This window comes from Bidens hawaiensis, unplaced genomic scaffold (assembly GCF_021521415.1).
Source record: "Bidens hawaiensis isolate Kalapana, Puna unplaced genomic scaffold, B.hawaiensis_p1.1 tig00005944_1, whole genome shotgun sequence".
NCBI classification, from domain to species: domain Eukaryota; kingdom Viridiplantae; phylum Streptophyta; class Magnoliopsida; order Asterales; family Asteraceae; genus Bidens; species Bidens hawaiensis.
In genome coordinates this window covers 1,269,853-1,341,941 of record NW_027491393.1, presented here as the reverse complement: position 1 = coordinate 1,341,941, position 72,089 = coordinate 1,269,853, and the positions used below count along the sequence as shown (strand labels likewise).

Sequence of the window (72,089 nt, the reverse complement as noted above, 5' to 3'; positions counted from 1 at the left end):
TGTCATACCCACCCAAGCCTCTCTTTACCTAATCACAGTTGTCTTATAAAATAAGTGTCAATTTTAATTATCATTTGAGTCAAGAAAAGCCTCATAGAAAGGCAAGAAAAAGAAAAACAAAAGAGTCAAGAAAAGAAAAAGAAAAATAGAAAAACAAAATGAAAAATTAGAAAAAGAGTCATTTAGGATTTTAACTTCTGCTTTATTTCTTCATTTATTTGGATTCAAGCCTTGGACTTTCTCTGTTTGTAGTCATACAAGATCTGATTGTTAAGGCCCTGAATCTTCTGCTTTATTTTAACTTTTCTAGATCGAGTCAAGTGTGCAAAGCACGAAATGTCGAGTGTACAAAGTACAAAGTGTCAAATATGTTAATAAGAGTACTGTGATCAAATAAGAAAGGTTTAAGTCAAGTTGAGGTGATATGTTAACACAAAGTAAGCCCGAGATATGATGGAATTAGTAACATGTTTGATTAAGTGGGGACCACATAAGCACCGTGCCTAATTGTACTTTAAACGTATCACTTTGGCATCAAAACACTTGTCAGGTTAAACAAGTGGACGATATCTACAGTCGGTGATGAAATTGTGACATAATAATATCAAAATAGAAACGCGATCTAGGGCTTTGCAAATCAATATGATTCCATGTTGTTATCTTTCTCACAAAAAAATATTAAAATCGTTAGAAAATTTTGTAAATATTATTGATATATAATATTAATTTCATTTTTACTCCTATCTTTTATTGTTTATTTTGATTTTGTTTTTATTTTAGTTTCAACTTCAAAATGTTATGTATATATTTTCGTTATTTTTAAAATAATGAAAATGTCAAAAAGATTTTAAATTTTTATTATGTTTATACTTATTTTGTTAAAATTTGTTTCATTCAAAATCATGTGTTTTGTTGTCAAGGTCATTCATGCAAAGTTTGTTGGAAATCTGGGACTTAAACAAATCATTTACAAGTTGAGGGACTGAAATTGGGAGGGCCTATGAACGATTTCTTCTTAACCCTTGAGAGGGTCTGTGAACGAATCGTATCGTTCTAAGTTGTGTGCAGCTATACATGGACAGGTAGATCAAGATCAAGTCTGCTTGGAGTTGTAGATGCTGAAGCGCTTAAAAGAAAACGAGAACGTGAAAGTTGGTGATTGAACCTAAAGATGAACTGATGGTGTCTGAAGACAAGGAATGAAACCAGCCGGCTCAAGAAAGTTAACAAAAGAAATTATATGTCGAGCCTCCCGTATCTGATGTTTCTAAAATTTGCAGTTGCCGATCCTTCCCAAAATATAAGATTGAAGTTCAAGTCTACAAGACCGGAAAATAAAGAACTGTTCAAGATCCAATCTGGTTCAAGATCCTGGATCAAGACAAGTACTAAGTTTCAAGAAATAAAGACGAAGCAAGGAACTTGACGAAGGTTCCTCGACATACTCAATTTTAGAGGGAGATTGTAGGGCCAATATTATATATTGTTTTTAGGATTGTGTATGCCGTTTTAGTTTGCTTTTAGTCGGTGTAGTACGTACTCGGTACATTTATTTTGTAAGTTAAAATGTAAACTTTGGATAAATGGGGACCCTATAAAAGGGCTACTTAACCCATTTATCCACACAACACAACTCTTTCACAACTCAAGAGAAACAACTCATGGAAATAAAACGAATTTCTCTCCCTCTCTCTATCTTCTTCTTATTTCTTTCAAGCAAATAAACCAAACAAACTAAGATCCGAGATCCGAGTGTCGTTGGTGATTTCCGCTAACCAACAACACGGATTGATCCGAGTCAAGTCTTGAGATCCATTTAGAGGACCTACAGGTCTATAAATTAATTTACAGCGGTGTGACGTCCAATCGTTATATAGGTCCTCTAGATGGATCTCGCGACTTGGCTCGGATCAATCTGTATTGTTGGTTAGTGGAAATAACCGACAACTCTCGGATCTCGGATCTTAGTTTGTTTATGTAAAAGAGAGAAAAGATGAAGTGTGAAGAGAGAAACTTTATTTCCCAAAAAGGTTCTCTTGAGTTATAAAAGGGTTGGAGATATTTGGAGAAATGGGTAAGTGACCTTTTTATAGGGTCCCTATTTCTCCAATACTTACAAAATAAACGTACCTAGTATGTACTACATCGACTAAAATCAAACTATAACGACATATACAATCCTAAAAACAATATAGAATATTGCTCCTACAATCTCCCTCTAGGATTGAGTATGTCGAGGACCCTTCGTCAAGTTCTTTGCTACTTAACCCATTTATCCACACAACACAACTCTTTCACAACTCAAGAGAAACAACTCTTGGAAATAAAAAGAATTTCTCTCTCTCTTTATCTTCTTCTTATTTCTTTCAAGCAAATAAACCAAACAAACTAAGATCTGAGATTCGAGTGTCGTTGGTGATTTCCGTTAACCAACAACACGGATTGATCCAAGTCAAGTCTTGAGATCCATTTAGAGGACCTATAGGTCTATAAAATAATTTACAGCGGTGTGACGTCCAATCGTTATATAGGTCCTCTAGATGGATCTCGCGACTTGACTCGGATCAATCTGTATTGTTGGTTAGCGGAAATCACCGACAACACTCGGATCTTGGATCTTAGTTTGTTTATGTAAAAGAGAGAAAAGATGAAGTGTGAAGAGAGAAACTTTATTTCCCAAAAAGGTTCTCTTGAGTTATGAAAGGGTTGGAGATATTTGGAGAAATGGGTAAGTGACCCTTTTATAGGGTCCCTATTTCTCCAATACTTACAAAATAAACGTACCGAGTATGTACTACATCGACTAAAAGCAAACTATAACGACATATACAATCCTAAAAACAATATAGAATATTGCTCCTATAATCTCCCTCTAGGATTGAGTGTGTCGAGGACCCTTTGTCAAGTTCTTTGCTTCATCTTTATTTCTATATTTTATTTTATTTTCTTTTGTTTTATTTTATGTTTCAACTTCAAAATATTATGTATATATTTTCGTAACTTTAAAAATATATGAAAATTCCAAAAATATTTTAAGTTTTTATTGTGTTTGTACATATTTTTATTAAACCTTTGTTTTATTCAAAATAATGTGTTTTGTTGTTAAGGTCGTTCATGTAAAGTTTGTTGGAAACCTAGGACTTAAACAAATCACTTACAAGTTGAGGGACTGAAATTGAGAGGGCCTGTGAACGAATTTTTCTTTGACCCTCGAGAGGGTCTGTGAACAAAGTGTGGAGAGTTTGCCTATCTAATGAAATCACTGAAACTCTTCGTGAATATACTACTAATGGACCACAGCCAAAGCCAATTGAAAGTTACACTGCAAATGAGACTACCTTGGTGGAACAAGACAAGAGAGCGTTCCTTACTTTGATAGTTTGCCTATCTAATGAAATCACTGAAACTGTTCGTGAACATACTACTGCAAAGGGACTATGGGATGGTTTAGTTGAGAAAATTGACGGAAATGCTGAAATTAGAGATAATAAGAGGGCATTGTTAAAAGAAGAATTCAATATGTTTAATCATCGTCAAGGAGGAGTATGGGTGACTTAATCAAAAGGTTTGAAAATTTGTTAGCAAGAGTTAAAGCTGCTGAAGTCAATATCATGCATTCAGAAGTCAACCACAAGCTGATGAACTCTTTACCATACTCCTAGAGCACCAATACAGTAACCATTAAGAGAACCACAAACTTGAATGCCATATCAACCACTGATTTTATATCTACAATCAAGTTCTTTGAGATGGATGAGCAAATGAAAATGAACAATCATTTGAGTTCTCTTAATCAAGCTGGAATGAACACAGAGTCAACAGTGTCTACTGCTTTCATAAGCAAGTCCCAGCAGAATATGTATCTGGTAACCACTCCAAAGTACTCCTCATCAAATGCCACCTTAGAAAACAACATACTTGTGATGTGTGGATGAAATAATGTGTGTTAAGTAAGTCATATCATGTGTTTTATATGTTTATATGCCTTGGACACGATTATTTTGAGTGGTTTTACGTTTACAGGTTAGCGGAGCTTAAAAGAAGCTAAATTGGAGCATATGAGATGGAGTGTAAATGAATGTTTCATTGCATGGAATGATAGAGAATTTGAAGAAGAAGACATGGCCGAAAGCGGTGCGTAAAATGGAGCTATAACGAAAAAGTTATGGGCAAAACAGTGTGAGGGGGCAGTCACCGTAAGGCCACAGCTTGGACCGTAGGCTACGGTCGCCTGGGCGGAAAAAACACGATTTTTTGGTATTTTCTTCCATATTTAAGCCCGGTTCAACCCTATCACGGATATGCTTCATACCCTAGCCCCCTTAGACGATTTTGGGGCCTTTGGACACCATCCTAACACATCTCAATCATCATAATCCTCCATGCCATCATCCATTGAAGAATCAAGAGAGCCAATGAAGATGATTATGCTAGGCTAATCCACTCGTGACCATCTCCGGGTGTAGGGTTAAGTTGTTTGTTGGATTATTGGTACACTAAACCTTAACTCTTGGATTTTGTTTGTGTGCTTGAAAGTGTTTTTGGTAATCAATTGATTTTCAGTTTATCAGTTAATGATTTGTGGTCATCAACAATTAGGATTGAGTTCTTAGTGTCATTGGCCTAGTTATCTTTAACCATAATACTGAGTTGGTTCATCAACACCTAAAATTGACAATCAATTAGATCATTGTTTAGCTGTGTCTCATTCGGATTAAGTTCTGAGGATCAACATAGTCAAACATTTAGTCTTTTGATTTATTGATTCAAACAAAGATTATAATCCAATAGGTTTAATTATCTATCCAACTTACTTCATAACCTGAAACATGGAGATTGGTTTCCCTTTTCCATAGTTGTTTGCAATTCAATTTAATAGTGTTTTGGATTAACAAACCTTTTAAATTGCTTGGCATCGTTTGTCCGCTTAGTTTTATTAATTAGTGAACAATGAACTATAGTAGCACTTTCCACTAACTCCCTGTGGATTCGACACCTTACTTTCCCTAGCTAGTAAAGGTATTTTATAAATGTTTTTTATTGACCTTTCGACATCGATCAAAATGGTGCCGTTGCCTGGGAATCAACGTGCAAAGTGCTAGTTTAGTTTAGTTATTTAGTTTCAGTTTTTCTTTATGTTTATTCGTTTGATTTTACGCTTGGTATCTTTGTGTTTCATATGTGTAGGTGGCTCATAATGATACGGAGTTGGGTTTATAACCCACATGAGGGATATGAGTTCATGGAAGATGCAGATCCATACCATCCAATCCCGTACTATGAGCCACCTTCATACAACCCTCAGAGCTACTATGAGTCAAGTGAATATGATAGTGACGGGCCTGAGACGCCAACTTTTGTAAGTTACCGAGAGGAGGAAGACTATTATTATGATGATTACCCTCAACCGATATACAAAGAAACCCCTCAATTTTATAATCATGGGGGTACTTATCAAAGGAATTATCAGTAAGATCAACAAGATTCCTTGGGTAACAAGGAAGAGTGTATGAAAGATGTTATGGATTTTCTGAAGGAGATGAAGAGAGATCAAGAAGCTCAGAATAAGGCAATAAATCAAAGGTTAGAGCTTCAAGAAATGTCTAATGAGGCCCAAGATGAACTGATGAGTCAACTATTAGAAGAGGTGGCCCAAATTAAACGAGAACGAGAGAAGTTGGCTAGTGGTGCTGTGGTTGATGAAGGAGTGATAGAAGAGGCTTTTGATTTTTCAGAGAATGAATTTGAGGAGGTGGTTATGGAGAATAATACCACACCAATTCCTTTAGTTACCGAAGATCCAATGAATGTGTCGGTTGTGGTTGAAAATGATTATATAAAGGGGGAGAGTTCAGATCTTATAGGGCATGAAGTTGAAAGTTTATACCATGTTGAAGAGATAGCAAACTTTGAAGAACCGATAAAGAAAGTAACCCAGGTTTTGTTTGATGATGATGTAGTAGTAGGAGTGGATCCAGAGCTGTTGGAGCATAGAGTTGAATGTCTAGACCCGACCGAAGAGATAGTTTCATATTATCATGATCATCCTCCATTACCCATTATTCATGTTGATAAAGTCGGGGATGATGATTTGAATTCGAATATAAAGAAAGTGAAGATGAAGAATATTTGGGCTCACATGGGTTCTACAGACATGTCAACTATGAGGAAGAAAGTTTGGACACGGAAAGTCAAATGCCGAGCTTACACAGGAAACTCGATGGGAAAATTCTCGGTTTGGCCCTGATCAATGTTTAATGCTTCGGAGATAAGAAAGAGGGTGTGGGCTAGACTTGTTAAATACCAGGCATATATTGGAAACTCTAAGGGTAAATATGCATTCACACCGGCCCGTATTTATTCATCAGACTTGATGAACATGAAGAAGGAAGCAAGGTTGAGACTGGTTAACTATCGAGCTTTTATAGGAAATTCGATAGGTAAATGTTCCATCAAACCACCATAATCGCCAAATGTAACATCCTAAAAATTTTAATGATGAATAAAGGAAGTTATGTTTAGTGATTTCGCGTAATTAATTAGTATCGGGTAGGGAGCGGGTCTTGGACGTGGATTAATTGAGATGGGTTAAATAAGAATGGGATTTCAGGGATATAAATACCCCCAAAATCCCAAAAATATCTTCATTTACATCTATTTCTTCACACACTCAAAACACACACATTCTAACCGATCAAGATTCGAAGCCGAGACCCGAGATTTTGTTGATAGATCTGAGTTGGTGAGGTAAGAACAAATCCAACAAAGCTAATATTACTGAAAATGGTTAGGATTGGATGGGTTAACCGGACCCGAAACCCAAACTGCCCAAATCGGACCCCTAAAACGTCGATTTTAGGCCGATTTGATGGTTGGGATTTATAGGCGCCGATCATACGATTCCGTGGGTACCAAAATCGAGTTATTTGGCTAAGAAACGAAGGATTTATGGGCAAACAGATCTGCAGCGCGATAACTTCGCCTGCAAGATTAAGTTCGCCTGATGAACTTCGCCTTCAAGCGTAACTTCGCCTTCAAGCGTAACTTCGCCTAAGGATAACTTCGCCTACGGCCAAGTTCGCCTAAGGATAACTTCGCCTGAAGCCAAGTTCGCCTAAGGATAACTTCGCCTGAAGCCAAGTTCGCCTAAGGATAACTTCGCCTGAAGCCAAGTTCGCCTAAGGTTTAACTTCGCCTGAAGCCAAGTTCGCCCGAGGTTTAACTTCGCCTGAAGTGAAGTTCGTTTAGAAAATGAATTAAAAACCTAATGGAAAATGTGTTAAGGCAGTTATCGAAAATAAAATTTTTCCAAGCTGACCTGGCAGCTTAACCCCAGCCAGGGGCTCTGCCCCTTGGACCCCGCTAGGGGCTGCCGCCCCTAGACCCCGCTGCCAGGGGCGCTGCCCCCGGACCCCCGTTCATTGTGGGTAGTAATTAAGACTAGAAAGATGTTATAAGTAGTGATAGTTAAATTGATATGTATACTTGTTATACAGTCAGCCGTGCACAACTGAAGAAAGGGATTACGATTAACGGTGAACGTAACCGTGTTCAGGTGAGTTTCTAGCCCCATTTATGTGTTATGTTTTCGGGGCTGTGTGCATACTCAATATGTTTGTTAATACGCTTATCCTAAGAGATAAGTGTATGCCTTATGTGAATGATATGATATGTATGAATGATTGCTTGATGGTACGTGAACGATCTTCGGATATTGCACGTACTGTCAGGTTGTAACGCTATGTGTAAGGTAAGTATGATATGTATGTTTATGTGTACGAACGTGATAAAGATAATAAAAGAAAGAAATGATAATGTATGGTCGTATGGTTACGGAAAGGGTACCGAGCCCTAATAATACTCGAGGTATGATGTATGGTTGTATGGTAACGAAGAGGGAATCGAACCCTACTAATATTCGAGAACTAGGGAACCGAACCCTACTAATATTCGAGGAAAGAGGGTACCGAGCCCTAATAATACTCGAGGAAGGAGGGTACCGAGCCCTAATAATACTCGAGGAAAGAGGGTACCGAGCCCTAATAATACTCGAGGAAAGAGGGTACCGAGCCCTAATAATACTCGAGGAAAGAGGGTACCGAGCCCTAATAATACTCGAGGAATGTAGGGCGTAATGCTCTTTATAACGTAAGATAGGAAGGTAAGTTAATACAAAAGAAAGTAAGAAAGTAAGAAAGTAAGAAAGTAAGAAAGTATGAAAGTAAGAAAGTAAGAAAGTATGAAAGTATGAAAGTATGAATGAAAGAATATAATGTTATGTGAATGGTATGACTATGTGATTATCTAGAACTCACTCAGCGTAGCTGACTTTTAGTATGCACGCAGGTGAGTAGGATGAGGAAGCTCGCTTGAGGAGACACATGGCACTGAACAAGAGTCTGGCATCTGAAGACTTATGATGTTTTAATTTTAATGTTTTAATGTGAAAGACAAAGAATGTTTCGAGACAAGTTATGAAATATTGTAATGTTTTATGAAAGTTTTATATTCCGCGTAAATGTTTTAATTAACTCTGATATTTAGAACTGTGTTTATGAGTAAATCCAACACGAAAGTAAGGTTACCGGTAACGGGGCCTTACACCAAATCAGGTAACGGTACGGCTGAAGACCTTAACAAAAACTTAGCGCTGACCGGGAGGCAACCCGACCTTTTATTTTATTTTGTTTTGTTTTTCTTTATTTTTGTTTTTCCTTTTGCGTGTTACTTTTTGTTTGTGTTTAGCAGTCTTACTAAACCCTAAGTGTGGGGAAGTTCATGGTGGTCTAGTCATGATTCGGTGGAGCATATATTGTCACATCAAAGTTCAAGGAGTTCGGATCAAGTTTGCAACAGTACTTATCAACAGGACTCGTTTGACAAGAGAGATTCGAATCAGGTGCATGTGTCTCTTTCCTTTACTTTGGTTGTTAAAATTTTTAAGTTCTCGTGTACTACACTCAATTTTTAACAGTAAATTACATTGGGGACAATGTAAAGTTTAAGTGTGGGGATGCGGGATTGGAGTTGAAAAGGTGAAAAATGTCCCGAATTTAATTTTTTTTGCAAAAACAATGGAAAATGATAGAAAAATTGGAACTGTTTGTAAACATTTATATAAATAAAAAATAAATAATAATAATAATAATAAATAATAATAATAAACTTAATAATAATAATAATAAAAGAACAGTAACACACTTAATTTGGGATGTGTCGATAGGCTCAGCCTTTAAGAATGAAAGGACGGTTTGGTTGTTGACTTAATTGAACCTCTAATTGCTTGATTTTAGTGGGAAACATTTTCAGGTTTTGATTTTTTAGCTAAGCCTGTGTAAGGACTGGGATGAAAGGTCGGTCCATACTTAAGCCTTTTTGTTAAGATTTGATCACCAAAAGAAATTTTGTTATAATATGAATAGACTACTGAACGATGCTTGGATAGGCTTAACGTTAGATTATGCTAGATGGCTTGTGATATAAACATAACGAAAATACTTCTAGTTTAAGTGGTTAACGCTTCATAGGTGTATGGTTTTATAACCTTAAATCCTGTATTGATGGGATGCTCTAGGGTTCGGACACCAGGGGTCTTTATGCGGTATATCATCTGGGTATTCATATCTCCTAAGTGGATTTATGAATATTAAAAGAGCTCAAAGAGCAAACCCATAGTTTATTTGCAAACTATAAGTCATTAAACATGATCATTACATGCTTTTAAAGTACAATTACACTACTGACTTGATCATCCAAGCTGTTAGTCATGTGGGGTCCCCGTGCTCGCGTCTCATTATCATTAAGAAACGGACCACACGGGACACGTCACATATAAGCCCTACAGATGAATTTGTGCATACTTGTGACACTCCGTAAATTAATTCCTTATTCCGTAAAGTTACTAAACATGATTTTTTTACGTTAATTCCCTTTAGATTAGATTTGATTAAGTTTAATCATAACAAGTCTAGCATAGGCTGCATATGCACAATATATTCCATATAAGTAATTTATTTTATTCAAATTACTCGAACTCACTTAATTTTTTTTCTTCGATAAAGAACGCTGGTGATAATCTTTAAACGACTCGAATATATATTTAAACAAACCAGGAGGTTTGACTCAATGTTATGTGATTATATTTTTATAATTATTTATCTAAAAAAAATCAACAACAAATATGAAAATATTTACGAGCGTTTCTTTTGAAATACTACGATGCGTTACCCTACCAGAATGTGAACGTTTAAGGTTATGATTAACATCTAATCTCCATAGAATATTACTTGACCATCTAGTTCATCTATAATGTATACAACTTAGTCCTAAACTATTGTAGTTAATCTAAACCACCTAAATATCTAAAATAATTCATGGTGGTGAAACAATATATTCACCAATATATAATAAGATATCAAAAGTCATTCCCTACCTATGTTAATTGTCATGTTAGCCAACAAAAGCAAGCCAATCCATTCCATTGTTCCAATTTTCAAACCCAAACATTTCAACTCAACAACCAACCATCATCATTTTATTATTGTTGAAGATTTAGGCCATGCTTGTTATTGCACCATATAATCAAACGTAAGAAACAAGTTATAACACACACCAACTCAACAACCAACTTTAACCTCTTTTCCTACATGTTTGCACCACTTCACAAACCACATCCCATCCTTCACGTTTTAGCTCCACCACCACAAAACACCATCAACCACCACTCTCTTGTTCCCCCTTGATGTTTCCAGCCCTAACCACCACTTCTACGGCCTCCATCTATCCTCATAATCACCGCAATGTCACCGCAACGCCATCGTAACACGCGACCGCTATCTCGTCACCACCACCAATCACCGTCCACCCCCACCCTCCATTGAATCACCGCGTCATACCGCTGCTTGAAACACCCATGGCAACCTCCCTGGTCCAACTCCGACACCACCCCGGAACCACCGTTACCTTCTCCCTCTCCATAATCTCTCCATACTCTCTCTTCGGGTAAGAAGCACGCACACATACACACCCTGTCTAGCTCTCAAAACTTCCATTTCAAAGTAAAAAAAATGGTGTTGGAACTTGCAAAGGCCGAAGTGCTCAAAGGAAATGAGGTGGAAGAACCAAGCTCTAAATCTTCTATTCTTTTTCTCAAAACATAATCCTAGAACTAAGTAAGTAAATCTTCGTAAATCTAGTTTTATGTTTACATGAAAGGTGTTTATGCTAAGCTTTCACCTAAATAATGAGCTACATGTTAAACAAAAACCTCTAAATATACACATAAACTTATCATGTGAAATTTATGTTAGGACTTGGTTTAAAAACACATATTATGCTTTATATGCACGATTTGTGAAAGAAAAAAAGAAAGTAAACTTTTTATGGCTAAAGCTGTGTTTATAAAATTTAATGTGCCAGTTTATGTGTGCACGTGAAGATGATAGTGATATGGTACCTAAAATGTCAAATCTTGTTATATATATTTGTTTGAAAGCTTTAATATGTAAAAAGGATGAATATATGGGTTCAGAAGTTTGTAATTAGAAAGCGATTAAAAGTATGCATTCGGGATTTTAATAATAAACTAGACGAATTCTTTAAGTCAATGCGTATTTTATAATTTTGAGTAAATAAAATGAATTCTTATAACTTTTTATGTTGAAAATGAGCTTATAAAGCGTATGTGTTGAAAATGAGCTTATAAAGCGTATGTATGACTACTAAATAAAATTATAAGTGTGATGTTTTGAAATGGAAATAATACATTTTATTTGTGGTAAGGCACTTAGTGTAAAAGCAGTGAGTTTTACGTGTGTGTATATATATATATATATATGTGTGTGTTAGACGTGGAAGCAACTAGTTTTGCGAGTTAAACGACGTAACGCTATATAAAGCCGGTTTTGAATTTATAAACAAAAGTATAAACTTACTATGTTTTACAATCATGATCTAAGAAATATTGTTTAGAAAAATACATAGTTATTACTTGACCAAACGAACCGGTCATATCTATGACACCGACGCTAAAAAAAAAAAAAAAAGAAGCTATATTCCTAATATTTATACAAGTATATAAATATTTATATAAAAACTTATCACCAACGGATCGTCCAAAAATCAAACGAAACATTCGGTTGGTGAAAGCAACCGACACAAAATAACAAACGAAACATCTGGTTGGTGAAAGAAACCGACACAATGTAATAAACGAAATGTCTGGTTGGTGAAAAAAACCAACACAAATGTAATAAACGAAACGTCCGGTTAGTGAAAGCAACCGACACAAATATAACAAACGAAACGGCTAGTTGGGTGAAAGCGACTAGCATAAACCGACTTACGAGTCGATAACGGCAACTAACTGACCTTACGCGTATAGGACGTGTGACGGCGGCGGACGCAGGTCCAAATTGAAATTGCTAACGAATAGAACACTGAACGTGTGAGGTGAGTTTCAGTAATCCCTTTTACTGTTTTACCGTTTTATTGTTTTATAAATCCGGGGTGGAAAACATACACAACTGCTTTTATATACGACAATTAGAAACAAAACACCAATCCTTATGCGAACATGAGTTGAACTATGTAGTGCTATAAGCCCCTTGCTTACATACTATAACCATTAGCTAACGGAGTTAGCCACAGGAATATACGGATAGTACTATTGACGTTGACATTTCCCCCTATTTTAGGTTAGTCGCTCTAACCTTCGATATTGCATCGAAACAGGGTGCGTATATTCCATCTGTGAGATTTGAACAGGGCAAAAGGATATAAATCGTGGTTTGGTTATAGGTTCAGGGTTCGTCATATTAATTCATAGATTAAGCTAGTCTATGGAGGATCATCGTATTTGTTTCAATATGTTATCGTATACTTATTTGTGAACTGATTCAATGCTATATGAATAACGTGATTTCATATCGAGTCTCAAAACCTGTGAACTCACCAACCATTGCGTTGACTTTTTAAAACGTATGTTTTTCAGGGAATTAACAAGCACGTAACGAATCATGAAGACGGGACCTCAAGGCATAATTAGGATACCTTTTGGAGGGGTTTCTCTTGTATAATCCTAATGATATTTAGGGGCATATACGAGAAATCCAAATTTTGTATTAAACTAGTTTATTTCAAAACAAGTTATGTTTTGTAAACGCTTTTAAAACTGTTGGTATCCTAATACATGTATGTTGGCGATAATCATATGCTTACGGTATACATGACGTTACGCATCCACCCTTTCCTTTTGGCGGGGTGTGACAATACTCACCCCTGGAGATGGACTTTGGGGTGTTGCTTGATAACAGGGGTATACCATGTAGTGGGGGCTATTTGCAAGTTAGTTACACAGTTGAACCTTAATCGTATCTAATGGCCATTCTGGTAGACTTTGATGCTTAAGTTTAGGTTTTGGTTCGATAAAATATCCATGATTGTTTTAGCTATTACATATGGGTTTAAAATGGTACACATGGTTGTGCATAGTTTTGATCATCTAGGCTCTAAGGTTTAAGTCAATTTGGGGTGGTCTTGCTCGGTAAAACCATAATGAAGCATGGTAAGGCGGCTTCAGGGCTTTGATGTGCGGGTTCCATTTAATCAGATAAACTAATGAAAATGTCACGCCTTATTTGTCCCGGTAAGTATTAGGGCATGGGTTTAAATGGATAGCAATATCGACAATCGCGGTTTTTGTGTTATTTGTTGATAATAAAAATAAGTTAATTAATTAGTAAAAACAGTTTCCGGTTCTGATTTCATTGTACATCTTTTTTGGGACGAAAAAGGACAGGTGTGGGAATGTGATGTGTGGATGAAATAATGTGTGTTAAGTAAGTTATATCGTGTGTTTTATGTGTTTATATGCCTTAGACACGATTACTTTGAGTGGTTTTACGTTTATAGGTGAGCGGAACTTAAAGGAGCTAAATTGGAGCATATTATATGGAGTTTAAATGAATATTTTATTGCATGGAATGATATAGAATTTGAAAACGAATACGTGGCCGAAAACGGTGCGTAAAACAGAGCTATAACGAAGAAGTTATGGGCAAAACAGTGCGAGGGGGCAGTCACCGTAAGGCGGTGAGCTTGGACCGTAGGCTACGGTCCCCACCGTAGCTTAAGGTGGGGAAACCATAGGCTACGGTCGCCTGAGCGGAAAAACACGATTTTTTGATATTTTCTTCCATATTTAAGCCCGGTTCAACCCAAGCACGGATATGCTTCATACCCTAGCCCCCTTGGACGATTTTGGGGCCTCTGGACACTATCCTAACACATCTCAATCATCATAATCCTCCATGCCATCATCCATTGAAGAATCAAGAGAGCTAATGAAAATGATTATGCTAGGCTAATCCACTCGTGACCATCTCCGGGTGTAGGGTTAAGTTTTTTGTTGGATTATTGGTACTCTAAACCTTAATTCTTGGATTTTGTTTGTGTGCTTGAAAGTGTTTTTGGTAATCAATTGATTTTCAGTTTATCAGTTAATGATTTGTGGTCATCAACAATTAGGATTGAGTTCTTAGTGTCATTGGCCTAGTTATCTTTAACCATAATACTGAGTTGGTTCATCAACACCTAAAATTGACAATCAATTAGATCATTGTTTAGCCGTGTCTCATTCGGATTAAGTTCTGACGATCAACATAGTCAAACATTTAGTCTTTTGATTTATTGATTCAAACAAAGATTATAATCCAATAGGTTTAATTATCTATCCAACTTACTTCATAACCTGAAACCTGGAGATTGGTTTCCCTTGTCCATAATTGTTTGCAATTCAATTTAATAGTGTTTTTGGCTTAACAAACCTTTTAAACTGCTTGGCATCGTTTGTCCGCTTAGTTTTATTAATTAGTTATTAGACTTAATTGGCACTTTCCACTGATTCCCTGTGGATTCGACACTTTACTTGCCCTTGCTAGTGAAGGTATTTTACAAATATTTTTGATTGACCTTTCGACATTGATCAAAATGGCACCGTTGCCGGGGGACGTAAGGTGTCGAATCCACATCAATCAAAATGGCCGTCCCCGGCAACGGCGCCATTTTGATCGATGTCGAAAGGTCAATCAAAAATATTTGTAAAATACCTTCACTAGCAAGGGCAAGTAAGGTGTCAAATCCATAGGGAATCAGTGGAAAGTGCTACTATAGTTCATTGTTCACTAATTAATAAAACTAAGCGGACAAACGATGCAAAGCAGTTTAAAAGGTTTGTTAAGCCAAAACACTATTAAATTGAATTGCAAACAATTATGGAAAAGGGTATCCAATCTCCAGGTTTCAGGTTATTAAGTAAGTTGGATAGATAATTAAACCTATTGGATTATAATCTTTGTTTGAATCAATAAATCAAAAGACTAAATGTTTGACTATGTTTATGGTCAGAACTTAATCCGAATGAGACACGGCTAAACAATGATCTAATTGTTCGTCAATTTTAGGTGTTGATGAGCCAACTTAGTATTATGGTTAAAGATAACTAGGCCAATGACACTAAGAACTCAATTCTAATTGTTGATGACCACAAATCATTAACTGATAAACTGAAAATCAATTGATTACCAAAAACACTTTCAAGCACACAAACAAAATCCAAGAGTTAATGTTTAGAGTACCAATAATCCAACAAACAACTTAACCCTACACCCGGAGATAGTCACGAGTGGATTAGCCTAGCATAATCATCTTCATTAGCTCTCTTGATTCTTCAATGGATGATGGCATGGAGGATTATGATGATTGAGATGTGTTAGGATGGTGTCCAAAGGCCCCAAAATCGTCCAAGGGGGCTAGGGTATGAAGCATATCCGTGATAGGGTTGAACCGGGCTTAAATATGGAATAAAATACCAAAAAATCGTGTTTTTCCACCCAGGCGACCGTAGCCTACGGTCTCCCCACCTTAAGCTACGGTGGGGACCGTAGCCTACGGTCCAAGCTCACGGCCTTACGGTGACTGCCCCCTCGCACTGTTTTGCCCATAACTTCTTCGTTATAGCTCCGTTTTACGCACCGTTTTCGGCCACATCTTCATCTTCAAATTCTCTATCATTCCATGCAATAAAATATTCATTTACACTCCATCTCATATGCTCCAATTTAGCTCCTTTAAGCTCCTTTAAGATTCGCTCACCTGTAAACGTAAAACCACTCAAAGTAATCGTGTCCAAGGCATATAAACACATAAAACACATGATATAACTTATTTAACACACATTATTTCATCCACACATCAACTTGTCCACTAGAAATTCGTCAGTGTCATCCAGTTCCAACTCATTACAGAGAGTTGTTGATAATGCAGTAGAGCAAGCTTTAAAGGCTCATGGGATAAATCCATCTTCAAAGAGTCAGCCAAATCAAAGTTCCAGCTATTGTGATGCACTTTCAATGTTGAATGATTCAAACATTGCACTGGTTCACGCTTTTCTGTCAAGTCATGAAGAGTTACTTCAAGGAAAGCTCTTGCCTCCCCAATTTGAGCAAGGTGACCTCAATGATATCAACAATAAAGATCTTAAAAGATGGACATCAAATATCAAATGGCAATGGCAGTTCACAGGGCAACAAACTTCGTGAAGAAGTACGGAAAAGACAGCTTCAAGGAATCTGACAAGAAAAGAATTGGTTTTGATAAAGAAAAGCTCAGGTGTTACAACTACAACGAATTGGGTCACTTCTCAAGAGAATGCACAAATCCTCCCAAACCAGCAAGTGACATTCGAGTAACAGAGGTTTCTTGATGAAATTTTCAAGTCAGCGGGGAAAAGGCGTGTGGAGCAAAAGCCAAGTTCTTCAGTTCCAAGAATCGGAAGTAATCCACACAAGGGCAATTCAAGTTCAAACACAAGAGCCCTTGTCTCTCAAGCAGATGTCCAAACTGTTATGGATTGGGATGAACAATTTTGAGAGTTGAAGTGTCCACTCAACATGGCTGGCATCGCTTTTACCTCAAACAATGAAGCATCTTTCATCTTCAGCTGCCGTTTCAGACACATCACCGTGTGATGAGGTAAACCAAAATCTCTGCACGCAAGCTTGCATTTACAAGGTTGCATTTTATAGACATAATCATGATGAGGTTTTGAAAGAAGTTTCAAAATTAAAGCAATTAAATGCTGAATATATAAAAGCCCATAAGATCTATGTTGACAAGATTAAAACTCATCATGATGATGTTGCAAATCTCAAACTGAAAATCTTTCAAGCTGAACAAGAGGTAATATACTGTAAAAACATAGTCTCAAAATTAAAAGATGAATATGAAAACTTGAAAAATGAAGTTTCTGTAAATAAGTCAGCTTTTAAGAAACATGAAAAGACAGTTGAGAGATTTGAGGCAGCATCAGATCAGTTAGATGAAATTATTGGAGCTCAGAGAAGTACTAAACTAAAGGTTGGGCTGGGGTATGATTATACTATTGTACCTCCTCCTTTGAATGATAATTATACCAGCCTGCCCCACTTTAGTAATAATACTTCTCCCAAGGAAGAAATGTCATATGGGGTTGGTAGAATACCAAAACCTGTGAAATTTATTTCTTCTGTTGCACAAACTTCTGCTCTAGTCGTAACATCTGATAAATCTAATGTCAATATGTCTTGTGAAGCAGGTGATGTAAATAAAAGTGGATGTTGGAAAGATAACATGGGTTGCGTGCCAAATGGAGATTTAGTACCACGTTTTGAGTCCTGTGTGGAATTAATCAAATCAACTAACAATCCTGTTTGTAATAAAGTTTGTGAATCAATGTTAGAAAATTTGGAGTCTGTATCAAATCATGTATTTTGTGAAAATCAAACTAGCGAAAGTTGTGAAATTGATTCTAATGAAAGTGATTGTTCGTCTTCTGATTCAGAATGTGAAACAATTTTTGATGAAACAATTAAAAGCAAGATTGATGAACAGAGTATACCAAGTTGCTCATTGACTGGTCATATTAATGAGGATAACAATGACCTAAAATCATGTTTTGAAAATAAAAAACCAAGTACTTCTAGTAAATATGTGCCACCTATGAGAGCATTATTTTCACAAAGCACTAATTGAAATAAGAATCCTCAAGCCTATAATCAGTTTGACAGTGCCTACTATTACTCTCGTAATCAATCTAGACATTTTAATAAATTTCATACATGTTACACTGATGATTGTGATTGTAGGATACATAGTAATTACAGGCATGTTAACTCACCAGCATCAACTTCTCAATCATATCACTCAAATTCAAGTGTAGAAAATGTCTATAAAACCAACCTCGGAAAATGTTGTTTTGTATGTGAAAATCATTTTCATCTTGCAAGACACTGCAAGAACTGGCACAGACAACAAAAGGATTTAAACAGTAAGTTTGGTCAATCATTTCCTAAGGTTGTTCCTAAACCTAAGAAAATGACTAACCAAACTTACTCGTCTGCCAGTGAGGCGGAGCCTAATCCAGACACACCTCCTGCATAAGATCAAGCGACATCAGCTCCTGAAGTCGAACCAGTGGTTGTCCCAGCTCCAAACTCGTCACAAGCACTCAAGAAGAAAAAAAGGAAGACTCACTACGTGACGAGGTTGTTCCAATTCCCGCTCCCTCAACTATCCTTACCATGACGATTCTCTGATTGTGTGTGCTAGTTTCAACAGAGAAAATAGCTGCTGGGCTATTCGTAGGGCAAATGGAGATCTCATCTACCTCACAAACAAGCAGTTACATTCCCTACCAGAGCTTGAAATTAATTACTTCAGAAAGGCGGTAGGAGGTGGAGACTATGATGAGAATCTGGAAGGCTGGGTGAGGCGTCACCAGAAGCATTAATCAAAGGTGTGCTATGCCAACTTTGAAGTAAATAAAGGTCGGAAGTTCAAGAACCCAAGAGAGATCGACCTGGAAACTGGAAAAAGGAGAGTAATTTTGAGATATGCGGCTCCTGAAAACAGCCGACTTGTGACAATTGAGACAACCAGGTACACCCTAATATACAATTACCGATTTAACGATTTAACGCTTATTACGTAACAAACGAACGAATAACCGAACGAGTATGGTTATGACCCAGATATTCCGAGGGGCATCTACAAGTGATATACGTTTAATATAAGCTAATATATTAGTTTCATGGCCTTAGTTCGATAGTAAACAAGTTAAACAAAAACATGCTCGTTTTACTACCCGCTATAGATTTAAACGCGAAAGATAGTTACAAACCAAGCATTGTATCATCCGTTAAGCCGAAAAAGACTTACCAAACACTTATTTGAAATGTTTTAAGCAATCTGTGAAAATATTTTCAATTTTTACAAACGTATAGTATGTTTTTATAAATTTACATAAAAATAGCCGAAAAACACTCGTTTTCGCGCTGTTTGTCGTACCTGATATATTTTTCGCGCCAAAAACCGAACCCAAAATAAATTTGGACTTAGCATCTCACTTTTTGACACGTAAATCGATACAAGAAAAAAAATATAGTCCAGGGGGGCTAGCTTGCGACTACCAAGGGGCTTAAACCCCCCCCCCCCCCCCCCCAGTATTCCTTTGCTTTTATAACAATATTATAAGATATGTTATTTCACATTTGGTGAATTCTGGACACAAATAACATAGTTCTTCGGCAGACTTTACTTAACTCAAGGTGATTTTCAATTTTTGGTTATTTAATTCATGATTTAATCATGTTTAATTCATATTAACCTAGTATAATTAATAAAAATCATTCCTAACCATGAAAAAATCATAAAAATGGTCCAAAATCATGTTTTGATCATACACATGGTTAGGAATCATAATCATACTCTCTTTTTACCATAAACACGAATTATAGTGTTTAAACGGTGTTGTAACGGTCCAAAAGTTCGGTTTTATACCATTGCCGAAACCCTAAGTTTATAGGCTGTTATATTGATGAAACTTGCTTGGTTTGTGATATAGGATCTGTATCTAGCCTGCATAGAAACACAAGAACCCAAAAACTTGATTAAAAGGGCGAAAAACGAACAAAAACCGCTAAGGTAATACCGAATCACTCGTTTACGGGCTGTTTAGGTTAAGGTTGTGTTGTGCATATTGTTAGGTCATGCAATTTTTCAGGGACATCAGGGACCATATCATTGAGTGTCTGTTCAAATTTGGTAATTTTTTGACAATCCGAGAATATTTGGCGAATTTATTACCGAATTGGGGCGTTTATTTGGGAAAATAGTTTAAATGCTTGAAAAATTATGAAAATTTTTGGGGAACTCAGGTTTGGTATATTTGATCACATATGAAATTTGAAAGCATTTAGAAAGCCTAAGTAGGTTTTGTGCATTCACGTTTATTTAAATTTTCATAGTCGTTTTTCGCTCGGAAATAATATTTGGAAAAATTGTTAGAGTATGGGATTTTTCCAGGTTGTTTTGGGGTAGATTATGATCACTCAGAAAATTTTTTGGCATTTTTGGAAATTGTTTGGTACAAACGGACGATTTTCGGACTAAATATAGCAGAGAAAATGAATTTTTATAAATTAATAAATAAGTAAATAATTCCAGAATATTTTTATAAAAATCTACATATTTTAATTGATAAATGACTAAATGTTCATAGTTTAAGAATTAACGGATAATTAATTGTGCTAATTTAAAGATTAAACAAATTCAATTTCTGATATAAACCGACGAGTTCGTGATTAACGAACCTATTGGAATATCAGAACACCAAGAGTGATCAAAAATCATATTTTTGGATTAATTATATAAAAACGAACTTTTTATGAGACAACCGAACAATTTTAATAGATTGTGCGTGTCTTTCTCAAATCAAACTGAATAAACGGAAACGAGCCCCATAGCGAATCCAGAACCCCAATATGTGATATTTCTTTATAATTTAATCATTTTATCGACCAACACATTTACCCAAGCTTACATTCTCATAACTATGTTCTGAACACATAAAGAACAACTTGGCCCAGCTGGGAATTCGGTGAAACTGAGCCAAGTTCAATTTTAAGTATTAGACATTGAACAACATCACAACCTAAGCCTATTGACATTTTCTGGGCATACCAGCTATACCCAGATTAGATATACAGCCTAGTTTAGTATTGAGATTATAATAATATTAAAATATTAATATTGTTATAATATTGATTATAGGAACCCATGATTGCGAGTCAAGCCAACCCTGAATTGTTGCACTACTGATTACCAATTAAACCGTGAGTTTCATGACCCCTCTCTTTAAACAGTTTTATGAAATTTTAGGGTGAAAAGCATGCTTGATTACGTATACGTATCCGAAACTTGTAATGATGTGAATTATCTAAGTGCTTACACACGAAAGTCCCCATGATAACAGTGATTAACTTCGAGCCGGTGGCTTGTGAATAGTACTATTGGTTTGACAAACCAAAACGGAATTGGCCTGGTTGCCGTGTCACATAGCGCCGTTTGCACATGACCATATTTATACAAACAGGATATGTAGTGTTAGACATAGCTACCGGGGCATGTTGTGGGAGGAAGGGGAGCCACAGTGGTTGATTGAGCGTGGGAAATGGATACACGCAGCACATACAGTCAAGGCTTCACTGTAGCTTAGCGTAATTACGTCATTTACATACATACATACTTATATCATGATTACAAGTGTTAACTTGTGAATATTCATAACTGTTTTCTTGAAACTCGTGAAACTCACCAACTCCAGTAGTTGACCAGTTTTAAACTGCTTTTCAGGATTACCAAGTTGGAATAAAGTGATGTCGTGCTATCTATCGTGGAACGTGCTCGATGCTATGTGAATAGACGCAAGGTTATTAGTACGAATAGAATAGTTTAACGAACGTATTTTGTTGTAACACCTAGTTTGTAAACAAAGATAGATCAATGTAAGATAATGTAAATTAGTTTGTAATGTTTCTTTATAAGCAATGTTATTGATACCAGAGGGGTGTGTTACATTCCCGTTTTACGCTTCGGCATTTTACTAGTCGGGGTGTGACACGATTGTTTATCATGGTGAAACTTTTAATCCAAACATTTTCCAGGACTTCATAGGTTAGGAGTTAGATAACACAACGGGAGAAGCCGTCATCCACTGCAAGGCAATGCATGAGCTGCGAGTGTTTGATGAGCACAAGTTGATGGGGCTCAGCAAGGAAGATATTTTGAAGCTCTACAACTCGCCCCTGCCCACCGTTGAAGATATTGGCCGTCAGAACACCGATAGGATAGTTGAAGCCTTCAACAAGTTTGTCAAGAGACTTGTTGAGATTCCACTACCCGAAGACGGCGTTGTTGAGTACTACACGGACGGCTTCCAATACTAAAGACTAGAGGGAGATTGTTAGACCCCATTTTATATTAAGAATTTTGTATTGGAATTAATGTATTTGGGTTAGTATTTTGTATTTTTATGTTGATTGGGCCCAAGGCCTTGTAAAGAAGCCCATTTAGGCATTTAGTGAAATGGAAAGAATTCTCATGCATGCTTCCTATAAATAGGAAGCATGCCATTAGAAACCAAGCTTTTTGTCAATCTTATCTCTTTCTATTATCTCTCTCTCTAGAAACCGAACATAATACAAGATCCGAGACCAAGGTGCTTTAGTGTGATATTCCGCTAGCACTAAGTTGGTTGATCCAAGATTAGTTGTTAGATCCGACCCCTAGTGGACCTACACGTTAAATATTATGTAGAGTACCGTTTTATTTTAAACAATTATCCTAACTCGTTGTAAATAATAAGCAAACTATCGTTGTTTTATAGACAAAACATTAAAAAAACGTGTTTTAACCATTATTTTAAAACGGTTATCAACTTCACGTTAGATTTCATTAATATATTCATTATTTGTAACGGTTCCACAAAGACCCGTTCTAAAAACTTAAAACGTTTTGCATATAACAACGGTTATAACACTAAACCGTTATAAATACTAAACCTTTTCTTTTTTTAATAATTAAAAATGCGATTAATATTAATTTTACACTGGTTATAAAGTAAAACATTTTAAAAGTTCAAAATAGTTGCACATTTATATGTTGAAACATATATGTTTTAAGATTAAAAGTTATACACATTTATAATAAATGATTTTTAATAAGGTAGGTGGTCCATTTGCAACTAATAAGAATTAATATCGATTAAATGAATTGTGTGCAACCATAACAAAATCATATCAGAAGTTCGATCACTTTGGAAATTTCAACATGCTAACGTACTCCTCCAATCTACTTGGCTACTTTCAAAATTCTTCAATCTTTCCACCTCCAACCCCCCCCCCCCCCCCACCAAATTTTGTATACCATTCTGCTGCATCCTCTTCTAAAGGCACCTCACTATAGGTTCTTGAACTTTTGTTGGAATTGGTGGTCTCGGAAATATAATGCCTTTTAACGACCTATTGTCTATTTCGATTTTTGGATCAATTCCAGGCAATGAGAAATGGAAGGCTATACACATTAGATGAGTGTATGCAATGTGTTAGCCTGTCATGTTCTCCTAGATCTCTATTAGATCTGGAGATTAATGCTTTCAATTGTGTCTGGAGGTTTGATTATAGGAGGTATTTGACTAAGCTTTTGAAATTTCTTAAGCTTAGCTCAACGTCCTCTAAGATTGATGACCGTGTACCCTTTGAAATCCTAACGGGACATATCGGTGTAATTGTGTTAATAAATGCGTACTCGAGATCCTTAAATTTTATTTAATGTTGGAGAATCATTTCCAACTATGGTATGCATCGGTGTAAGTGTGTTGATAAACGCTAACTGAGATACCAAAGTGTTACTTAAAGTTGGAGATTCATATCGTCATTTAAGTAATGATGATGTCAAATTGTTCATCGAAAATAGATCGTTGATCTTATTGTTGGCGTCACGGATGAATGCGAACATGCATTGGTGAAATCACGTAGATAAACACATATCCACGCGGAATTCCAAAGACTATTTTTGTTTACAAATTCTTGTAGTGCTAAATCATTTGTACCATTGAACTAATTTTGTTGGTATTAGAAATGTTGTATATTTATGTTGAATTATTATGTTGTATATGACTAAATAATAAAATAATTAAACACAGTGAACATTGTTTGTGTTTGACTTTAGTCATCTGGTCTCACAAGTATCATATCTAATATTGTTTTTCATTTATATTGTAACAATCACTAACAACTATTAAAAACACGTATAAATATACAAATTGATATAATTATAACAAATAATAATATTAATAAAGGTAGAATATTTACAAGTAAAATTACACAGAGAGTAGACAAATAATATTAGTCTAAATCTTCTAGCAGTTCAAGTAGTGTGATGGAGAAATGTGTATATAAACCTAAGGCAAATTTAATAGGAAGAGCACTTGACAGAAAATCATGATCTTGATAAATCATTTCAATTCTTCCTTGATTATCCGGCAACCCTGTCTATGGCACTTGTGACAAAATGATTCTCATGATGAATCTGGGGATATATAAGTATCCCTCATTCATGTTCAATGTTATCACACATATCTCGTACAAGATGCTTGGGGTAGTTGTAGGGTTGTTTCACAATATCATGAATTATTTGTTGCGCTTGTGACAAAAACTTTCATTCACTAACCTTGTGTGAAAAACACAAACAAAGTTGTGTGCAAAAAAAATATTTCCAATATTTAGAGATGTATTTTTTGTTCACATTTTTATGGCGAAATGTTCCTGCACCCCATCTCCCAAAAAGTCTGGTGCACGTCATCTTGAGAATAGAACTCTGTGGCTTGAGCATCATTAATTCATAGAGCAACACAAATTTCCATTCGACCGACAAAGATTTCTGACCAATTTACTACACCATGAATATCTCGATCTAAATGCCCATTTAATGTTTATGTTTGAATAATAGCATAATCCCGAAATTGTTGAATCCATCGTCGATATACATCGACTTGATCATTTAGGGTGTAGGCAATAGGACAGAGTCTCAGCAATTTAATTATACATATACATACACATATACATACATATACACACACACACACACACACTAGGGGTGCCCGCGCAATGCAGCGGGAAACGGGGTCTAGTATAACGTAAGAAGTTTATATGTTTATTATCTGGTCTTACACCGTGAAACCGTTTAAACAGGTAACTGGTTTGATTTCATGGTTGATTTTTTTTCTTTAACTTTTGGCCAGCCGATTTTCAATTTTCAAAGGGTTGGTTTTCTGTTTTGACGACAAAAAAATCGTTACTAACGGTCTGGCTCACAGTTTAATTTAAAACCATCAAAATCAGCAAATATCTCTACGTAAAATGTTGTTTTTTAACTGAAAAAATTATAGCAATATCATACTCAAATTAAGGATAATAAAATGCTCGTTTTTATGGTTCAATGTCCTTTAAAAAAATATTAACGTATGAAAAAGTTATGACCGTTTAAAAATCGTGTGGAGGGGGGGTTGGGTTAAGAGTGAAAATAGAAAGAATATATAGATAAAAGATTAGGATTAAAATTGTAAGTATTGTTTATATTTACAAAATATGATTAAAGTTAAGGGAGCAAAATTGTAACTATTTTTAACCAATTTTAATTACACATTATATTTATATGCTTTAAAGACTATATTGTCCTTCTTCATTATGCTTTCTATGTTATACCATGTGTTATAATATTTGTAAATCCCATAAAACCAAAGTGTCTTAATTTACCCTTCTTTTATATATTATATATAGTATATAGATATATATGGCAAGGATCCTAAGAGAACCTTTTGTAAATTGAGAACTTAATGAACCATTTTGAAACACTAAAAAGAAACTCTAAAAGATATTTAAAAAATTATAAAACAAAAAAAATAAAAATTTTAAAAAGTTAAAAAAACCAAATTCTTATATTTCAATTAGGTTTCATAGAAAACATCGTATTATACATATACATATGTATATAATTTCATTTAATCTCTAGTTACGTAATGTATACATATGTACATTATCATTTACCTTAAATTATACATATGTTTATAAAAAAATATATGTGTACATATATGTGCATATTATAAATATATGTATAATTTAGCTAAACTGATAATTTTTTTTATGAAACCGGGATGATAAATAAGAATTTTATATTTTTTGACTTTTTTTTATTTTTGTGCTTTCTTTTTTTGTTTTATGATTTTTTTTTTATTTTTGAGTTTTTTGTGATCCAAAATAGTTCTCAAGGTTTTCAATTTTCAACTGGTTCACACATGATCCTGATTATATATATATGTGTGTGTGTGTGTGTGTGTGTGTGACAATGTTGTAAAGCTCGCTAGGCGGTCCCTAGGAGGCCGACCCCTTTGTAGGGAGTACTCGGAGAGTACATGGCTTGTACTCGGGCATGAAAAATATAGCATAAAATAATTAATGGATATTATATAGGTTTATTGGATTTTAATAATCCCTATTGACTGTTATTGGCCAATAATAATCCCTGTTTATTTTATCGCCACTGGTGGTCCCAATTTTAAAAAAGTTGGCTGCCAATGGTCCCTCGTTAAAAAGGGCTTAATGGCATTATACTTTTTTTCATAATTTGAAACTAATATTTTAGGACTTTTGATCGGAAGGAAAATGCGAGTCGATTGATGCAAAACTTTGTTCGAAATGGTGCTCCAAAACGCCCAAACAATGCTTCAATTCGGGTGTTTGAACTTCCAATTAACAAAAATCAAGTCATTTAGATCACCGTTTCAAGCTAAATTTTACATCAATCGACTCGTATCCTCCTTCCGATCAAAAGCACTAAAACATTAGTTTAACATTCGGAAAAATGTATAACGCCGTTAAGTCTTTTTTTGCGGAGGACCATTGACGGCCAACTTTTTTAAATTTGGGACCACCAGTGGTGATAAAATGAATAGGGATTATTATCGGCCAATACCAGTCAATAGGGATTATTAAAATCCAATAAACCTATTATATATATGTTAAGACAAACATAATTCACATCAAAATAAACATAATTCATATGAAAAAAAAGAACATAATTCAAAAATTCATGTTTTGTTGTTATTTTTAAATTTTTACAAAAATAAAATAAAATAAAAAATAAAAAAATTGGCGGCCAAGTTGACCTTGGAGACCGAGTAATCCTGAGTACTCCAACTTTTGACCGAGTTTGACCTTGATGAGTAATGGTGGCCGAGTTGGAAAAAGGCAGCAAGGTTGATGTCCGAGGACCTTGGAATTGTCGATTCCAAGGCCTTGGAATCTGACTTTTACAACACTTGTGTGTGATGTTATGAGACTACAACACCACTACACCCCTAAAATAAAAATCGCTCATCTCCTAACGTGAACACGTGTCAAAAATCACCACCATTTTGTAGCAATTCACTGCACATAACCTTATAGATTTATTTAAAAGAAATGAATGCACACAGTCAAACTCATAACGACGTCTCCAAGCCCAAAAAAAAAAATCGGAGTTCGTGCATGTAAAAAGAAATGGCCCCTAAACTTGAGAAAAACATTGTTACTTAAAAATAATTTGAACTCAAATCCTTTATTTTCATAGGCCAACAAGTCTTTTCATTGCAAAAAAAAGCAATTTTATAAGTTTTTTATTAATATAAATCTAAATAAAAAAATATATATAATTTTTTCAACAATTATACAGACATTCGGGATAGGGGTGCTGCATAGTCACCCACCTTACCCGTCCTTCGGCTAGCCAAGCAAATTCACTTGCACAAAGTGCAATCATATCATACTTATTAAAATTGGATAGAAAGACATTAATTTGGTCGGCTTCGGTTAAACAAGGGTACAAAACCCTACCTAGTTATTGGTTTATTTGCTTTATGATTAATTCGATTTTCGATTAATTTGGTTTTTGGTTCGATTTTGATTAACAATTTAGTTATTGCTCATCACAGGTTAAGTTGATACATGACCCTTATGTGACTCGTGCTATGGATGATTTGTTTATGATATAAATTGATATGTATATCTAAAGAAAATCCTAAAAATGACATGATTTTCTCAATTAATAGATATTGAACAGATCGAGAGTAAACCCAACTTTCAAAATTCTAAGTAGACAAGACTGCCTTCCAATATGTTTCCTCTGTGTCAATCACACATTTTCTATGCAGCTTCTTCCTTGGACAAACTAATATTGTCAAAGTTTCATCAACACACACCTAGAATTTAAGTTTCTAGAGAGAATTACTTTGACATGGTCACATGGGGATTTTAGTATTAATTATTAAATTCTCACAAGGTTTTAAAAATTGAAATTTGGCCTCATAAGTCCCGCCTTCCCCTTACGACTTAGTCATCCTTTTTCCCAGTTTTCGTCAGCCATATATGAACTTTACCGCGTTTTTACATTAATATATGAATCTTATAAAATCTCACATTCCAAACTAACCTTCCAGTCATATTATTATTATTCTGATCAAAATTATCGTATACACAATCTAGATTTCTGTTTTTAGTTTGGAAAATGAACGACCTACTCTCCAGATCATTTTCGGGCGGCCGAGTTGCCGACATCGAGATGGGCAACACAGCCGCAACCGACGGCACAAACCTCGAAAAGTTCTTCGGGGACGTGGCCGAGATCAAGGAAGAGCTAAAACATCTGGAAACACTTCACACTCACCTTCAAGAATCTAATGAACAAAGCAAAACATTATACAACGCAAACGCAATCAAAAATCTCCGAACAAAGATGGACAACGACGTCGCTTTATCTCTTAAGAAAGCAAAACTTATCAAAATTCGTCTGGAATCCCTAGATCGATCCACCGATACCAATAGGAGCCTCCCGGGCTGTGGCCCGGGAAGCTCCACTGACCGGACACGTGTCTCAGTCGTTAACGGCCTTCGGAAGCAACTCCAGTCGTCCATGAAGTCGTTCACGGAACTCCGCCAGAAAATGGCGTCGGAGCACCGAGAAACCGTTCAGCGAAGGTAATAGGAATATAGTATTCGCCATTATTTTCTTCTTGAATTAACCGATCAAGTTGTCATCATCATGTATTTTGAATGTGATAATTTTCGAGAAAAAAAACCTTTCTACTTTATTATTATATTACGAGAATGCATCTTACTACTTCTTGTTATGACGTTGCTACACCTGACAAAAAGGCCTTTTGATAGCCCAAATAATTAGTCTAGTACAAGATATAGCTTTTCCACATGTAAATGCCTAATATTTATAACGCTCCGGTACCAGTCAAGAGTTGAGGTACCCTTGGTCAACATTAGTGTGACTTGTGTGGTATAGCAATATTTATCAGGAAACATTCGAGTTAGGGCAGTAGCTATGAGTCTTATAGACGTTAGCAAGCACATATGCCCGGTTTATTTCTACATATCTAATCCGATATTTTGTTATCTTATAGGTACTACACCGTCACCGGAGAAAATGCCGACGAGGCTACAGTCGATAACCTAATATCCACTGGACAAAGCGAGACGTTTTTACAGAAAGCGATTCAAGAGCAAGGGAGAGGGCAGGTGATGGAGACAATATTGGAAATTCAAGAACGGCACGATGCTGTGACAGTGATAGAGAGGAACTTAAAAGAATTGCATCAAGTTTTCATGGATATGGCGGTGTTGGTGGAGACGCAAGGCGAGCAACTGGACGATATCGAAAGCCATGTGAACCGAGCGAATTCGTTTGTGAGAGGTGGTGCACAGCAGTTGCAGGTGGCGAGGAAGACGCAGTTGAACACCAGGAAGTGGACTTGTTATGGGATTCTTTTGTTGTTGATCATTATCGCCATTGTTGTTCTTTCCATTAGGCCATGGAAGTAGAGAGATATTTGGACTTGTACATTAATGTTATTGGTTGATTGGCATAATGTATACCAACTATGAGAGATTTTGATGTAGTAAAAAAAAATAATTGTTTGATGTATAAATATATATTTGAAAGTATTTGCATTTTCAGGGTATATAGTCATTATTAAGCTACTATATATTCAGTCTTTTTTTATATGCAATTCTGCTGGAAGCATTAGAATGTTGGTTAATCAGCGATCTCGTTAAAGTTTCGTTAAATATTTCGTTAGTTTATTATAGAATAGATAACTCCGTTAGAATGTTCTGTTAGTGTAGTTAGGGTACAAAATGCAATTAGTAATAGTTAGTGTATTAATTTGTAAATATTGTAACCTATACCGGAACGTCGCATCCTTTGTGAAACGACACACCGGTTCGGATGTAACTGCCAGCTAGGCTATAAATACGTCCGGCCACCACCATTGTAAATCATCCGTTTTTAATAGCAAATCAATAATACAAGATTCGTTCATTATAATTGATGTTACTTCTTGTTAATCGATCCTAACACCTTTAATTGGTACCAGAGCGAGGCTCTAAAAAAACCCTAAATTTGGAACCCTAATCGGTGGTAAATAAACAAGAACGACTTCAACTTACAGATTGCAAATTCATAGAAGAAGGATCGCAGGGTGTTATTTTAATCACCAATCGAACAAACCATTAGATCAACACGTTTGTTGTATATTGTTACAGAATCGCAAATTGTGAAGTCCAAAGATGCAAAAAGAGAACAAGCAGTCAATCGCAAACGGAGTGTGATTTAGTTGACCGGCGATATTGAGAACCAGCGGTAGGTAGACATCGTGTTTTGAGTAGAATTGGGAAACAAAACTGGAGACAGGCATGTGGTAGTTTATATCGACCAAAATTGAAAGGTTGATTGTTTGTTACAAACAATTATTAATTTATTATTAGAAAAGGGAAAAAGGAATTCTAAGATATTTATTCTCTTTCTAAAAAGGAATAATAAAGAACTTGAATAAAAGAATCTAACATGTGTAGTTTGAATAAAACGCTCTGAATCTTCGTGATTCATTGAGCAAGAATAAGACATGTGTGGCATCTAAGTTCTGTGTGGCAAACAAAGACCTGTGTGGAGACAAAGACGCGTGTGGCAAATAAATCCTGTGTGGTACAAATCATGTGTGGTAAGAAGAATAACCTGTGTGGTTCAATCAAGTAAGAAGTAAGAAGTAAGAAAATATGTCTGGCAAAGAAGATTCGTCAAGTGGATCAGGAAAACTTCATGAGCAAGACAATATATACAACATGGGCATTGTTGATGGAGGCAATCTTAAAGGCTTTTGGTCTTTGGGAAGCAGTAAGCTCAGAAGAAGTTGATGAGAAGAAGGCATATACGACCAAGATAATGATCCTACAAACATTGCCTGAAGATATTTTGATGCAAGTGGCAAAACACCCGACAACAAAAGACGTGTGGGACGCGATAAAAGTTCGGCACCTAGGAGCGGATCTAGTTCAGAAGCCAAGTCTACAAACATTAAGGAGCGAGCAAGAGATATTAAATTAGATGAAAGAAAATGAAACCGTGAGTGATTTCTCTGAAAAATTGGGAAGCATAGAAGCCAAATTTAAAAGTTTTGGTTCTAATCTTAAGGATAAGATACTTGTAAGAAAATTACTTAATTCAATTCCAAAGAAGTTTCTACCAATCGTGGCATCTATCAAGCAATATTTGAAAATTGACAAAATGCCATTTGAAGAAGCGATAGGAAGAATTATAGCTTTTGGAGAGCGCCTTAAAAGTAAAGACGAACTAGGAGACGATAATGAAAGAAAGCTCCTGATGACTAGTAATCATCCTAAGAATTAGCGTCGTGGAAGAAGTCATGGTAATAGAAGCCAAGACAAAGATCAAGGAGAACCTTTCAAGGAAGAAAGGAAATGTGGAATTTGAGTCGCGAAAACAAAGACAAAAGTGATCTCAAATGCTATGAATGTAATGAATATGATCACTTTGCATATGAATGTCCAAAATGGAGAAACAAAGAAAGAGAGGAAGATCTGGAGGCTCATCTCATACATAGTTTAGCTACACTACCATGAAGGCAAAGAAAGTTGTGTTGAAGATCGAGATTAAGGGGGTGATTGTTGGTTAATCATCGATCTCGTTAAAGTTTCGTTAAATATTTTGTTAGTTTATTATAGAATAGATAAACTCTGTTAGAATGTTCTGTTAGTGTATTTAGGGTACAAAATGTAATTAGTAATAGTTAGTGTATTAATTTGTAAATTTTGTAACTTATAACGGAACGTAGAGTCCTTTGTGAAACTACACACCGGTTCGGATGTAACCGCCAGCGAGGCTATAAATACCTCTGGCCACCACCATTGTAAATCGTCCGTCTTTTATAACAAATCAATAATACAAGATTCGTTCATTATAATTGATGTTACTTGTTAATCGATCCTGACACCTTTATAGAAAACTATTTAAGATTTGATTAGTAACATATGGCATAAAATTATTTAAAATGCGAAACAACCCTGTTTTATAAATTTAAAAGTGTCATGATAATCTCCAGTGAAAGTACAAAGAGATACATTATATCTCCTAATCATAAAAATGCATCCCTCTTCCTTCTTCCTAAAATCTAGAGAGAAAAGAGAGGAGGAGAAAGAAGAAGGAACCTTGTTATTATGCTTTCCTTCAAACATAAGAATCAAAGTCCACTATGGTGCTATAATTACAACTAGGCATGCAATACATAGTTACAAGATGCTTGGTCACTAACATTTTAAATTTTGCATTTAATATTTTGTCACTATACAAGCCAACTTATAGTTACAGAAGTATAGTTAGTACGTACACTTGTTTGACCATACTGAAAAGAACATTACATCTGTTTAGAGCAACAAGAAACATTTGAGCTAAAAATTTTCATTATATTATTATGGTTGTAATTATTAATTATTACTTTAATTACTATCATGCATGTAAATCATTCAAAAATCTTCAAGGTAAGTTATCGTTTGTTACAAAGAACATTATATAACTGACTTAGAAAATACATAAAACTCAGTTGAAAATGGGTGGGCTTTTTGCAAACTGAAATGTCATATATTTTGGTCATTTAAGATAAAACGATAAATGCAAGGATCTAATACTTTTAATTCATACTGCTAGATCACTTGTATGGGAAGGAATTAGTGCAAAAATTCCAACACAGCATAGATGCCAACCATAATGGGGAGACTGACAATCATGCCAATGACAACCCTGAAAAACAAAATTAGATACAAAGGATATCAGTGACATAAAAGGCTTTTTTTTTCTCACTCCTTAAAAGTATGCGAATATATAAAACAAAAAATGATTACAGTTCTAATATAAAAATTCTAGTAAAAAGAACAACTTTTCTAATATATTACCTGTAGAATACATAAATTTTATATAAAAGGATTGCAGATAACAAATGTACGTAGTTAATTCTCTATGTACAGGATTTAACTAGGGTTTAGAGCGGGAGGGAAAGGAGTTGAAAGAAAGCGGACGCCGCGAGGAGGCATCGCCTACGATTGTCCATCGCTGTGATGCTCTTAGACAAAGATAATAATAATAATAATAATAATAATAATAATGGGGCATTTACATATAGCTCCTTACTAAGTTCTCTTATTACATATTACCCATCCCTAAAAAATCAATTACATATTTCCCTCCCTAAACCACACATATTGATATCTCCCCATTTCATTAAAATTAACTAATTAAACGACTGTTTTATCCTTAATGACATAATTAAATAAGCATTTACATATATTCCCTTCCTAAAACATCAACTACATATCCTCTCAAGTTCAATCCAAACTGAGTCGATATAAAGACAAACACATTGAACATTAATAAACCAATTAGCATCGAACTTTTTAATCAATAGTCAATATAAAAAGTTTTGGATTTAATTTTTTTTAACCAACAAAAACAACTCAAGTATAATCAAAAAATTTACATGAGACGGCAGGATTCAGAGGGAAAAAGTGGTGGTAGTCATTTATGGCGGTGATGAGAAGGCCGGAAGCTTGCTGGAATAAATCGAGCTTGCCGGAAGTAGGTTGAAGAAGATGATTTGATGGTGTGTGTTTAAAAATTGCTAATATAACTTTGTATTTTAATTAATTATTAATGGCAAGAGATATGAGTAACTTGATAATTTGATATGAAAAGGGCAAATATGTAATTGCTTGTTTAGGTGTGGGAAAATATGTAACTAAGGGTGTTAAGTAAGGGGAAATATGTAAAAATTCCTAATAATAATAATAATAATAATAATAATAATAATTAAGTGAAAGATAAAAAATATAAATATCATGTGGATTGTAGAGTCACATAAGTAGGAGGGGGTCCTCTGTGACATCTGCCCCGATCCGACCCGACCTAGGTACCCGTTTCCCTTATCCGATCTCTTTCTTTTATGATTTAATATTTATACTTATATTTTACTTTTAATAATAATATATATATTTTCCTTCCCGCCTCTTCCTCTCTTTCTTTCCGCCGTCCCGTCCCTCTCCTTCTCTCTTTCCGCCTTCTTTTCCCTCTTGTCGCCGTCCCGCCCTTAAGCCTTGTTTCCCTCTTTTTCTTCTAACTCTTTTGTTCCTTCCCGCCTAAGGTTGTCTGCGCAGACCCCCTTGCAAGGAATCCTGCGTGAAGACCACCTGTTTCAGCGATACGCGAGACGAACTCTTCTCGCAGCGCGCTAAGAATTGTAATTCTTCTCGCAGCGCGCTAAGAACGGTAGTTCTTCCCGCGACGCGCTAAGGATTTGTAGTTCTTCTCGCAGCGCGCTAAGAATCGTAGTTCATCCCTCGACGCGCGAAGAATTATAGTTCTTCCCGCGGCGCGCTAGGAATTTTAGTTCCTCCCGCGGCGCGCTAAGAAATGTGATTCTTCCCGCGGCGCGCTTAGAAATGAAGTTCTTTTCGCGACGCGTTAAGGTTAGTTCTGTCTGCCTTCGCGCTCGCGCTCTCTTGACCTTCTGTGTCTGCCTTCGTGCCTTAGCCTTCTCGCGCTGAACCCTTTGAGTTTTCTTCTGTTGAATCTAGCCGTTTGCTTTTGTGTTGTCTTATCTTTTGAGCTGTTGACCTAATCTGCTTTATGTCTGAAAAGTTACTTTCGGCGCAGCATGCGCGCCAACCCTATTGGTTGGCAGATAAAGTGACTGACATTATCTTTTGAGATCTGCTTTTGCCATGCTTGACCAGTACCTTTATCTGACCCGCCCATGCTTTTTACTGTTAACCTGTCAGCTTTATCTTGCCCCCTGCAGCTGCCATATCTTTTGATATCTTTTACTTGCTTTTGATATCTTTTGTTATCTTTTGTTTTGTCTTGTTCTGTTTGTCTTGGAATCTTTTCCCCTTTTTCTGGATTTATGTCTCCTAGGGTTTCCCTATAAATAATAATGTTATTTTCCTAATACTTCACACACAAACACTTATTTTAACCTCCTCCTTGCTCTCTGCCGCCTCCCTCTCTGCCTCCGTCTTCCTCCCTGATTCTGCCCTGCTTTTCCGGTAATATATATATATATATATTATATAATAATTTACTTATTAATTATGCTAACTTATAATCAAGACTTAAAACAAATCATTAAAACAATAATCTTTAATTATAGGTTAACTTGTGCTTGTTTAAAGTTGGTTCTTGCTTTATCTTACACCGCATCGTTTATCATGTGAGTAATCTCGTACCTAATCCCTTTTTATTTTTACTGTTTTGGGATGTTCATGTGTTCATACAAACTTAGAGTCTTAAACTTGTTTATGAACTTTAGTCGCGCAGTATCCCATGTGTTGAGGACGTTTACTTGGCTGTTATTTGTATGTGTGTATCATTAACCGCTTTGTTCGGCCTATTCCGAAGTTTTCATGGATCCATTAGATGAACACGGGAGACCTATCGTTTACGGTTTTCTTTGTTTACACTTGCACAGATGTTTTCTCGTTTTTGTGCTCAATTGGGAGCACGGATTGAACTATGAACTATGAGCTATGATCTATTTAGGCTTGATCACAATCTGATTGCACCCTTGTTAAACACCAGACATACACGTGTTGCGCGCAGATTTATTGTTATCTATGTATTGTATTAAACTTGATTTCTCACCAACACGCAAGTGTTTGACGTTTATTTTAACACATGTTCAGGTTTGCAGTAGCTGTTTTGGAGCTTGTGGACACATAGGACGTTTTTTTTTTACTTTTGGACCTAGATTAAAATGTATCAAGACAAGTTATTGCTGTTCGAATATTTTGATTTATAATATATTGATTTATGTTGGTTTATTTATATCTTGTGTTTACCCTGCGCGTGCGCGAATGAATGTATTTATTAAATATTGACACCCAATAGTGTCGCGAGTAATGAAACAATATGTGGCGCCCCGATGTATAATCCGCCTTTGGTCGGGGTGTTACAGATTGGTATCAGAGCTTGTTGACTTTAGGATAGGTGGTTAGACGTAACGGCCTAGAATACCTAAGAGTCCCTTCTCGCGCATGAGAGAAATCTCATGTTTGCGCGCTTATTGTTAATTACTCGTTGTTTATAAATATGCTCGCGCTTGCGCAGTATATGATTTTATGTTTTATTTCGCGATATTTCGATTTTTATTGATTTTTCTTACATATTCGTTTGTTGGATTTGAAAATCCGAAAAGTCATGGTGATACATGAATAGTTGATTTTCAATTTCCATTTACGATTATGTTCTGAGGTTGGAGACTTGAAAAGTCATGGTGATACATGAATTGTCAACCTCCAATACTCATTTTCTTGTATGTTTTATATTGAAGATTGAAAAGTCATGGTGATACATGAATCGTCAATCTCCAATACTCGTTTGCTCGTATATTTTAAATCGGGAATTCGGAAAGTCATGGTGATACACGAATTGTCGATTCTTGATTCGAATTTGTTACCTTTATTAAGTCTGCATTTAAAGTCATTTAATCTACTTTAACTTTTGATAGTATCTGACTCCGCGAAACCAAGCTTTATAAGATTAAACTTTGTGCTAAAACCAAGATATTAACTAAAATTAAAACTTTTATAGAATGCCTCCGCTATCTCGCCGATTTCAGAGAAGAGAAGCCTCGCGCATGCGTAGACAGCAACGTTCCCAGGAAATGGCCGCCGCAATAGCCCAAGCTTTGAGCCAAAACAATACCAACACCTCTGGTTACAACATTAAATCCTTCAACGCGGGTAACCCTCCGAAGTTCACAGGTCTTGAAGGAGCCACCATGATGCTTCAATGGCTCGAGAAGATTGAAAACACTTTCCTCCACACCCAATGCCCCTCAGACAGACGAACCCTGTATGCTTCCAGTGTCCTGGAATCTAGAGCGCTTACATGGTGGAATGGAGTAGCTCATGCGCGTGGCGCAGAGGCTGCTTCTAGCATGACATGGGAGGAATTCAAGGAAATTCTGACGCGAGAATTCTGCCCTCCCAACGAAATTAAGCGCCTAGAGGAGGAATTCTGGAACTTGAAGCAATACAGCGGTGAAGCGCGCGAGTACGCGACGCGCTTCCACGAGCTAAGCTTACTGGTCCCTCACCTTGTTACCCCTTCCCGCCGAGCCATAGAGAAATTCCTTGGGGGTCTCCCCATGGAAATTCAAGATTCTGTATGGGCCAGAAACCCAGTAACCCTCTCTGACGCCATCGAGTTGGCCGCTGTGCTCAGCGACAACCATGTCAGAGCAGGAACCCTGTTCCTGCGGGGAACAGAAAAGACCAAACCCACCAAGACTGCCCCTGAACCAACAGAAACCAAACCAGAATCCTCAAACCGTAACAACCTCAAGCGCAGGCGCAAGGCCTATGCGCTTACCAACCCGCCCATAGTCCAGCAACCCGCCTACCAACCTCCAGTTTACGCGCCTAACCCTCTATCAGCCTACCCAACTCCCCCTATAGTCCACAACTATGCCTTAACCAATCCCGCACTCCCTGCCCCGCCTCCTAAGAAACCTTACATAGGAAACCAACCCTTTTGCCCAACCTGTAGACTTCACCACCCAACCCAAACCCCGTGTCGACAATGTAACCGATGTGGCCGCGTTGGTCACTCAACCGAATACTGTAGAGTCCCTCTCGCCAATCCAATACCACCAGTCTACCCGCAGAACCCACGACCCAGGTCGTGCTATAACTGCGGTGATCCCAGTCATTTCCGGAACGCGTGCCCGAGACTACAAGTTCAGATTACGCAAGCGAATCCGGTGAACCAGATTTCGAACCAAGTAACGCGTGGACGAGCTTTTAACATAACCGCGCACCAAGCGCAAGCGAATAATGACGTAGTTAATGGTACATTTTTGCTTAACGGATTTTATGCTTCTGTACTTTTTGATACTGGCGCCGATCGAAGTTTTATCTCTCGCGCCTTCGAGCAGAAGCTTGCGCGACCGCGCAGCGATTTAAAAGAAGATTTTTCAGTTGAATTGGCTAACGGTGAAACTGTTTTAATTAACTCTGTGATTAAAAATTGCACGCTTAACCTTAACGAAAACGATTTTCTGATCGACCTCATCCCCATGCCTCTTGGGAGCTTTGATGTTATTATTGGTATGGACTGGCTCTCGAATAATCGCGCCGAAGTTATTTGCGCCAAGAAGTTGATTCGCATTCCTCGAGAAAATGGTGATCTTCACATCTACGGCGAAAAACCCTCCCGCGGTCTTAAACTTATGTCTTGCGCCGAAGCCCAAAGACTCATGCGGAAGAAGTGTATTGCATTTCTAGCCCATGTGGTTAAACCTGCTGAAGAAAAGAAGAAGCTTCGCGATATCCCTGTTGTGCGTGATTTCCCTGAAGTTTTTCCTGATGATCTTCCTGGTATCCCTCCCGCTCGTGAAGTCGAGTTCCGTATTGATCTTGTCCCTGGTGCTTCCCCCGTGGCTAAATCTCCTTATCGTCTTGCACCCGCTGAGATGCAAGAATTGGCAAGTCAACTTCAAGAGTTGACCGCTAAAGGATTCATTCGCCCTAGCTCTTCGCCCTGGGGTGCTCCGGTGTTGTTCGTTAAAAAGAAAGATGGATCGTTTCGCATGTGTATTGATTACCGCGAGTTGAACAAACTCACCATTAAAAACCGGTATCCCTTACCGCGTATTGACGACCTCTTTGATCAACTCCAAGGTGCCTCTTGTTTCTCGAAGATTGATCTCCGCTCTGGCTATCACCAGTTGCGCATCCGCGATGAAGATGTTCCGAAGACTGCTTTTCGAACTCGTTATGGCCATTTTGAATTCTTGGTCATGTCCTTCGGTTTGACCAACGCACCCGCCGTTTTCATGGATCTAATGAACCGGGTGTGTAGGCCTTTCTTGGATAAATTCGTAATTGTGTTTATCGATGATGTTCTGGTGTATTCTAAGACCAAGGCCGAGCATGAGCAACATCTCCGATTGGTATTGCAAAAGCTTAGAGCTGAGCAACTCTATGCTAAGCTTTCCAAGTGCGAATTCTGGTCTGATGAAGTACAGTTTCTTGGTCATGTTGTCAACAAGATGGGTATTCATGTCGACCCATCCAAGATTGAAGCAATCAAGAACTGGATCACGCCATCCTCTCCTTCCGAGATCCGTTCCTTTCTGGGCTTAGCTGGTTATTACCGGCGCTTCATTTCGAACTTCTCGAAAATCGCTTTGCCTTTAACAGCTCTAACGCACAAAGGTAAACCGTATATTTGGGGCTCGAAGCAAGAAGAAGCCTTTCTAACGCTCAAGTGTTTGTTGTGTGAAGCTCCTGTTCTTGCGCTACCTGAGGGTAATGATGATTTTGTCGTGTACTGCGATGCCTCTAACCAAGGTCTCGGTTGTGTTCTTATGCAACGAGGCAAGGTTATCGCTTACGCATCGAGGCAACTTAAGGTTCATGAAAAGAATTATACAACTCACGACCTCGAACTAGGTGCAGTTGTTTTTGCCTTGAAGATCTGGAGACACTACCTTTATGGTACTAAGTGTATCCTCTACACTGACCATAAAAGCCTTCAGCATATCTTTAATCAAAAGGAACTCAACATGAGGCAACGCCGATGGAACGAACTCATCAGCGATTACGATTGTGAGATCCGGTATCATCCTGGTAAGGCTAATGTGGTAGCCGATGCGCTCAGCCGAAAACCCTGCCAGCTTAACTGTATCTTGCCGCGCACGCAGCTTCACTTTGCGCCGATTCAGAGCAATCTTGAATCACGCATTCGTGACGCGCAGCGCGCATCCATCAGTAATGGTAACCTTCGCGCCGAGTTAGCGTGTGGCGCGGAAGCGCATTTTGTCCCTAATCTGAGTGGAATTCTCTGCTATCTCAATCGCATCTGGATTCCCTTTGATGAGAATCTTCGCGCTGATATCCTGAGTGAAGCGCATAAATCTCGATATTCCGTTCATCCTGGCGCTGATAAGATGTACAAGGATTTGCGCATTACTTATTGGTGGCCCGGTATGAAAAAGGATATTGCTGTGTTCGTAGCTAGATGCCTGACTTGTTCTAAAGTAAAAGCTGAACACCAACGCCCATCTGGTTTGCTCGAACAACCAGAAATTCCTACGTGGAAATGGGAAAGTATAGCGATGGACTTTATTACCAAGTTACCTTTGACAGCTAGCAAACATGATAGCATTTGGGTAATAGTGGATCGTTTGACTAAGTCTGCTCACTTTCTGCCCATTCGTGAAAACTACCGTGTTGAGCAACTCGCGCAGCTTTATGTCAAGGAAATTGTCTGCCGCCATGGTACTCCTTTGAGCATCATATCCGATCGCGATGGCCGTTTTATATCTCGCTTTTGGAAATCTCTCCAATCTGCGCTAGGAACTCGCTTGGACATGAGTACGGCATATCATCCTCAGACTGACGGTCAGTCTGAGCGAACTATTCAAACTCTTGAGGATATGCTCCGATCTTGTGTTCTTGATTTTGGAGGTAATTGGGATTCACACCTGCCTTTGATTGAGTTCTCTTATAATAACAGCTATCATTCCAGTATCGGTATGGCCCCATTTGAAGCACTTTACGGTCGTAAGTGCCGCTCCCCGATTTGTTGGAGCGAAGTGGGAGAAGCTCAAATCACAGGACCCGAACTTGTTCAAGAGACAACCGATAAAATCGCCAAGATCCGTGATCATCTGCTGACTGCCAGAAGCCGACAGAAGAGTTACGCAGATCGTAGGCGGAAGCCTCTCGAATTTCAAGTTGGTGATCTTGTTCTCCTCAAAGTGTCGCCTTGGAAAGGTGTTGTCCGCTTTGGGAAGAAGGGTAAGCTTGCTCCTCGTTATGTTGGTCCATTCAAGATTCTCGCGCGTGTAGGAAAAGTTGCCTACAGACTTGACCTGCCGCCCGCGCTCAGTAATGTTCATCCAACGTTCCATGTATCCAATCTCAGGAAGTGTTTAGCTGACGAGAACTTTCACATTCCACTTGATGAAGTTCAGGTTGATGAAACTATGCATTTCGTTGAGAAGCCTGTTGAGATTTTGGATCGCGAGGTAAAGCAAACCAAGCGCAGTCGTATCCCTATCGTGAAAGTTCGCTGGGAGTCCAAGCGCGGAGCCGAGTTCACATGGGAAAGGGAAGATCAAATGAAGATCAAGTACCCGCACCTGTTCTCTGCGCAACCTACTTCGAGATAAATTTCGAGACGAAATTTCTTAAAGTAGGGGAGACTGTGACATCTGCCCCGATCCGACCCGACCTAGGTACCCGTTTCCCTTATCCGATCTCTTTCTTTTATTATTTAATATTTATACTTATATTTTACTTTTAATAATAATATATATATTTTCCTTCCCGCCTCTTCCTCTCTTTCTTTCCGCCGTCCCGTCCCTCTCCTTCTCTCTTTCCGCCTTCTTTTCCCTCTTGTCGCCGTCCCGCCCTTAAGCCTTGTTTCCCTCTTTTTCTTCTAACTCTTTTGTTCCTTCCCGCCTAAGGTTGTCTGCGCAGACCCCCTTGCAAGGAATCCTGCGTGAAGACCACCTGTTTCAGCGATACGCGAGACGAACTCTTCTCGCAGCGCGCTAAGAATTGTAATTCTTCTCGCAGCGCGCTAAGAACGGTAGTTCTTCCCGCGACGCGCTAAGGATTTGTAGTTCTTCTCGCAGCGCGCTAAGAATCGTAGTTCATCCCTCGACGCGCGAAGAATTATAGTTCTTCCCGCGGCGCGCTAGGAATTTTAGTTCCTCCCGCGGCGCGCTAAGAAATGTGATTCTTCCCGCGGCGCGCTTAGAAATGAAGTTCTTTCCGCGACGCGTTAAGGTTAGTTCTGTCTGCCTTCGCGCTCGCGCTCTCTTGACCTTCTGTGTCTGCCTTCGCGCCTTAGCCTTCTCGCGCTGAACCCTTTGAGTTTTCTTCTGTTGAATCTAGCCGTTTGCTTTTGTGTTGTCTTATCTTTTGAGCTGTTGACCTAATCTGCTTTATGTCTGAAAAGTTACTTTCGGCGCAGCATGCGCGCCAACCCTATTGGTTGGCAGATAAAGTGACTGACATTATCTTTTGAGATCTGCTTTTGCCATGCTTGACCAGTACCTTTATCTGACCCGCCCATGCTTTTTACTGTTAACCTGTCAGCTTTATCTTGCCCCCTGCAGCTGCCATATCTTTTGATATCTTTTACTTGCTTTTGATATCTTTTGTTATCTTTTGTTTTGTCTTGTTCTGTTTGTCTTGGAATCTTTTCCCCTTTTTCTGGATTTATGTCTCCTAGGGTTTCCCTATAAATAATAATGTTATTTTCCTAATACTTCACACACAAACACTTATTTTAACCTCCTCCTTGCTCTCTGCCGCCTCCCTCTCTGCCTCCGTCTTCCTCCCTGATTCTGCCCTGCTTTTCCGGTAATATATATATATATATATATTATATATAATAATTTACTTATTAATTATGCTAACTTATAATCAAGACTTAAAACAAATCATTAAAACAATAATCTTTAATTATAGGTTAACTTGTGCTTGTTTAAAGTTGGTTCTTGCTTTATCTTACACCGCATCGTTTATCATGTGAGTAATCTCGTACCTAATCCCTTTTTATTTTTACTGTTTTGGGATGTTCATGTGTTCATACAAACTTAGAGTCTTAAACTTGTTTATGAACTTTAGTCGCGCAGTATCCCATGTGTTGAGGACGTTTACTTGGCTGTTATTTGTATGTGTGTATCATTAACCGCTTTGTTCGGCCTATTCCGAAGTTTTCATGGATCCATTAGATGAACACGGGAGACCTATCGTTTACGGTTTTCTTTGTTTACACTTGCACAGATGTTTTCTCGTTTTTGTGCTCAATTGGGAGCACGGATTGAACTATGAACTATGAGCTATGATCTATTTAGGCTTGATCACAATCTGATTGCACCCTTGTTAAACACCAGACATACACGTGTTGCGCGCAGATTTATTGTTATCTATGTATTGTATTAAACTTGATTTCTCACCAACACGCAAGTGTTTGACGTTTATTTTAACACATGTTCAGGTTTGCAGTAGCTGTTTTGGAGCTTGTGGACACATAGGACGTTTTTTTTTACTTTTGGACCTAGATTAAAATGTATCAAGACAAGTTATTGCTGTTCGAATATTTTGATTTATAATATATTGATTTATGTTGGTTTATTTATATCTTGTGTTTACCCTGCGCGTGCGCGAATGAATGTATTTATTAAATATTGACACCCAATAGTGTCGCGAGTAATGAAACAATATGTGGCGCCCCGATGTATAATCCGCCTTTGGTCGGGGTGTTACATCCTCTCGATCAGGGATTAGGGGTGAAGGTTTTGAAGGACACTGGGTGTTCGTTTTTCCGCTTAATAATGTAATTTTCAAGATTTTGTCCAAAAAATTTTATAGGTACGTATTAAGTCCAGGCACCCCTAAAATATTTTTCCGTGACTTCAATCATCCTTTGATAAGCGCAAGTTTCGCCACTGCTCTCGATCTCACACTCCCTTCATAAATGTTATGGTTTAGTGATACGTATAAGGGTGTCCGTGAACGTGAGAGTAGGGGGTGCCATGGCTTTGTTAATTAGTTGGACAAGGTAATGTTATCTTCTATCAAGCACTAATTACATTAAAAGTACACAATAGTCTTAATTAATAGTACTTCTATGTTTGGTTCTGTTGAATTATATAATCCACTAATAAACAACATTTTAGGTAAAAATTTGTTATCATAGGAGGTTATATTGTATTTTTTGAAAAAAAGGAAAATGAAAACTTACGCGGTACTAAGAACATCCGCATGCAATCCATATTCTTTAGCGTATATGAATGAAGTGATGGACTGAGGTATAGCAGACTGTAATATGAAATGAAGTCAGTATCCAATTATTAGTGGAAGTCAAAACTACGGTCAACGACAGGTGCTCACCTGAATAATAGCAACACGTAATACATCTCCATGCAAACCAACGGCGATGCAACTGATAGCCATAGCTGCCGGTCCGGCGAAAAACTTGAAAACAATGGCAAGAATTGTCAAACTTGTTCCACAAGCAATCAATTTCTCCTGCTTTGCCATGAACAAACCTGCAACAAGTTTCCCAATAGCCATGCATTATAACTAGTATATAAATTTATTTAGAAAGTAAGCTATATATAAGTATTTGCCTTACCCATGCTAAACATGGCAGTGCCGGTCCCTGCCTTAGACATGATCAATACCGATCCTTCAATCATATCCGGCATTGGCCAGTTAAACCTAGCATAACAACGACAAATATAATTTAAAGGTTCATTAAAATACAAAAGATTAATATAGAGTGGTGAACCAAAAGGCTAGCGTGTAACCTAATGGCACCAACCTTTAGATTAGGTGGAGTTCCGCTTAAGTGCTAATGATTCAAAGTCGATTCTGAGTAAAGTGACGTAGTTTTAAAAGTAGATTAGGTGCATAAGTTTGCCGCTAAATAAAATTATGATGTGAAATGAGAAATTGAGGTGGATTGAGAAACAACAAATAACTTAAACAATTAACTAAGTATGTTCTAATAATTACCAACAACTTTTGTGAGAAAACACAAATAAATAAACAATAAATAAAACTAAAAAGTTGTAAGTATGTTTATTTTATCATTTACTAATTAAATCTAACTTTTTCTTTATCAAATGTTACTAGATTTAAAAAAAAAAAATGTGTATGTATATAATTTATGTAAAATAATAGTTAGATTAAAAATGTAAAATAATCACGAGATTAATTAATAGTTTTTTGTTTGCCTTTTAAAGAAGAAGGTGATAGGTTCAAATTCTTGTAAATATAAGGTTTGGGAATTTTAGATTGATTAAATTTTATTTAAATATTTATTTGCTAGCTAGGCCCAGCCTGGTTGTGATTGGGTGGTTATAATTTTGTAATATATGCTTTTCTTTACTCGTCTATAAAAATATGGATTGATTTGTGAGTTTGTGGCAATAGCCACCTGTCACCTAAGGCTTGGATCCCCAGGCCAGTATATATGTTTTTCATCATCATGGAAATATACTAATTTTCTTGATTGAGGGTACAAGATAATTTCTATTTATATTTTTGATTTTTTGCATTTTAATAAACAGATTTTTAAACGGTAGGCCGAATAAATCATATGATACTGAAAGGTATCTATGTTTATGATAAAATATTGACAATAAAAATCTATATCTTATTACCTATTTGATAAAGTTGCCCAAACGATGCCAATAACACATGAATACGAATTCGGGTTCATGGCAAGTTTCAAAGAAACAACTTTCATCAGCGACACAATCGATGATTTAGTAGTGACAACGGCTTGATCAACATCCGATTTCATGTTTCCTTCCAAATCTTTGATTTCAGTAGCATTGACTGAGCAATCAATCTTTGCTGCTCTTCTACATTCCAACACAAACAAAAGACCAGTAAGCCAAACAATGGCTTGGATCACTGAACCTTGTACAACAAGGTTCACATATTCTTGACCATACATAGCCCTAACCAAGGGTACACCCACAACAAGAGAATTGGTCAAAGTGGACAAAGAGAAACTTGTTATGGCCCATGAACAACTTCCTTTGCTAGTAAACCTTGCCCAAAATGCAAGCACAGCCACAATAATTACTTTTGAAATCGCGTCAGCACCAATAAACCAATAGTTCATGTTGAGCGGGTCGATGTGGGCTGTGAAGTTGAAAGTAAAAAGAGGAAGAGTGAAGTAGCATACAAACCGGTTAATGGCGTCACATTGTTCATGTGTAAATATGTGCCACCACCTCACCGACCCGTACCCTAAAAGTAAAGCCACATAAAGCGGCACTGTGGCGGCTACCACCTTGTAAATGTCCTCTAATCCAATCATTTTAGGAATTTAGAACAGAACCCCTTCAAAGAAAGGGCATATATATGTCAAAAGAAAAAGAAATGTGTGTTTTATATTTCGGAGTTGGTTGAAGTATTTATATACACACATTCAAGAACATTTTGTCACGGGAAAATAAAATAAAAATAAAACAAAATCAGAAAAGGTGTTTTTTTTTTGGTGCCTAGAAATGCTTATTGTTGCACTACACGATTCGTTTTGGTGGATGCTTTAGATGTGACATAATAAAAGGATATTGGTCGGCTTTGTGAAAAGTCACTATATTGATTTTGCACTCCTAATTTTTTATGTAATTTTCACGTTCTAGTCATTAAAAGTTCGAAGTTTAAAGTGAAAAACAAAAAAATTAGAGCCACAAGTGAAACTTTTCGCACCCAAATATCCTATTCATGCATCCTTTAGGGTTAGCCCAAAGGATGTGTAGAGTAAGCGACTACATATAGGAGCCGGAATTTTTTGGGGCCAAAAGTTTTCTTTATTGTTTTATATATAATATGTAGAGTCAAAATGTTAAATAGATCAATAAGTCAAGATAGCTTAATGATACATCGTCGGCGTGTCATGGCTGAGACACAAGGTAAAATCCATGCCTCTCCGTTTTAAAGTCTTGGTCGACTCTTAGAAAAAGAAAGCTCGATCACAAGCGGTTTCGAACACGTGACATCCACTTTGTTGTAAGGAGGGTTTTGCTACATTGTTTTGGTGTTTATTATAAAAAAAAGTGGCATTTATTTATTTATGTTATTACATCGAAACATAAATCAAACAGGCAACAAGTTGTGCCGCTACCCCTTTATGAATTGATAATTAGAATCGCTATCCATGAGACTCGAACCCACGACCACATGGTTAAAAGCCACGCGCTCTACCAACTGAGCTAGAACGGCTTATTATCTAAATATAAAAACCAAATACAAATTCTTATCCACTTAATTATGAGAACATGTTCAAAATAGACAAGTTCATAGGTCGACCAACACTCAAAGGTGCATTAGTGTGAATGCCCCTACACACGAACTGAATTCACAAACCTCAAAGCTTACCCACACACTATAGCTTTCACCAAATTGGATACTTAATCATACAATATAACTAAGTAATCTTCCACTCAGAGGCTCCTCATCGAACTATCATCATGATATATAACTATATAGTCACCTTATATCATCTCCCATTCAACTATCTAGAGCCAATCAAATATACATGTATACAAAGATTCAACTTCTCTATTTGCACCGTTTTGTTTACTCTAAGACTTTTTGTACGTATGTTCTGTTGAAAAATTTTGTGTAAATAAAATATATTTTAATTGTGAATTCGTTTATTTTATTATATGATTAGTTGAAACACCTTTAATTTAGTCAAGGCCGTTTAACATGTTATTAAGTTTTGTCAAAACTTAAATGTATTGGTTAATGTTGATTGGAGTGTTTCAATTTTTTCATTAATGATGGTTAAATGGTTTCAACTTTCTACTAGTATAAATACCAAGGGAGCTCATTGGTTGTAAACATACAAAAAACACAAAATAACACATTCTCTCTTGTGTTTTCTCCAACTTTCTCCCTAAAAAATTCCAACATTCTTGATCATCTTCATCATTTTCTTTAAGGTACTATTCGGGTGCTAGAGCCCTCCCCGGTAGTACATATTGCTTTGGCCGTTGTACCCTGGGAAACAAAACGGGGAGAGACCCGGAATTTGTTTTAAGGGCCCCGTGTAAAACACGATCCTCAGCCACAAAGACCATGACACCATTCTTCGTCTACACCTTTCTTGCATTATTTTATTTCAATTGTATTGTAATTTTGTTTTTTTCCGGTGTAATTCGTATTGTAATTTACTTGCTTTCCTAGATAGTTTGGTTCCTTGTATTGTAATCGCTTTATTAAAAGTGTTTTATTTTTATACGCGAAAGGATTCCTACAATCTTAAAACAAATATTTAAAAATCACCGTTCGTGTATTCAAAACATTCTCGTGTGACTCAAACTAGTTTTGTTTCACACGGTTGTGTTTTTAAAAAAACATTTCTTTTCGTTTCTATTCAAAGGAGCGACTTTTGTAGAAACGGAAATCGGTTACAATTCGGATTTTTTAACGCTAACTCTTGGAAAAACCCAATGTTTGGTCCCTTCAAAGTTGGACTTAGAACACCTTCGGTGGGTTAATTCGAATGTTCGGATTAAAAAGTTTTGCATAACTTTAATTTAGTGGGAGCGACTACTATTAGTATTTCTGAAAAACTAACCTAGCATAGTTTATTTTTCAGAAAAAATGACATCATCGTAATTGAGTAACGTTATTTTAAGAATCTGAGGATATTGAATTATTAGAACAATCTATTATTTTCAAGTAATAACAATATGAGGATCTTGAATAATCGTAATGGTTAAAAATATATGTCTATTTGAAAAAATTTCATTATAATTTTTCAAACAAATCATGTATGCGTAAAAATGAGTTGGATTAACTATTGGAGAACAATATAGAATCCGAAAATGAATGTTTTGATTAAACACATTCGAGTTTATGGGTTTTGGTTATTTTTCGTTAAGTCGAATCATATATAAAAATATATAAATGTTTCAAAATGCATTTTGAATCACTTGATTTTTTTTTAATAGTATGTTAGAAAAATGTATGTTGTGAAAAACCCATATAAGAAAACATTTGTCAAAGTTTTATCTTTCTAATTATTATTTGTTAAATAATTATTGGTTTCAAATGTTTTGGAACATGTATTTTCTAATGTGCGTCTTAGAAAAGATATTTTCTAAACCATAAAACGTTTGCGTACGTTTTGTTTTAACAAACATTTAGAAAATATCATTATTGTTAAATAATAAAGGCTTATACAATTTTACTCTCTAATGAGCATGTTAAAAATTGTGTATTTTTTAACCCATATTGGTTCAAATGTTTTGTAAACGTTTGACATTCTAACATGCACGTTGGAAACATGTTAATGTTATAAAATAAATGAACGTTTTGTGTAAACGTCAATGGTTTTAACATGAGTGTTAAATACGTATTATTTTATAAATCGAAACCTTAAAATATTTGTCTAAATATTTAACTTTTCTAACGAGCGTGTTAGAAACGGTTTATTATAAACTAAAGTTTTTAAAATGTTTATATCTAAATGTTAATTTTCTAATGAGCATATTAGAAATGTTTAATTTATATTAACCAAAGTTTAGAAACGTTTTATCTAAGCGTTTAATTTTCTAACGAGCGGGTTAGAAGTGGTTTATTTTATAAATCGAACGCCTAGAAATGGTTTTGTCTAAATATATTATATTTTCTAACGAGTGTGTTGGAAAGGATTATATTTGTATAAGACATCTTATTTTCTAACGAGCATGTTAGAAACAGTTTATTTTATAAACCAAAGGCCTTGAAAATCGTTTTGTCTAAGCATTTATATTCTCTAACGAGCGTCTTAGAAACAATTATATTTGTATAAGAAATCGGTTAATATTCTAACGATCATGTTAGAAGGGTTTGATTTGTAAAACCAAAATTATAAAAACGTATGTATAAACGTTTATTTTATTTTTAATGAGCGTGTTAGAAACGATTTAAAGGCTTCAATACGTTTTGTTTAAAGCATTTAATTTTCTAATGAGCGTGTTAGACGCGGTTTATTGTATAAACCAAAGGGTCTTAAAAAATGGTTTCGTAAAATCGGTTAATATTCTAACGAGCAGGTTAGAAGTTGCATAAATATTATAACGAGCGCGTTACATAATAATTTTTATTAACCCAAAGACGTTAGAACGGTTTTAAACAACTTGATGTTGTTGTGAATAAATTAAATTGTTTAAATGACGTGTGTGTAGTTAATAGTTGTTCAATGTGGGAGTACCACTGAGGGAGAACCTCAAATGAGTGATGTTATGATTGCATAGAGCTCTTGTGCGGGGGAGCCTAATTGCATCACTTGAAGACATCATGGGAACGATTTCGGAGATGTACGAAATCATGTGGACATTTGGTGTTCGTGGATAGTTCTTATTGTTTGAAGCATATATTCTGTTATATGATTCAAAATTAAGAACTATCTTCTTGCTAAGAGAAGCATGATACTTATTGATGGTCATTGGACATCAATAGGAAAATGTAGAACTGGGTTATCTACATTAAGTATCCTAATTTTGAGAGTTAATTTATATGTTCCCAAACGTGTAGGTCCCTATTCGGGTGGATCTAACAACGTCTTTGGATCAACCTAACTTAGTGCTAGCGGAAATCACACTAAGCAACCAAGAGGTCTCGGATCTAGAGATTATGTTCGGTTGAGAGTAATAAGAGAGAAAGAGAGGGCCGAGAGAAAGAGAGAAAGTGTGTAATTAGATTTTTTGCAAAAGGTTATTTCTCTCATGGCATGCTCCCTATTTATAGGTTGGCTTGCATGAGAAGCATGAATTATATTCACTAAGTCCCAATGGGCTTCTTTACAATGGACCGCTGCCCAATACATACAAAATGACCAATCGGCCTCAAATACATAACCGAACCAATACAAAAGACTAAAACATCCAAAACGGGACCTAACAATCTCCCTCTAGTCTTTAGTATTGAAACCCGTCGGTGTCGTAATCAAGCCAGCCGTCCTCGGGTAGTGGAAGTTCAACAACTCTTCTAACAAATTTGTTGAAGGCTTCTACTATCCGGTCTGTGTTCTGACGACCGATGTCCTCGATGGTTCCCAGGGGTGAATTGTAGAGCTTCTTGATATCTTCTATATGCAGCCCCATTAGCTCATGCTCGTCAAATACGCGAATCTCAGGCAGATCGTTGCAGCGTATGACGGCCTCCCCTGTCGTGTTGTCAAATTCCCAGCCTGTGAAGTCTCAGAGGATGTTGGGAATAAAGGGCTCTCCATGGTAGATGATATGACAATTCTTTGGTGCCCTGTATCTCCACATGGTTCGTGGCTCTCCGGTGGCTGGGTCTATTTCTCTTGGGTTCTTGTATTTCCGACCCTTATTTGGCTCAAACTCCTTGTAATCGATCTTCGACTGTCGATTAAGATAATCTGGGATCCAACTATCCAGAGTGCTCCCAACCGCATCATGACCTAGAGCTTTTCGAAGATAATTGAGGTCAAGCTCTGGTAGTGACTTCAGCTCATGATGGTTGAGATAAAATAGATAACCACTATATCGCTTGATCGCCCAACACGCGTTCTCCTTATTATACTTTGCATATACAATCAGCGAATCATCGTGGTAAGGATAGATGAGATCGCGGGCGCATGCACGACTTGACACTATATGATTCTTTCTCTTTCTCTTTAGTGGTTGCTGTGTCAAGTCATCAGTTGGAGTGGAGACGGGATCAGCAGCAGGAGTCTCTGTAGTCTGAACTTGAGTAGGAGGAGTGTCTGGATTTGGTGAGTAATTGATGTAATCGTCTTCAACCCTCGCCTCTGTATTCTAATCAATGAGTTGCTCCAAGTTCTTTCCTGCTTCGATAAAGTCATCCATAGCACCTGCAAAGTCATCAGAAAATAAATCTTTATACATGTTAATAATCTGTGTGTCGTGTTCCCTGACTTTGCCAGCCGAGTCGTGAGCAGCAGGGTCTTGAACGTCATGTTGAGCTGGTGGAGGAGATTGAGTGTTATCCCCACCTCCACCTCCTGCTGCCCCGGCCCCTCCGTCGCCACCCGCTCCACCTTCATCAACATTATCGTCATCACCATCAAAGCTGTCATGAACTTCATCATCATCATCTTCTTCATCACCATCGTTATCACCATCATCATCACCACCCACACCGCTAGACTGGCCGCCTTGTTGTACTAACCGACCAACAGTCGCCTCTCCTTCTGATACTACAGCCTGAACTCCTCGCATGGTCACAGAAGGACCAGCGGTAGGCTGTGAACCACCGACTTGAGAAGTCTCACCAGACCTTCTCCAAGTCCCAAACACAGCGTCAAGCCTATCCTCCAGACCATGAAATTCATCTTCTTGAATGCCCATGAGGTATGAGGCCGCCTGATACTTGCTCACCATGTCTTCATTCGTCTTGAGCTGTAGCTCATTCAGACGATCTTGTTCTTTTATCTTTCCTTGTATGGCCTCCATATCTGCTCTGAGCGTATCGAGAGAGGCGGAGAAAGCAAGCTGATTTTCCAAATTTGCAACTCTTGAGTTTGTAGCTTCCTTTTCAACATCCCACCTTCTCGTTGCATCTTCAATCTTCTTGTTTACACTAGATCTAAGAGCACTAGCACTTGGTAAGTCTCTTTCAAGTATAGTCAGCCTATCTCCAAGTCTTGTGTGATCTGCTCTCATATTAGCATTTTCAGAGGCCTCACGGTTCATTAAAGCTTGTAGATTCTGGATTCGGGTGTGGAAGGTTTTTGTCAGCAATCTTTGATTTTCAGCAAGAGCGTCACTTGCTTCCTTCTGCTCTTCCAACACCCTTATCCTTTCCCTCAGAGCCGCCTTTTCTTCCTCATCCTCCAACGTCTTTTGCTTCATCTCCTTAATGAACTTGAGGAGCACAATTTCTCTTTCCGCCCTCTTAGCGTTGGATTCCTCCAGTGTGACGATCCTATCGAGGATAGGATCGGCGTATACTGGAGGTGTCGAAGACATCCCTCGGGAAATTAGTTTGGGTGAGATAATGGTGGATGGTGGGGTGGTGGTCGTTATGGGTGGTGAGGTTGTTGGCAATGGTAGGGTGATGGCTTGGGTAAGGATTGGTGAAGTTATAGTGGTGGGTTGTGTTAGTTGTGTTGTAGATGGTGTGACGGTTTGGGTTGGGGAAGTAATGACGGTTTTGCTCCATAAGCTTGTTGTTTGTATTGGTGAGCTGAAAACTGATGAGGTGAATATGGATGAGGTTGGTTGGGTAGGTGGTGATGAGACTTGAGAAGGTTCGGGTTGGGTTTTTTGTTGTGGTGGTGAGTGTGGTAAGGAAGGTATCTAGGGTAGGAATGTTGAAATTGGTTGGTCTGTTGGTGAGGGTTCAGGTGAGGATTCTGGAGAGTCATGGAGTAGGGTCTTGGTTTTCTTAGCTTTGGTTTTCTTTCTGGTTTTTGGTGGCTTGTAGGTAGGGATTTGTATCTTGGTTACGTGTAGTGTTTTGAGGGCTTGGGCCAGGGCTTCTTTGGTGATTTTTAGTTGGTCGGATGGTATGTCTTGTGAGGGAGACTTGACAAGAAACTTGGTTGACTTCTGGGAGTCCCCAAGTTTCCTCAAGCGCTTCAGGGGCGGCTAGTCTTTTCTTCCTCCTCAAGTTCTATCACTTTGCCCTTTTCAGCCACTTTCCTCTTCAAGTCATGCTTGGCCTTTGTTCGATCCTCGGCCGGCTCATCACTGGAATCTTGTTCACCTTCAACTTCGGGTTCATCATCATCTTCACCCTCAGCAGACGCCTCTTCCCCAGCAGGCTCTGTCTCCTCAAATAAACCAAACTTAGGACCCGGCCTTAGTCCTTGATACTTATGCCCCCTCCCTTTGGTGCTCAGCAACACACTGAAAACCGAAGTTTTAATCTCATTCACATGGTACGGCTCAGGAAGTTACTTCTTGTCCTTGGCCTTTTTGGTCCCCGGTCGTGGAACATATGGAATTAAATCGTCTAAAAGCAGCTGCACGAATCTCGGGTACATGAGCCATGTAGCACCACTCTTGATGTTTCCCAGCATGCACAAGAATATCCTTCGAGAGTAGCTGAACTTCTCTCTGTTAGTCAATACAGACATAATACGAACCCAGTCTGTACTCATACTGTCGAATCCTCCACGAATATCAGTCAGACAATGGGTGACTATGTGGAATAAAAACCTCCAGTATGGTGGAAGATGACTCTTTTCGAGGCTCCTCCATTCCGTGTTGTATCCCATCTGTTCAACAAAACCAACCAGCTTCTTCTTGTTTCTCCTTTCATACGTATAATCTGGCTGGTCAGCAATCTTTAACACCCGTCTAATGTCTGCTTCTGTAATTGTCAACTCCTTTCTTGCCACGGTTGTTGTGAAGGATAGAGAATCATCAGCAATCTTGGAAAATGCCCAGAAGTCCAAGATCCATTTATAGTAAACGGCTGGATTGGCGGTGATAGCATAGGCAAGTGGTGATTGCTTGAGCCCTTTTACCATTGAAGTGAATACTTTGTCAGCCATTGTCTTAGGCAGCCCGAGAGCACAAAAATTGTTATGTCCCTGAAATTTAAACCAAGAGATCATGAGAATCATCATTAAGTTAAAACATAAACATAAAGGTTATGTACATAAGCATTAAGTATTTACATCTACATAAGTTAACTAATTTACTTTAGTTAATAAAGTTTAAGTATAATTTAGTTTTAATAAGTTAAAAAAGTAATCTATTAACAAGTCAATTGATCCACAAAGTACAAAGATCAAGTCCAAAAAAAATTTTCCAGGAGTCCAAACCGTCCATTTATGTCCGAGCAGTCCAGTAGCTTTATCAGACTTTTAATCCCAAAAATTTTCCAAGTGTTGGTTTTTCGCTTGAGGGCTCATTTCGCTTCGCATGACCATGAGAAGCGAAACAGATGGTGTTTCGCTTCGCATGTTCATGCGAAGCGAAACCTCCTTTCAAGCGAACACTTGAATGTTTGATTCCTTTTCCTTTTCTTTGGTGTCGCCCACATCTGAATTAGGGTTCTGGATAGTTTGAAGGCAAACCCCTTATATCTTCATGGTCAATTGAACACTTGAATGTTTGAACAGACACCTAAATCTACAAACTTTTCAAATCAATCCTAAAAACTAATAAATAATGATGATAAACAAGATCTAAAGTCTAAAAACAGAATCTGAACACGATAGCAACCCAAATTATGAAGATATATACTCAGATCTAGCCGACGGTTCATAAGAACCGCCGCCTCGATCTCTGTGAACCCAAAAACATAAAGATGAAGGATTTATGGTGTTCTGATGTTATACCGCTGGAGGATACTCAGGATTCAACGGCATGTTTGTGATTATGAGGAGGATCGGTGAAGAATTTGAAGAGATTTTAGGGTTTGAATGTTTGAAGATGAGAGAGAAGAGAGAGTAAAAGATAAAAGTGTTTGGTGAATAGTGAAAGATATTTTAGGTTTCCCTTATATATAGAGTCAGCCTATCTCGCGATAAGGTCAAAACATCGCGAGTATTCACCGAAAATACACTCTCAGTCCTCGGTCTTTAAAATAATTTGCATTTTCAATCCCTGAAAAACATTTACCCATCGAATCCGAGCACTTGTTTGTTTTGCAATACTTTCTTTTGTTGGTCCGTAAGCGTTAACGTTTGCACGATCGATCTCTTTTGTTAAAACAAAACATAATAAAAGAAGAACTAAAATAAAGTCAAAAATAAAATTAAAATTAAAATTAAAGATAAAATAAAATAAAATAAATAAAAAATAAAATTTAAAATATCAAACTATGCAGATACTTAATATTTTAGAAAACAAAAACAAAATAAATTTAAAAAATTTTAAACATTTTAAAGTTAAAAACAATAATATTAAATTAATCTACATTGTTCTTTTCTTTAGTTAATTTACAAAGAACGATCACGACATAGAATCATATTGATTTGCAACGCCCTAGATCGCGTTTCCATTTTGAAATTATTGTGACACAAGTTCATCATAGACTGTAGATATTGTCCTCCTTTTAACTTGACAAGTGTTTTGATGCCAAAAATGTACGTTTAAAGTACAATTTGGCACGGTGCTTATGTGGTCCCCACTTAATTAGACATGTTACTGATTCCATCATATCTCGGGCCTACTTTGTGTTAACATATCACCCCAACTTGACTTAAACATTTCTTAGTTGTTCACAGTACTCTTATTAACAAATTGACTTATTGTACTCTGTACACATGACACTTTTGTGCTTTGCACACTTGACTCGATCTAGAAAGATTAAAATAAAGCAGAAGTTCAGGCCATAATAATCAGGTCGGATAATTCCAAATTATCGCGCAGAGAAAGTCCAAGGCTTGAACAAAAGAAAGAAAATAAAACAAAGCAGAAGACCTAGGGCCTTAACAATCAGATCATGTATGACTACAAATGTAGAAAGTCCAAGGCTTGAGTCGAAAATAAATGAAGAAATAAAGCAGAAGTTAAAATTCCTAGGACTGACTTCTTTTCTGACTCTTTTTCTTTTGTTTTTCTAACTCTTTTGTTTTCTTTTTCTTGCTTTTCTTGACTTTTTACTTGACTCTTTTCTTGACTCAATGAAAATTAAAATTGACACTGACTTTCATAAAACTACTGTGATTATGTAAAGAGAGGCCTGCGTATGACATGTATAGTTACATTTTTTTCCTTCATGAATATGACTTTACAGAATCATGCAACCGCTTCATAATCGTATATCCACTAGTACCGGCAGGAATTTAGGTTTATATCATCCAACACTTACTTGTTTGTCAAGCCTACCTACACATCTATGAATGACCTTGTAGCCTTTTGTTCTATTCTTTTAACGCGCTAGAATCATTACAAACCAATGTATTATCACTTTCCAAAGGGTCAGATAAAATTCTTAATTGAAAATTTTAAAATAACCGACTCCCTCTATGAAGGAGCTCCCTCTAAGCGGGATAATATTTGAGAAATATTTACAATTTTAAAAAAACTAAAAGATAAGATTTACTCAAAAGAAATCATGCCCAAAGACTCAACGAGAAACAAAAATCGGACACGAATAAAAGCTTTAGTAAAGAGATCTGCAAAGTTATAGTCAGTATGGACCTTTTTTATGTCGACAAGCTTACGATCATAACAATCACGAATAAAATGTATTCGGATGTCAATGTGCTTGGTCTTTGAGTGGGACCGGGTTTTTAACAATTGCAACGGCCGCCTCATTATCACATTTGACGTTGATCCATAGAAATTCAAACCGTAATCCAGCAGCTGATGCTGGATCCATATCACTTGAGAGCAGCAGCTGGATGCAGCAATGTACTCGGCTTCTGCTATGGAGGTGGACACGGTGACTTGTTTCTTGCACTGCCATGAGATCAACCGATCTCCCATAAATTGACATCCACCAGATGTAGACTTTCTGTCCAAGTTGCATCCCCCATAACCACTGTCGGTGTAAGCATGAAGTTCCAAGGGAGACTCCTTTGGATACCAAAGACCCAACGTGGTCTACCTTTCAAGTATCTGAAAATACGATTGACAGCCGTCATGTGGGATTCTCTCTGGTCTGACTGATATCTGGCACACTGACAAACAGGGAACATGATATCCGGTCTGCTTGCAGTGAGATACATCAGGGAACCAATCATTGACCTGTAAAGGTGTTGATCGACTGGTTTTCCCGATGGATCAGGAGCTAGAACAGGTCGCATTGCGATTGGTGTCATGAATGATGATGAGTCCTTGAAACCAAATTTCTGAACAATGTCTTGAACGTACTTTTCTTGGTGAATCAAAGTCCCGTCCTTCTTTTGCTCAACTTGTAAGCCCAGGAAGAAAGTCATCTCCCCTAAGGAACTCATTTCAAATCGCTGTTGCATAACCTCAGAGAACTCCTTGCACAAATCCTCATGCAACATCAGAGAACTCCTTGCACAAATCCTCATTCATGGACCCGAAGATAATGTCATCGACATAAACTTGAACCAGAATCAAATCACTGTTGACCTTCTTGACAAAGAGAGTTTGATCGACGACTCCTCTCTTGTAACCATTCTTCACTAAATGATCAGCCAGTGTGGCATACTATGCACGAGGTGCTTGGTGAAGACCATATAGTGCTTTGTCAAGGCGGTAAACATGATCAGGATGAGTTGGATCCTCAAAACCTGGAGGTTGACTGACATAGATCTCTTCTTTTACTTTTCCGTATAAGAAAGCAGTCTTCACGTCCATTTGATACACTTTGAGGTTCATGTACGAGGCGTATGCCAGAAAGATGCGAATTGCTTCTAGTCTGGCCACCGGTGCATAGACTTCATCGTAATCAAGACCTTCACGTTGCCAAAAACCTTGTACAACAAGCCGGGCTTTATTTCTGATGATCACCCCCTTGTCATCCTTTTTATTTCGGAACACCCATTTCGTTCTAATCGACCTTTTATTTTCTGGTTTCTTTACTAGCCTCCAAACATTCAGCTTCTTAAACTGTAACAGCTCTTCTTGCATGGCCTCTACCCAGGAGTTGTCTTTTAGTGCGACTTTGTAGTCCTTGGGTTCCACATGTGAAATAAAACAAGCAAAAAGACATCTGTTAATGTTACCGGAAGTACTGCATGTTTGGATGCCAGCGGACGGATCTCCGATGATGTTCTCAGTCGGATGTCGACGATGAATTGGTAGCTGTGGAATTTGGTCGACATGCTCGACTGGTGTGGCCTCAAGTTGGTTGGTCAGGCTCTCTATGGGAAGGAAGACAGTGGTCGCAGGGACAAAAACACTCGGTTGAGAATTAGTTCCATTTTCTTGTGGTTCAACTAAATGTTCTGTAGCAATGGGACCTTCCCATAGGTTGTCATATAATGGAACAGCAACAGCTGGAACAGAAGTTGTGTTGGTGTTATCAGAAGTTTCATTCGGACTTGGTTCAACCTGTACACTTGATGCATCAACCTCCATTGCAAGACCTAGATTTTCTTCTTCTGAGGGAGGTATGGGGACCGATTCCACCACACTTGGTTCCGCAATAGGTGGTTCTGCTTGATCAACTTGAACATTTTGATTGTTGTCAGCTGACATATATGAATCAGAATCTGAGTCAGTCGTGTCTTCAACAACTGGCATTTCAGTGGTGTCGGCAGAGGGCTGCTCATCACCAACCGGGGCTTGTTGGTTAGCCATTGGTTATACATTAAGTATAGGTGCTGCAGCAGCTATGTCAACATGTCCAAGATCTTTCAAAACAGCAAGCATCAGGATAGACTGATCATCATCAGGTTGAATAAGTGGAGAAACAACAGGGGAAACTTTTGGTACAACTGGTGTCATGTATATTCCATGAAATTGCTTGAACAATCCTTCATAATCAAACATCCAGTCTGGACCATTGTATGCATCAGTAGGGTTTAACTCTTGCCAATAAATGTTGAAGGACTCCAAGATTACTCTTGATTTCTTGTTGTACACGCGATAAGCACTTTTATCAGCAGAATAACCAACGAAGTAGCACTCATCCGCCTTTTCAGCAAACTTGGAGGTTGTTCTAACATTTGTTTGGAGTATGGTACAGGGACATCCAAACGTTCTGAAGAAATTTACCCTTGGCTTCGTTCCATAGAAGACTTCATATGGAGTCTTGTTCAGTCTTTTGTTTAGAAGCACATGATTCTGGGTAAAGCAAGCAGCGTTGATAGCTTCACCCCAGAAAATCAATGATAGTTTGGAATATGAGAGCATTGTTCTAGCGGCTTCCACCAAGGTACGGTTTCTTCTCTCAACCACCCCATTTTGTTCGGGAGTGTAAGGTGCACTGAGTTGATGAACAATTCCCTTGTTTTGACAGAATTCATTCACCACCTTGTTACAGAATTCTGTGCCATTTTCACTTCTGATACATTTCACCTTCTTATCAGTTTGATTCTCAACCAACACAATAAACCTGAGCAGAAAATGTGACGTCTCGTCCTTGTGCCCTAACAGAAATGTCCAACTAAAACGCGAAAAATCATCAGTAATAACCAGACAATAGGCTTTTTGACCTATTGCCATTGGTTGAATTGGACCGAAAAGATCCATGTGCAACAACTGAAGAGTGGAATTGATGGAATTGACCAGCTTGGGTCTATAAGGGAGTTTGTGTTGTTTGCATTTAGAGCAAGATAAACATTTTTCAGCACAGTTGAAAGATTTTACTAGCAGACCCCTCACATGGTCACCTTTAACCAACTTGTTCAAGTTCTTAAAGTTGACGTGACCCAACCGTCGATGCCACAAGGATGAATCGTTCTCCGAGGCCTTAGACATCAAGCAAGAAGCAGACCGCATAGAATAATTGCTTCTCATGTCCAGAATGTAGGCATCGTTGTGCCTCGGAGTACGCATCATAATCCATTCTTCATGGACTTTAAAACCTGGTTTAAGAATGAGACATTCATTTTCAGTAAATATGGTTGAAAATTTCTTTTCACAGATTTGAGAGACGCTGAGCAGGTTGTGGTTGAGCTGTTCCACCAGATTGACTTCATCGAATGTCAAAGTGCCATTCGAGACCTTTCCTTGTTTCTTTATTTCTCCTCCAATGTCACCGGCAAAAGAAACGTGACCACCATTGAATGGTTTGATATCAATAGTGACTCGTCTCCTGTCATGTGTCGGGTGCAGCCACTGTCCAAGTACCAAATACTGTTGACAGGCCGTCCAGGCTGTCCATGAACACACGAAGAACTAGTTAATGGAGGGTTTCCTGAGACACTCTTGTCTCGGGAAGGTTAAACACAAAATCACCAAGTTTAATTTTATGATTTCTAAAAATATAATCCTTTGGTGAATCAGAATCTGAAGAACAATCCCTCGAGGAACTTGAATTATGGTTTCCTTGGTTTTTGAAAAGTTTTCTGGATTGCCTTCGTTTTGGTTTAGTTTTAACCACAAAATCTTTTTGATTAGCCTTTGAGAAATCCTTTAAAGGGTTCTTGGGCTTTTCAGCTTCAGAACCCTTAGCTAACCGCTTTCTTTCTCTTTGGGTTAGCCAAAATGGTTTCTTGGGTTTTTCGGTTCTTTTGGACTTTAAATTTGTCTCACTGGCTGAATTGTATGTTTGGTTAGGCATTTTCTTAGTTTGAGCATTATACCTAGGAAATGTCTGACCAAACTTACTCTTGAAGTCTTTTTGTTGTTTGTGCCAGTTCTTGCAATGTCTTGCAAGGTGAGAAGGATTTCCACAAATGAAGCAACATTTTCTTTAGTTGCATTTTTAGACATCTAGCTCACTGAGATATGTGGGATGAGGTGATGTTGTTTGGTTAACATGTTGGTGACCTCTATCTGACTGATAATTGTAAGCACTTGAATGATGAGTTGCAAAATAATTTGACTGCCTAGGTTTCTGTCGAGAGTAATAAAAGTCACTATCAAATTGATCATAATATTGAGAACTATTGTTATAATTTGTATTTTGAGAAAATGAAGTTTTCTTGGGTGGCACATATTTACATGAAGTGCTTGGTTTTTCATTTTCAAAGCTAATTTTCTCTTTTATTAAGTTCTCAATTTTATTATCAGTTGATGAGCAGTTTTGACTAGTCTGTTCATTAACCCTGACTTCGACGGTTTCATCAAATACAGTTTCGCATTCTAAATCAGAAGAGGAACATTCACTTTCATTGCAAATATTCATACAACTGTCATCACTTGATGATTCACAAAATACATCCTTTGATCTAGACATTAAACTTCCTATCATTGATTCACACACTTTGTTACACACAGGATTGTTAATTGATTTTGTTAGACACACACAGGATTCAAAATGTGGTTCTAACTCTCCCTTCGGTTTACAACCCTGGTTAACCTTCCCACCACTTACATCACCTGCTACACAAGACATGTTGACGTTAGAATTATCAGATGACGAAATTTGAGCTGTTGATGGAGAGGCAACTGAAACAAATTTCACTGGTTTTGGTAGTTTACCAGTACCATAGGCCATCTCTTCATCAGGAGAAGTATTATAGCTAAAATGGGGTAGGCAAGTGTAATTATCATTCATTGGTGGAGGCACCGCTGAATAATCACAACCTTGTCCCGATTTAACTTTAGTACTTCCTGAGCTCTAATAAGATCATCTAATTGTTTAGATGATGATTCAAATCTTTCAACCTGTTTTTCCTTTTCTCGTTTATCAGAAAGATCAAGTTTTAACTTTTAAATTTCATCTTTTAATTTGTTTACAATGTCCTTGTAATAGATGACATTGGGCTCTCCTTGAAAGATTTTAAGTTTAAGATTTGCAACATCATCGTGATGTGTTTTAATCTTTTCAACATATATCTTGTCGGCCTTTACATATTTAGCATTTAGTTGATGACGTTTTGCGTTTTCTTTCAAAACCTCGTCCTGAAAATATCTATAATATGTAACTTTATTTATGCAATCTTGAGAGCAGAGATTTCTTTTTACCTCATCAGATGGTGACGCATCAGAACTTGCAGCAGCAGATGAGGAAGCTTCATTGTTTGTGAGAGCCATGCCAGCCATGTTGAGAGGATTTTGCAGCTCTTGGAATTGATCATCCAAATCCACACGAATTTGGACCTCCTATTGGGAGACAAGGGCCTTTGAGTTTGAGCTTGAGTTGCCCTTGTGTGGATGACCTCCAATTCTTTGTGATGAGCTGCTTGGCTTCTGCACCTCATGCCTTTTTCCTACAGCCTTGTTGTTTTCTTCCTCTGACACCTCAGTCACACGAATATCATTTTCGGATTTTGATGGATTCGTGCATTCTCGGGAGAAATGACCCATCTCACCACAATTGTAACATCGCAGCTTCGACTTGTCAAACCCAATCCTCTTTCTGTCAGAATCATTGAAGCTATCTTTCCCGTACGTCTTCATGAAGTTTGTAGCTCTTTGCACTGCCATTGCCATTTGGTACTTGATATCCATCTTTTCAAGATCCTGTTGATTGATATCTCTTAAATCTCCAGCTTCAAACTGTGGTGGCAATAGATTTCCTTGCATCAACTCTTCATGGCTTGACAGAAAAGCGTGAACTATTGCGATGTTGGAGTCATTCAACATGGGTAGTGCTTCACAGAAACTTGAAGGTTTGCTTGGTTGAGGTTTTGAAGATGAGGAAATCCCTTGAGCTTTCAATTCTTGGGCAACCGCACTGTCGATTGCTTTTTGAAACGAACTTGTACTGGAAGAATCAGATTGATTGCTAGTTGAGATGAATGCTGTTGCTTGTGAAGGTACACTTGGGGAGTACTTAGGAGTGGTCACGGGATACACATTCTGTTGAGCTTTGCTTATGAAAGCAGTTGGCATCGAGGAAGCAGAACTCACTCCAGCTTGATTTAAAGAACTTAGATGATTGTTCATTCTCATCTGCTCATCCATTTCAAATGACTTGATAGTGGATATCAAGTCAGTGTTTGACATTATATTTAGATTGGTAGTTCTCTTGATAGTGACAGTATTGGTACTCCAGCTGTATGGCAATGAATTCATCAACTTGTGGTGACCTCAGCATTTGCAATGTTGACACTTGCAGCCCTAATTCTTACCATTAACTTCTCAAATCTCTTTACCAACTCCAAAATAGCTTCACCTTGACGATGATTAAACATATTGAACTCCTCTTTTAAAAGGGCCTTTTTGTTTTCCCTAATTTCGGCATTGCCCTCAACTTTTTCAACAAGTGCTTCCCACAGACCCTTGGCACTTGTGTGTTCACGAAGAGTTTCAAAGATTTCATTTGAAAGACAAACAGTCAATATGAGATAAGCTTTCTTATCTTGTGCTAACAGGTCTCTGTCTGCTTGATCATAGTTTTCTAGAGCCTTAAGTTGTTCCCCAGCATCAGTGCGAGTCACGGGAACATGAGGACCTTGTTCAAAACATCTCATTAAATCACTCTCAGTCAATGAGATATAATTCATAAATCTCCATTTGAAATCCGCAAAGTTATCATCCAAGGTCATATACTTTGGTGGCTTTGTAGGTGTTCCCACCTGGTTTTCCAATAGAAAATAACCCTTCAACAGCTCTGAATCAGTGCTAGCCATGGTTTAAGCAGTTACAAGCCTTTAACAAAGCTTAATCTTCAAGACAGTCAACTTTTTCGCACAAAACTACTTCAAGCGAAGCGAAACAGCCTTAAGTGAAGCAAAACAGATCTAAGCGAAGCGAAACAGCCTTAAGTGAAGCGAAACAGATCTAAGCGAAGCGAAATGGATCCAATTTTCTAGAAGAAATCTTCCTCGGGATCTGTTTTCACCTAACCTTATCAATACTAGGTCAAAGGTTGTTGCACAAACTTTCATGCCATGAGAAGCGAAATTGTTTCTTATCAATTTTGACCAACTTTTTGAACCCGAAGCCCACTTTAACACTTTTAAACCTAAAACTTTTCAGATCTAGATCTTGTATACTTGCAGCTTTCACCAAGAAAACTTTCTAAGACATTTTTATGAAGATTTGAAGCCAAATCTCCTTGTAATATTTTTTTTTTTGTTATTTTTCTTGTTTTTGAATATTTTCTTGTCAAGAACACTTGAACACTTGTTTTCTTCTTCTCAAGATCAAAACCCAAGGTTGTGATCCAAAAACCCTCAACTAGTGAGCCGAAGCTCTGATACCAATTGTAGGTCCCTATTCGGGTGGATCTAAAAACGTCTTTGGATCAACCTAACTTAGTGCTAGCAGAAATCACACTAAGCAACTAAGAGGTCTCAGATCTAGAGATTATGTTCGGTTGAGAGTAATAAGAGAGAAAGAGAGGGCCAAGAGAAGGAGAGAAAGTGTGTAATTAGATTTTTTGCAAAAGGTAATTTCTCTCATGGCATGCTCCCTATTTCTAGGGTGGCATGCATGAGAAGCATGGATTATATTCACTAAGGCCCAATGGGCTTCTTTACAATGGACCGTGGCCCAATACATACAAAATGACCAATCGGCCTCAAATACATAACCAAACCAATACAAAAGACTAAAACATACAAAACGGGACCTAACATAACGAATAGTGAAAGAAGATATTTGCACAAAGAAAATTTGTGAGTTGTCACTATGATTAAATGTCAAGGATGAGACGTCACACACCATGTGATTAGTGTATTAACATGGATACAATATATGTTGAGAGTATCAACATTGTGAAGATTTACATTTGCCAATTATAACATATGAAAGAAATGTATGTTATTATATTGTAAATGACTTTAACAAACCATGTGTGATTTATTATAGGAGACTTACAATAACGATGGATTTGTAGTTGCGTCTACCACCATCAATGTTGTTTGAACTATGTGGAGGATTTATCCTTCATTTTGGGAGAGTATCCCAATACATGGTTTCAACGAAACAAACAACGGAAATGTATACATCACTTTAGGCACATGCAATTGTCTTGTTTGATAGTCAATATACTTGACTATATTTCAAACCTTAGTGATCTTATACGGGTAACATTCATTATGTTGAATGTGTTCACCAAACTAACTCGTTTTAAGACTCATGTTTGAAGTTCTTATGAGTAAATGGTAAAGCTTTTGGAGAACAAAAGTATATTAATTTGACTAATGAAGTTAATTATGTTTGCGTAACGTACTTTAACTTTTGAGACTTTCCTAATAGCAAGGTGTTGGGATGATGAATAAAGTCTCGTTAATTGTCTAAACCAAGATATGAATGTTGGCAAGATATAGTGTGGTATCTCTTGAGGCTGTGAAGAATCAGAATGATGCACATGCTAAAGTATTGGAGTCTAAAGCATGCTTGACCAGTACTTGTTAATTTATATGCTCCGCGGAGATTAAATTAACTTAGCAAGCATTCATAATATAGGTACACACAAGAAGGAATTCTTATATGGGCTAAACCATAAGTATAACTTCATTAAGTCAAAACGGGATAACTAGATCATAAGGAGAACTCATACGCTAGTAAATGTGGGAAGCTCACACTAAGGCATATTTGCCTAAACTGGATCAAAGTGCAAGCAATGTGGTGGATGAGCCATTTAAGAAACAACCCATTATGGTATGTTGAAATGGTCTTTGAGAATGCTTTCTCAATCCTCGCATGAAAGGGAGAACCTTTCATTACCCCTCTTAGTGATTGGATAAGTTTATCCAATAAGACTTAAATATGGGGGTAACTTGCAATTTGATAAGAATGTGGAATGTTTGGCAATAAGGATGCTGATAATCAAATTAAAGATTGCAAACATGTGACCAAGTGGAGTAGACAAGGTCATAACAAGTCTATCTAGAATATTAGACTTGGATGCCATTTGGTAACATTCAGAATCTTGGTAGATGTCTGATATAGTTTACCAAAGGCATGATTGAAACGTGTTGAGCCTTGAAGAGCGTTTCATGTAATTCTAAAGACAAAATGATGTAACTAGATCTAGGAAGAGATTATGAGTTATAGTCTTAGGAACGACAAATGGCAAGAATGACTTGTGAGTCAATAACATGTTAAAGAAACTTATCTCAATTACAAATTATCGTTGTTGACTTTACAAAGTCAAAGATAATGTCTATGGATCCAACAACCCGAGGGTTGATGAGAGATCAAGTTGTGAAATGAGACTAAAGCCCATGGAAAAATATATATGGAGGTAACCTAACCTAGTTGACTGAAGATCCCAAGATCTAGGTTCAATAGGACAACTAATTTATATATCTAAGGGTGGTCACTATGGGGGTAAGCTAATATATATGTTTATATAGAAGCTAGAATATTTTATAATATATACCCCCTAAACTATAAGAGTGTTTAAAGATGTCCTATTCTATTCCTACGATAAGTAGTGACAATTTTTAGGATAAGCATAATAAATGTTAATGATTTGTGGAAATCAACAAACCTATTGCTTTTAATGATTCAAGCGAGAATCACCTATGTGAGAGAGAACTAGGGTCGGTTCGAATGGATTTCGGGGCAAGAATCCTAGAGCTCTCGCAAAACTAGGCTAGTGTTCTAGGACCATAATAGGACACGACAGTGAGGGGTTGGCCAGACCAAGGAGAGTGTTGTGTGAAGTGTATTGTCGTCTACATAAACGGGGGTATGTTCAAAGACATCATGTCTACACACTGCTAGGAGACTAAGTACACAAAGGAAGGTTCAAAGGGTAACACCTAACCTATCCTGCAATGCACAACCGTTGAATTTAATCTAAGAAACTTGCATGTATGGATTGATCTCAATGTGAAAATGAATAAGTTTGTTTTCACATGTGGGGGATTGTTGGAAAATGTGTGGAAATGAATGAGTTTTATTTTCACATGTGGGGGATTGTTGGAAAATTTTGTGTAAATAAAATATATTTTAATTGTGAATTCTTTTATTTTATTATATGATTAGTTGAAACACTTTTGATTTAGTCAATGTCATTCAACATGTCATTAAGTTTTGGTCAAAACTTAAATGTATTGGTTAATGTTGATTGGAGTGTTACAATTTTTTCATTAATGATGGTTGAATGGTTTCAACTTTCTATTAGTATAAATACCAAGGGAGCTCCTTGGTTGTAGACATACAAAAAACACAAAATAACACATTCTCTCTTGTATTTTCTTCAACTTTCTCCCTACAAAATTCTAACATTCTTGATCATCTTCATCATTTTCTTTAAGGTACTATTCAGGTGCTAGAGCCCTCCCCGGCAGCACATATTGCTTAGGCCGTTGTACCCTGTGAAACAAAACGGGGAGAGACCCGGAATTTGTTGTAAGGGCCCTGTGTAAAACACGATCCTCGGCCACAAAGACCATGACACCATTCTTCTTCTACACCTTTCTTGCATTATTTTATTTCAATTGTATTGTAATTTTGATTTATTCCGGTGTAATTCATATTGTAAATTACTTGCTTTCCTAGATAGGTTTGGTTCCTTGTATTGTAATCATTTTATTAAAAGTGTTTTGTTTTTATACGCGAACGGATTCCTACATGTTCATTCTCAATGAAAATGTATCATCGCAGCTCACCAATTCCGTGATGAAGTGATATATCATTTGATGTTTTTCTACTTTGAAATACTTATCATATTTATTGGTAGCTCAACATTAATCTTGTCAACCATACGAGATATTTTCCCACTTGTGCAAAATAATGGTGTATGTAATTATTGATTAATTAGTTGAAGGAGAAATACTGTAACTCACTTTTGTTCCCCTAAGTGTAAAAACATAACATGTCGACACTTTCTAATGCTAAACAGCGCCTAGATTTCAGATATGCATCAACAAGAAAATTCTAAGACAACGTCTTCCATTTGTGGGCCTGTGGCATTGTGCTACTTCATTAGAGGAGGCTTATTTTCAACTAATGTACCGCTTGACTTTTATCTGTTGCTTTTTTCTAGAATGTGATACGAATCTACTAAAACTCCTATCATAATGAGCAATATTTTACCTTATTCTGACCATGGATGCATCTAATGATGTTTGTATATTTTTATGTCCGTGATAGAAGGGACATGAAGAACCACGAAGCTGACCTATCACCATTTTTTTCAAACAAAATGAATGTTCATCTTAATATGTTTGATGCTTTGATGATAAACCGGGTTAGTGGAAACTTATGTTGTCATAATAGACAAAGGTAGCTCAAAAAGAAGATTATTCATCCTACACGTGTTAGTAGGGGCAGACCCATGCTATGGGTCGGGGTATCGGGACCTCAATGTTTTTTCAAAATTTTATAGAAACAGTACGTATTTAACTATTTTAGAGACCATATAAGAAAAAATAGATGGAACCTGTTGTATCAAGATTGACCTTGAGGTAGTGGTTAATCCCTTACTCTCTAACTAATAAGTTCAAGTCTTATCAAGCCCATTTTTTGCGGGTTTTTTTTTAATTCCAAATACAAGGGTTTTAAACACATGAATTTGAATTTATGACTTGAAACTTGAACTTTATTGTTAATGTTAATGTTAATAATGCAAGCATCATTGAAAAAAATTAAAGCTTAGGTATTTTATTATGATATTGTATTTTATTATATTTCCCGCCCCACCCCTAACGGCCAGAAAGTTCTACCGTTAGGTTGTGAAAAATTTAAATACCAAAGGAAGGACCCCGTCAAAGAAAAGTCTAGGGTCTGCCACTGTGTCTTAGCAACTCCAAGAGTCCAGTGGATTCCGCTTCAACACTTATACTATAACAGCATCAAGTTGTCAATTGTAGATGACTAGATGTATAAGAAACTTTAGCCGTCTGATTCTTGTCTTCACTCATCTGTGGTACATGTATAAGCTGGAACTTCGTACATTTCATGTAACTGATACTTCACGATGGATGTGCCTTTTCTTGAATTATACTATATATATATATATATATATATATTCAAGACGATTGTAACCTTTGTAGGCTGCATTGGCACCCTTTTTGTCGCTTTTGAGTTTTCAGTATCAGCAAGAATATACATTAAAAATTATTGTAAATAATTTGCGGCCACACATTATCTCCCTTTTCAAGTTACCTACAGTTCTAGAAAGGCATGGGTTCAAGTTTGGACAGGTAATTCTATGATTAGCTACATGCGTCCTCTCTTTTGTGCATCTTTTTTCCCTTTCTTTTGTTCCTTTAATGATATGATATCTGTTAGTTTAATGTTGACTGAATTCTCGGAGAGTAACCGTTGTGTTTGGTGACCAAGTAAGCAGGAGAAGAACGTGTCTATTTGTTAACATTAGAGGTCCAGAAATAAAGGAACAGATGAAGACCTATTTATCTGCAAAGTTTGTTATTTTTTTTTTCTATTTAAACATTCCAGTATGCGTGTATTTTATCTATGTTTTCAATTCACAATCAGTCGAAATTGCTTGTAATCTTTCAGCTACGTTTGTAACCATTTGAGTATTCAATAAACTGATTACATTCGACTCCAAATTCTATTTTGTTTCCTTTGATTAATATACACAGCCTGATCCAATCTAACATTTGGTATCAGAGCATCAGATTCTGATCCATTTGTATGCCAAAGTTCCTTTGATTCAACAACATGTCGATTGTTACAAACCCTAATTCTTCAAAAGACAATTCAATATCCTTCCAATACCCAATTTTGACCCCTACCAATTATAATACCTGGGCAATTAAGATGGAGGCAATAATGGATCCTCACGGGTTGTGGGATGCCATCGAGCCGGAGACCAGTGCGGTCGTGGATGAGAAGAAATCCAAGCAAGCTCGTGCCTTCATCTTTCAGTTCATTCCCGAAGAGATTCTCTCGCAGGCTTCAAAGAAGAAAACGGCTAAGGAAGTATGGGATTCCTTGAAATCCAGGTATGTGGGTGCTGAATGGGTACAGAAGCCTCGATTGCGGATTTTAAAAAGTGAGTTTGAGGCCCTACAAATGAAGGATGATGAAACCGTTGATGAGTATGCCGGAAAGCTATCCGGTATGGTCTCGAAATACAACAGTGTAGGGGCGACTTTGGACGATGAAGAATTAGTTCGAAAGTTGTTCGACACGGTACCGGAGAAGTTTATCAATATGGTAACATCGATCGAACAAAGTGCAGATGTTGAATCGATGCTGTTTAAAGAAGAGATAGCACATTTGAAGGCATATGAAGATAGACTCAGATTACGCCAAGCCAAACAACCTAGTGAAAACAGTTTGTTATTCACTAAGGTTAACTCGTCGAGCAGTTCAAAAGGGCAAGGTAAGAATCATCAGTTTATGAGTCAGAATTCAGGTGGACGAGGAAAGACTGACCGGGGTGGTTGGAATGGTTTTCGGGAACGTGGTCGCGGTAGGGGTAACCATGGCGGACATGTTGCAAACCAAGAAAAAGGAACGGGTCGAGAAACAAAGACAAGAGGCATATTGAGTGTTTCAATTGCCACGAACTCGGGCACTATGCGGAGTTTAAAGAGCCAAAGGAGAAAAGAGATGAAGCTAATTTAACAAAAGCCAAGGAGGAAGAGCCAGCCTTTTATTTGTGTGTACACGGTGAAGACCCAACTTCCATGGTTCTGTTAAACGAAGATAGGGTGTTCCCAAAGACCGGTGACGACAAGGACGTGTGGTATGTCGACAACGGTGCGAGCAATCATATGACGGAAATGCACGAGTCGTTTGCTGAACTAGATCAGAAGATAACGGGCCAAGTTCGATTTGGAGATGAGTCAAAGGTTCAAATTGAAGGCAAAGGTTCATTGGTGTTTGAAAGTAAAACCGGTGAACACTTACTCATACATGACGTGTATTACATACTGGCGCTGAAAAGTAATATTCTCAGCTTGGGGCAACTAACTGAGGAAGGGTATGATGTTCACATGCACGGAAACACGCTAAAACTGTACGATGATCATGAGATTCTCATAATGAAGATCCAGCGATCGGTGAACAGGTTGTACAAGATCTCGTTGAAGGTAACTAAACCGGTGTGTTTAGGTGTGCATTTGGATAATGAAGCTTGGCTTTGGCATGCTCGAATGGGGCATGTAAACTTTGCTATGTTAGTGTCAATGGCCCGGAATGAGATTGTGACTGGATTTTCACGTATTGTGCACCAAACTCAGGTCTGTGAGGGCTGTTTGGTGGCTAAGCAGACGAACAAACCGGTTCCAAAAGAAGCACAGTGGAGAGCTAGTGAGCCACTTGGGTTAATTCATGCGGATTTGTGCGGTCCAATTACGCCACAAACAGTCGGAGGTAATCGTTACTTTATGTTAATAGTTGATGACTTCACTAGATATATGTGGGTTTATATTATTGAAACAAAGGATCAAGCATTCCATCAGTTTAAACGTTTTAAGGCCCAAGTGGAGAAAGAAAGCAATTATAAGGTGAAAAGGTTACGAACTGATCGAGGTGGTGAGTTAACTTCACGACCGTTTTATGAGTTTTGCATAAATGAGGGCATAGAGACAGTTGACAGCTCCGTATACCCCAGAACGAAATGGGGTCGTGGAGCGCCGGAACCGAACGATTGTAGAGATGACCCGGTCATTGTTAAAGTCGATGAACATGCCTGATATGTTATGGGGAGAAGCTGTACGACATGCAGTTTACATCCTTAATAGAGTAAAAATGAAAGCGGTGAGACGCATGACCCCGTGCCAACTATGGAAAGGACACAAACCGAACCTCACTCACCTGAGGGTGTTCGATTGTGTAGGCTATGTAAAACAAATGAAGACTCATCTTGCTAAGCTAGATGATCGAGGTCATGCTATGGTGTATTTGGGTGTGGAAGATGGAACGA

At 37.4% G+C, this 72,089-nt stretch overlaps 2 protein-coding genes and 1 non-coding gene across 3 annotated transcripts; 1 reads left to right on the top strand and 2 right to left on the bottom strand.

Annotated features, from left to right (window-relative positions):
* The first annotated feature begins 28,463 nt into the window (after positions 1-28,463).
* On the top strand, positions 28,464-29,841 carry LOC143631151 (syntaxin-121-like). The gene is made up of 2 exons (XM_077099997.1): positions 28,464-28,946; positions 29,381-29,841. Exons 1-2 carry the CDS (start codon positions 28,477-28,479, stop codon positions 29,796-29,798), a joined length of 888 nt encoding a protein of 295 aa, XP_076956112.1. The 5' UTR covers positions 28,464-28,476; the 3' UTR covers positions 29,799-29,841.
* A 3,155-nt stretch (positions 29,842-32,996) lies between these two features.
* LOC143631149 (auxin efflux carrier component 5-like) lies at positions 32,997-46,182 on the bottom strand. The gene is made up of 5 exons (XM_077099996.1): positions 45,515-46,182; positions 44,482-44,567; positions 44,238-44,395; positions 44,089-44,165; positions 32,997-33,069 (listed from the first exon to the last, which is right to left on the bottom strand). Exons 1-5 carry the CDS (start codon positions 46,180-46,182, stop codon positions 32,997-32,999), a joined length of 1,062 nt encoding a protein of 353 aa, XP_076956111.1.
* An 835-nt stretch (positions 46,183-47,017) lies between these two features.
* TRNAK-UUU (transfer RNA lysine (anticodon UUU)) lies at positions 47,018-47,090 on the bottom strand. Its single transcript has one exon. It is a non-coding gene; the product is annotated as a tRNA-Lys (tRNA).
* Positions 47,091-72,089: the final 24,999 nt, after the last annotated feature.

Excerpts from the sequence above, each read along its gene's own strand:
- LOC143631151 (XM_077099997.1), top strand. The coding sequence starts at position 28,477 with ATGAACGACCTACTCTCCAGATCATTTTCGGGCGGCCGAGTTGCCGAC. Across the intron at positions 28,947-29,380 it reads CGAGAAACCGTTCAGCGAAG|GTACTACACCGTCACCGGAG; the intron begins GTAATAGGAATA and ends GTTATCTTATAG.
- LOC143631149 (XM_077099996.1), bottom strand. The coding sequence starts at position 46,182 with ATGATTGGATTAGAGGACATTTACAAGGTGGTAGCCGCCACAGTGCCG. Across the intron at positions 44,568-45,514 it reads TGGGCAACTTTATCAAATAG|GTTTAACTGGCCAATGCCGG; the intron begins GTAATAAGATAT and ends TTGTTATGCTAG. Across the intron at positions 44,166-44,237 it reads TACGTGTTGCTATTATTCAG|TCTGCTATACCTCAGTCCAT; the intron begins GTGAGCACCTGT and ends TTCATATTACAG.